At 45.3% G+C, this 66261-nt stretch overlaps 1 long non-coding RNA gene and 2 other non-coding genes across 3 annotated transcripts; all 3 read right to left on the bottom strand.

Annotated features, from left to right (window-relative positions):
• Positions 1–11230: 11230 nt before the first annotated feature.
• Positions 11231–23912, bottom strand: LOC146202992 (uncharacterized). Its single transcript, XR_014703808.1, has 4 exons — positions 23754–23912; positions 15813–15867; positions 12730–12860; positions 11231–11659 (listed from the first exon to the last, which is right to left on the bottom strand). It is a non-coding gene; the product is annotated as an uncharacterized LOC146202992 (long non-coding RNA).
• A 4994-nt stretch (positions 23913–28906) lies between these two features.
• TRNAQ-UUG (transfer RNA glutamine (anticodon UUG)) lies at positions 28907–28978 on the bottom strand. The gene has a single exon. It is a non-coding gene; the product is annotated as a tRNA-Gln (tRNA).
• An 8-nt stretch (positions 28979–28986) lies between these two features.
• TRNAE-UUC (transfer RNA glutamic acid (anticodon UUC)) lies at positions 28987–29058 on the bottom strand. Its single transcript has one exon. It is a non-coding gene; the product is annotated as a tRNA-Glu (tRNA).
• Positions 29059–66261: the final 37203 nt, after the last annotated feature.

Raw genomic sequence — 66261 nt, 5'->3', positions numbered from 1 at the left:
TGTTCAGCTTATAAGCCAGGACCGCCTTTTAGTTTACCTATAGTGTACTAGAATTCTGTACCTGCTTCTTTTTTTTGCGATGCCATTTCAGCAGCCACATTTCGTCAAATTTCCCTGTCCTTCCTCTTGTTCAGCTTATAAGCCAGGACCGCCTTTTAGTTTACCTATAGTGTACTAGAATACAATACCAGCTTCTTTTTTTTGCCATGCCATTTCAGCAGCCACATTTTGTCAAATTTCCCTGTCCGTCCTCTTGTTCAGCTTATAAGCCAGGACCGCCTTCTATTTTACCTATAGTGTACTAGAATACTGTACCTGCTTTTTTTTGCGATGCCATTTCAGCAGCCACATTTAGTCAAATTTCCCTGTCCTTCCTCTTGTTCAGCTTATAAGCCAGGACCGCCTTTTAGTTTACCTATAGTGTACTAGAATTCTGTACCTGCTTCTTTTTTTTGCGATGCCATTTCAGCAGCCACATTTCGTCAAATTTCCCTGTCCTTCCTCTTGTTCAGCTTATAAGCCAGGACCGCCTTCTAGTTTACCTATAGTGTACTAGAATACTGTGCCTGCTTTTTTTGCGATGCCATTTCAGCAGCCACATTTAGTCAAATTTCCCTGTCCTTCCTCTTGTTCAGCTTATAAGCCAGGACCGCATTTTAGTTTACCTATAGTGTACTAGAATACTGCAGCTGCTTCTTTTTTTTTGCGATGCCATTTCAGCAGCCACATTTCGTCAAATTTCCCTGTCCTTCCTCTTGTTCAGCTTATAAGCCAGGACCGCCTTTTAGTTTACCTATAGTGTACTAGAATACTGTACCTGCTTCTTTTTTTTGCGATGCCATTTCAGCAGCCACATTTCGTCAAATTTCCCTCTCCTTCCTCTTGTTCAGCTTATAAGCCAGGACCGCCTTTTAGTTTACCTATAGTGTACTAGAATACTGTACCTGCTTCTTTTTTATTTTTTTTGCGATGCCATTTCAGCAGCCACATTTAGTCAAATTTCCCTGTCCTTCCTCTTGTTCAGCTTATAAGCCAGGACCGCCTTTTAGTTTACCTATAGTGTACTAGAATACTGTACCTGCTTCTTTTTTTTTGCGATGCCATTTCAGCAGCCACATTTAGTCAAATTTCCCTGTCCTTCCTCTTGTTCAGCTTATAAGCCAGGACCGCCTTTTAGTTTACCTATAGTGTACTAGAATACTGTACCTGCATTTTTTTTTTTGGGATGCCATTTCAGCAGCCACATTTAGTCAAATTTCCCTGTCCTTCCTCTTGTTCAGCTTATAATCCAGGACCGCCTTTTAGTTTACCTATAGTGTACTAGAATACTGTACCTGCTTCTTTTTTTTTTGCGATGCCATTTCAGCAGCCACATTTCGTCAAATTTCCCTGTCCTTTCTCTTGTTCAGCTTATAAGCCAGGACCGCCTTTTAGTTTACCTATAGTGTACTAGAATACTGTACCAGCTTCTTTTTTTTTGCGATGCCATTTCAGCAGCCACATTTCGTCAAATTTCCCTGTCCTTCCTCTTGTTCAGCTTATAAGCCAGGACCGCCTTTCAGTTTACCTATAGTGTACTAGAATACTGTACCTGCTTCATTTTCTTTTTGCGATGCCATTTCAGCAGCCACATTTCGTCAAATTTCCCTGTCCTTCCTCTTGTTCAGCTTATAAGCCAGGACAGCCATTTAGTTTACCTATAGTGTACTAGAATACTGTACATGCTTCTTTTTTTTTTGCGATGAAATTTCAGCAGCCACATTTCGTCAAATTTCCCTGTCCTTCCTCTTGTTCAGCTTATAAGCCAGGACCGCCTTTTAGTTTACCTATAGTGTACTAGAATACTGTACCTGCTTCTTTTTTTGCGATGCCATTTCAGCAGCCACATTTAGTCAAATTTCCCTGTCCTTCCTCTTGTTCAGCTTATAAGCCAAGACCGCCTTTTAGTTTACCTATAGTGTACTAGAATACTGTACCTGCTTCTTTTTTTTGTGATGCCATTTCAGCAGCCACATTTCGTCAAATTTCCCTGTCCTTCCTCTTGTTCAGCTTATAAGCCAGGACCGCCTTTTAGTTCACCTATAGTGTACTAGAATACTGTACCTGCTTCTTTTTTTGCGATGTCATTTCAGCAGCCACACTTCGTCAAATTTCCCTGTCCTTCCTCTTGTTCAGCTTATAAGCCAGGACTGCCTTTTAGTTTACCTATAGTGTACTAGAATACTGTACCTGCTTCTTTTTTTTTTTGCAATGCCATTTCAGCAGCCACATTTAGTCAAATTTCCCTGTCCTTCCTCTTGTTCAGCTTATAAGCCAGGACCGCCTTTTAGTTTACCTATAGTGTACTAGAATACTGTACCTGCTTCTTTTTTTTTTGCGATGCCATTTCAGCAGCCACATTTAGTCAAATTTCCCTGTCCTTCCTCTTGTTCAGCTTATAAGCCAGGACCCCCTTTTAGTTTACCTATAGTGTACTAGAATACTGTACCTGCATCTTTTTTTTTGCGATGCTATTTCAGCAGCCACATTTAGTCAAATTTCCCTGTCCTTCCTCTTGTTCACCTTATAAGCCAGGACCGCCTTTTAGTTTACCTATAGTGTACTAGAACACTGTACCTGCTTCTTTTTTTTGCGATGCCATTTCAGCAGCCACATTTCGTCAAATTTCCCTGTCCTTCCTCTTGTTCAGCTTATAAGCCAGGACCGCCTTTTAGTTTACCTATAGTGTACTAGAATCCTGTACCTGCTTCTTTTTTTTTTGTGATGTCATTTCAGCAGCCACATTTAGTCAAATTTCCCTGTCCTTCCTCTTGTTCAGCTTATAAGCCAGGACCGCCTTTTAGTTTACCTATAGTGTACTAGAATACTGTACCTCTTTCTTTCTTTTTTTGCGATGCCATTTCAGCAGCCACATTTAGTCAAATTTCCCTGTCCTTCCTCTTGTTCAGCTTATAAGCCGGGACCGCCTTTTAGTTTACCTATAGTGTACTAGAATACTGCACCTGCTTCTTTTTTTTTTGCGATGCCATTTCAGCAGCCACATTAATTCAAATTTCCCTGTCCTTCCTCTTGTTCAGCTTATAAGCCAGGACCGCCTTTTAGTTTACCTATAGTGTACTAGAATACTGTACCTGCTTCTTTTTTTTTGCGATGCCATTTCAGCAACCACATTTAGTCAAATTTCCCTGTCCTTCCTCTTGTCCAGCTTATAAGCCAGGACCGCCTTTCAGTTTACCAATAGTGTACTAGAATACTGTACCTGCTTCTTTTTTTTTCTGCGATGCTATTTCAGCAGCCACATTTAGTCAAATTACCCTTTCCTTCCTCTTGTTCAGCTTATAAGCCAGGACCGCCTTTTAGTTTACCAATAGTGTACTAGAATACTGTACCTGCTTCTTTTTTTTTGCGATGCCATTTCAGCAGCCACATTTAGTCAAATTTCCCTGTCCTTCCTCTCGTTCAGCTTATAAACCAGGACCGCCTTTTAGTTTACCAATAGTGTACTAGAATACTGTACCTGCTTCTTTTTTTTTGCGATGCCATTTCAGCAGCCACATTTAGTCAAATTTCCCTGTCCTTCCTCCTGTTCAGCTTATAAGCCAGGACCGCCTTTTAGTTTACCTATAGTGTACTAGAATACTGTACCTGCTTCTTTTTTTTTGCGATGCCATTTCAGCAGCCACATTTAGTCAAATTTCCCTGTCCTTCCTCTTGTTCAGCTTATAAGCCAGGACCCCCTTTTAGTTTACCTATAGTGTACTAGAACACTGTACCTGCATCTTTTTTTTTGCGATGCTATTTCAGCAGCCACATTTAGTCAAATTTCCCTGTCCTTCCTCTTGTTCAGCTTATAAGCCAGGACCGCCTTTTAGTTTACCTATAGTGTACTAGAATACTGTACCTGCTTCTTTTTTTTGCGATGCCATTTCAGCAGCCACATTAAGTCAAATTTCCCTGTCCTTCCTCTTGTTCAGCTTATAAGCCAGGACCGCCTTTTAGTTTACCTATAGTGTACTAGAATACTGTACCTGCTTCTTTTTTTTGCGATGCCATTTCAGCAGCCACATTTAGTCAAATTTCCCTGTCCTTCCTCTTGTTCAGCTTATAAGCCAGGACCGCCTTTTAGTTTACCTATAGTGTACTAGAATACTGCACCTGCTTCTTTTTTCTTTTTTTTTGCGATGCCATTTCAGCAGCCACATTTAGTCAAATTTCCCTGTCCTTCCTCTTGTTCAGCTTATAAGCCAGGACCGCCTTTTAGTTTACCTATTGTGTACAAGAGTACTGTACCTGCTTCTTTTTTTTTGCGATGCCACTTCAGGAGGCACATTTAGTCAAATTTCCCTTTCCTTCCTCTTGTTCAGCTTATAAGCCAGGACTGCCTTTTAGTTTACCTATAGTGTACTAGAATGCTGTAGCTGCTTCTTTTTTTTTGCGATGCCATTTCAGCAGCCACATTTCGTCAAATTTCCCTGTCCTTTCTCTTGTTCAGCTTATAAGCCAGGACCGCCTTTTAGTTTACCTATAGTGTACTAGAATACTGTACCAGCTTCTTTTTTTTTGCGATGCCATTTCAGCAGCCACATTTCGTCAAATTTCCCTGTCCTTCCTCTTGTTCAGCTTATAAGCCAGGACCGCCTTTTAGTTTACCTATAGTGTACTAGAATACAATACCAGCTTCTTTTTTTTGCCATGCCATTTCAGCAGCCACATTTTGTCAAATTTCCCTGTCCTTCCTCTTGTTCAGCTTATAAGCCAGGACCGCCTTCTATTTTACCTATAGTGTACTAGAATACTGTACCTGCTTTTTTTTGCGATGCCATTTCAGCAGCCACATTTAGTCAAATTTCCCTGTCCTTCCTCTTGTTCAGCTTATAAGCCAGGACCGCCTTTTAGTTTACCTATAGTGTACTAGAATTCTGTACCTGCTTCTTTTTTTTGCGATGCCATTTAAGCAGCCACATTTAGTCAAATTTCCCTGTCCTTCCTCTTGTTCAGCTTATAAGCCAGGACCACCTTTTAGTTTACCTATAGTGTACTAGAATACTATACCAGCTTCTTTTTTTTTTGCCATGCCATTTCAGCAGCCACATTTCGTCAAATTTCCCTGTCCTTCCTCTTGTTCAGCTTATAAGCCAGGACCGCCTTCTAGTTTACCTATAGTGTACTAGAATACTGTACCTGCTTTTTTTGCGATGCCATTTCAGCAGCCACATTTAGTCAAATTTCCCTGTCCTTCCTCTTGTTCAGCTTATAAGCCAGGACCGCCTTTTAGTTTACCTATAGTGTACTAGAATACTGCAGCTGCTTCTTTTTTTTTGCGATGCCATTTCAGCAGCCACATTTCGTCAAATTTCCCTGTCCTTCCTCTTGTTCAGCTTATAAGCCAGGACCGCCTTTTAGTTTACCTATAGTGTACTAGAATACTGTACCTGCTTCTTTTTTTTGCGATGCCATTTCAGCAGCCACATTTCGTCAAATTTCCCTCTCCTTCCTCTTGTTCAGCTTATAAGCCAGGACCGCCTTTTAGTTTACCTATAGTGTACTAGAATACTGTACCTGCTTCTTTTTTATTTTTTTTTTGCGATGCCATTTCAGCAGCCACATTTAGTCAAATTTCCCTGTCCTTCCTCTTGTTCAGCTTATAAGCCAGGACCGCCTTTTAGTTTACCTATAGTGTACTAGAATACTGTACCTGCTTCTTCTTTTTTGCGATGCCATTTCAGCAGCCACATTTAGTCCAATTTCCCTGTCCTTCCTCTTGTTCAGCTTATAAGCCAGGACCGCCTTTTAGTTTACCTATAGTGTACTAGAATACTGTACCTGCATCTTTTTTTTTTGAGATGCCATTTCAGCAGCCACATTTAGTCAAATTTCCCTGTCCTTCCTCTTGTTCAGCTTATAATCCAGGACCGCCTTTTAGTTTACCTATAGTGTACTAGAATACTGTACCTGCTTCTTTTTTTTTTGCGATGCCATTTCAGCAGCCACATTTCGGCAAATTTCCCTGTCCTTTCTCTTGTTCAGCTTATAAGCCAGGACCGCCTTTTAGTATACCTATAGTGTACTAGAATACTGTACCAGCTTCTTTTTTTTGCGATGCCATTTCAGCAGCCACATTTCGTCAAATTTCCCTGTCCTTCCTCTTGTTCAGCTTATAAGCCAGGACCGCCTTTCAGTTTACCTATAGTGTACTAGAATACTGTACCTGCTTCATTTTCTTTTTGCGATGCCATTTCAGCAGCCACATTTCGTCAAATTTCCCTGTCCTTCCTCTTGTTCAGCTTATAAGCCAGGACCGCCATTTAGTTTACCTATAGTGTACTAGAATACTGTACATGCTTCTTTTTTTTTGCGATGAAATTTCAGCAGCCACATTTCGTCAAATTTCCCTGTCCTTCCTCTTGTTCAGATTATAAGCCAGGACCGCCTTTTAGTTTACCTATAGTGTACTAGAATACTGTACCTGCTTCTTTTTTTGCGATGCCATTTCAGCAGCCACATTTAGTCAAATTTCCCTGTCCTTCCTCTTGTTCAGCTTATAAGCCAGGACCGCCTTTTAGTTTACCTATAGTGTACTAGAATACTGTACCTGCTTCTTTTTTTTTGTGATGCCATTTCAGCAGCCACATTTCGTCAAATTTCCCTGTCCTTCCTCTTGTTCAGCTTATAAGCCAGGACCGCCTTTTAGTTTACCTATAGTGTACTAGAATACTGTACCTGCTTCTTTTTTCGCGATGTCATTTCAGCAGCCACACTTCGTCAAATTTCCCTGTCCTTCCTCTTGTTCAGCTTATAAGCCAGGACCGCCTTTTAGTTTACCTATAGTGTACTAGAATACTGTACCTGCTTCTTTGTTTTTGCAATGCCATTTCAGCAGCCACATTTAGTCAAATTTCCCTGTCCTTCCTCTTGTTCAGCTTATAAGCCAGGACCGCCTTTTAGTTTACCTATAGTGTACTAGAATACTGTACCTGCTTCTTTTTTTTTTGCGATGCCATTTCAGCAGCCACATTTAGTCAAATTTCCCAGTCCTTCCTCTTGTTCAGCTTATAAGCCAGGACCCCCTTTTAGTTTACCTATAGTGTACTAGAATACTGTACCTGCATCTTTTTTTTTGCGATGCTATTTCAGCAGCCACATTTAGTCAAATTTCCCTGTCCTTCCTCTTGTTCACCTTATAAGCCAGGACCGCCTTTTAGTTTACCTATAGTGTACTAGAACACTGTACCTGCTTCTTTTTTTTGCGATGCCATTTCAGCAGCCACATTTCGTCAAATTTCCCTGTCCTTCCTCTTGTTCAGCTTATAAGCCAGGACCGCCTTTTAGTTTACCTATAGTGTACTAGAATCCTGTACCTGCTTCTTTTTTTTTGTGATGTCATTTCAGCAGCCACATTTAGTCAAATTTCCTGTCCTTCCTCTTGTTCAGCTTATAAGCCAGGACCGCCTTTTAGTTTACCTATAGTGTACTAGAATACTGTACCTCTTTCTTTCTTTTTTTGCGATGCCATTTCAGCAGCCACATTTAGTCAAATTTCCCTGTCCTTCCTCTTGTTCAGCTTATAAGCCGGGACCGCCTTTTAGTTTACCTATAGTGTACTAGAATACTGCACCTGCTTCTTTTTTTTGCGATGCCATTTCAGTAGCCACATTTAGTCAAATTTCCCTGTCCTTCCTCTTGCTCAGCTTATAAGCCAGGACCCCCTTTTAGTTTACCTATAGTGTACTAGAATACTGTACCTGCATCTTTTTTTTTTGCGATGCTATTTCAGCAGCCACATTTAGTCAAATTTCCCTGTCCTTCCTCTTGTTCAGCTTATAAGCCAGGACCGCCTTTTAGTTTACCTATAGTGTACTAGAATACTGTACCTGCTTCTTTTTTTTGCGATGCCATTTCAGCAGCCACATTAAGTCAAATTTCCCTGTCCTTCCTCTTGTTCAGCTTATAAGCCAGGACCGCCTTTTAGTTTACCTATAGTGTACTAGACTACTGTACCTGCTTCTTTTTTTTTGCGATGCCATTTCAGCAGCCACATTTAGTCAAATTTCCCTGTCCTTCCTCTTGTTCAGCTTATAAGCCAGGACCCCCTTTTAGTTTACCTATAGTGTACTAGAATACTGTACCTGCATCTTTTTTTTTGCGATGCTATTTCAGCAGCCACATTTAGTCAAATTTCCCTGTCCTTCCTCTTGTTCAGCTTATAAGCCAGGACCGCCTTTTAGTTTACCTATAGTGTACTAGAATACTGTACCTGCTTCTTTTTTTTTTGCGATGCCATTTCAGCAGCCACATTTAGTCAAATTTCCCTGTCCTTCCTCTTGTTCAGCTTATAAGCCAGGACCGCCTTTTAGTTTACCTATAGTGTACTAGAATACTGCACCTGCTTCTTTTTTCTTTTTTTCGCGATGCCATTTCAGCAGCCATATTTAGTCAGATTTCCCTATCCTTCCTCTTGTTCAGCTTATAAGCCAGGACCGCCTTTTAGTTTACCTATTGTGTACAAGAGTACTGTACCTGCTTCTTTTTTTTTGCGATGCCACTTCAGGAGGCACATTTAGTCAAATTTCCCTTTCCTTCCTCTTGTTCAGCTTATAAGCCAGGACCGCCTTTTAGTTTACCTATAGTGTACTAGAATACTGTACCAGCTTCTTTTTTTTGCGATGCCATTTCAGCAGCCACATTTCGTCAAATTTCCCTGTCCTTCCTCTTGTTCAGCTTATAAGCCAGGACCGCCTTTTAGTTTACCTATAGTGTACTAGAATACAATACCAGCTTCTTTTTTTTGCCATGCCATTTCAGCAGCCACATTTCGTCAAATTTCCCTGTCCTTCCTCTTGTTCAGCTTATAAGCCAGGACCGCCTTCTAGTTTACCTATAGTGTACTAGAATACTGTATCTGCTTTTTTTTGCGATGCCATTTCAGCAGCCACATTTAGTCAAATTTCCCTGTCCTTCCTCTTGTTCAGCTTATAAGCCAGGACCGCCTTTTAGTTTACCTATAGTGTACTAGAATTCTGTACCTGCTTCTTTTTTTTGCGATGCCATTTAAGCAGCCACATTTAGTCAAATTTCCCTGTCCTTCCTCTTGTTCAGCTTATAAGCCAGGACCGCCTTTTAGTTTACCTATAGTGTACTAGAATACTGTACCTGCTTCTTTTTTTTTGCGATGCCATTTCAGCAACCACATTTAGTCAAATTTCCCTGTCCTTCCTCTTGCTCAGCTTATAAGCCAGGGCCGCCTTTCAGTTTACCTATAGTGTACTAGAATACTGTACCTGCTTCTTTTTTTGCGATGCCATTTCAGCAGCCACATTTAGTCAAATTTCCCTGTCCTTCCTCTTGTTCAGCTTATAAGCCAGGACCGCCTTTTAGTTTACCTATAGTGTACTAGAATACTGTAGCTGCTTCTTTTTTTTTGCGATGCCATTTCAGCAGCCACATTTCGTCAAATTTCCCTGTCCTTCCTCTTTTTCAGCTTATAAGCCAGGACCGCCTTTTAGTTTACCTATAGTGTACTAGAATACTGTACCTGCTTCTTTTTTTTGCGATGCCATTTCAGCAGCCACATTTCGTCAAATTTCCCTGTCCTTCCTCTTGTTCAGCTTATAAGCCAGGACCGCCTTTTAGTTTACCTATAGTGTACTAGAATACTGTACCTGCTTCTTTTTTATTTTTTTTGCGATGCCATTTCAGCAGCCACATTTAGTCAAATTTCCCTGTCCTTCCTCTTGCTCAGCTTATAAGCCAGGACCCCCTTTTAGTTTACCTATAGTGTACTAGAATACTGTACCTGCATCTTTTTTTTTGCGATGCTATTTCAGCAGCCACATTTAGTCAAATTTCCCTGTCCTTCCTCTTGTTCAGCTTATAAGCCAGGACCGCCTTTTAGTTTACCTATAGTGTACTAGAATACTGTACCTGCTTCTTTTTTTTGCGATGCCATTTCAGCAGCCACATTAAGTCAAATTTCCCTGTCCTTCCTCTTGTTCAGCTTATAAGCCAGGACCGCCTTTTAGTTTACCTATAGTGTACTAGACTACTGTACCTGCTTCTTTTTTTTTGCGATGCCATTTCAGCAGCCACATTTAGTCAAATTTCCCTGTCCTTCCTCTTGTTCAGCTTATAAGCCAGGACCCCCTTTTAGTTTACCTATAGTGTACTAGAATACTGTACCTGCTTCATTTTCTTTTTGCGATGCCATTTCAGCAGCCACATTTCGTCAAATTTCCCTGTCCTTCCTCTTGTTCAGCTTATAAGCCAGGACAGCCATTTAGTTTACCTATAGTGTACTAGAATACTGTACATGCTTCTTTTTTTTTTGCGATGAAATTTCAGCAGCCACATTTCGTCAAATTTCCCTGTCCTTCCTCTTGTTCAGCTTATAAGCCAGGACCGCCTTTTAGTTTACCTATAGTGTACTAGAATACTGCACCTGCTTCTTTTTTCTTTTTTTCGCGATGCCATTTCAGCATGCCATTTTTTGTTTGTTTCGCGGTTCCTGTGGGCTTTTGCTTACTTATCTGCCTCTTGAAAAATAAATATGAACAACATTACCCCACGCTCCATCAAACAAACAAAAAAAAAAGCCAAATGATATTATCAGTCGCGGTCTTCGGCGCTTGAGCTTCTTTGACAAGCAGCGTCTCATTAGGCGCCGTGTCTATGCAAAACAGGTTGCTGCCGTCAATAAAACTTAATGCAAACGCTCAAAAATCGTATATTCCCGTTTCTGTTTGGAATACCGCAACTACTGAAACATGCGGCTGCAGACTGCTGCATAGAAAAATCTAGTTTGAACAAGCCACTCTGTGCCTTCTGTATCCACGATATAGTTAGTCGTCTGAGTACTTTTTCTTTCTTTTTGCTGGTAAACCTCTTTCGCGGTGTCTTAGTGGTATGGCGCTCGACTGCTTATTTCGAGAACGGGGGGGTTCGATTCCGGCTGTTTGAAAGGCGCTCCTTGGCTGCGGAATTTGACTGCGTGTTAAACAATTCCACGTGGTCGACACCGAGGCCCGCCCTTACATCATCCGTAATATAGCTGATGTCGCACGTTAAACCCATATATGCATTTCATTTTTTTTTTTTTCTGTTGAAGGATTCTGCGCATTCGTAACAGTGGTAATGAGCACATTTCGCTTTATAGAAATGCTCGAACGTTTGAGAAACAAATCTTCGAAGCACCTGTTACACTAAACATTACATAATACACATAGATCAATGTACACTGGTAGCCCATTAGAATCATTAAAACCCCTTTTCGTTTGTGCTGTCTTTCGAGCAAACTGGTCGTTTCTGACAAGGGGAGTAAAAAGCTTCACACGGGCTTAACCATCGGTGATTGGTTAGGGAATAAATACATATTTATAGTCACATGATGAGATGAACGTTTCTTTCAGGATATAGCTTTATATCCGGCACCTGTTTTGGAAGTAAACGACAGAAAAGCCCCAAGTCACTGCTTAATTAATGACAAAGAAATCTTGAGCCTTCAAAATTCGTTGCCAGGACATGACGGCGACCAAGTGCAGTTTTTACGATGTTTTTGCACGTACTGATTTGTAGCTTGCAATTTAACGTTTCCGAAAGTGAATCGCTGATAGTCCTAAATTGTCAAGTGTGTATAAGTTCTGTCACATGGTGAAATTCATTGCCTCTGAAAAAAAAAAGATACTAATATTACCATTTATAAACATCACACACATCAGAAACTCCTTATACTTCCCTCTGACCAAACATAGCATGTTATATTTGCTGCTATGCACCCTCAGCAATGCTCGAGACATGGAGTGCACATGCAGAGAACTAAGTATGAAGAATGTTGTATATGAACATAAAGCACAGCCAGAGCATTGCAGTATTACACACGTATGTATTGGTGGCAGAAACCGGCATTTTGAGTGGCTTAATAGGCAAATTTCTAGTCATTGTTCCAGCTCTGAAAAGAAGTGATCAATAATAACATCATTTAAAACTGTTACCTTTTTATTCTGTAAACTGCACAATGTTTCGCTGGTTTCCATGCACCCTTCCCGAAGACACTCTCAGGCATGTCAGGGGTATATTGACATCAACATCTAGGCTAGCAAAAGCATCTAGAAAGCGTCTCCTTAGAGCAGCTGTGATGAAGTAACTTATGTTAGTGTAACTGATAACAGGCAAGCTGCAGCAGCAGAATAAAGATAGATATTTAACATGTGGCTAAAGCCCAATGTGGAAGCATAGCCCGCCACAATGATTGAGCAGTTTTCATGCTTCTACAAGAGTTAAAAGTTATTTGTTTATCCACAGTGCTATATGTGACATTATAAACTGATGTACTACCGACAGTACACAGCATGAATGTTAAAAAGTTACTGAAATATGGTTGCATAATTTTGGCAACCAGCTGTGCCTACATGCCATGGATTTCTCAACTAATCACTACAAATTACAAAAACAAGTTATGGTCTGTATAGATGCTGCCAGCTGTTCACAAGAAACAATGTACCTGATTTATTGGGGGGGGGGGGGGGGGGGGGGGCAAATAAACTGCCCCTGTTCAAGGACAGCCCATAATTTGCCCCTGTGTAATATCAGGGACAAAAGTGTGTGGACCACACAAACTGCAATCAAAGCGCATAACTTTCGCATCGACCAGGAGTCTCAGACCATATTTGTCAATTGTGAAAGTTGAACATTAGTTCTTTCATGTGTGCTAGAGAGAGAAGGTCACAATTCACTTACATTGCGATTCTAGTCCAAAAGCTCCATACGTACAGTCCAGAGACTTTTTCCCCCATAGTATAGGCCACCACTTGGCAAGAGATTAGTAATAGGAAGTGGATAAAGACATGAGTGTTCTGCAACAGCCATGGCTATAGAAATGGTATTGACATTAGAGTACTGCCTCAGGGCAGGGCATAGGGCATTATAAATGCGAGTTAGTGTTCGCTGTGCCTCATTTGAACAGAAAAAAAAAACAGAGGGGGGGGTGCAATAGAAAGCTACCTCAACAGATAGTACTACATTTTTTTGTGACATCAAGCCTCAGATAGCATTAAAGATATCATACAGTTTTGTGGAAGATTTGGGAGCCCTTTGCTGCTTTCTTGCAGGATTGAACAAAAGAGCTCACCATCTTCAGAAAGGCGTTATATAGAAATGAAAATCATTAAAGGAATGAAAACAACACACGAGACAATGCTATAATGTTTCGAAGTGCAATGTCTACCATTTAAAGTGAAATAAATATGTGTACATCTCTGCACATCAGCCTACGTATAGGCTAGAACACTTGCGGAAGCTGTTTTTTTCCGCTTTTTCTGTAAGGTACACCCGCTACAAAGGGGAAGCCAGAAATTCAAATCCGAATAAAGCTACGGTTATTAGTACCATTTTGCTTTTAAACTACAATACCATACTTGTAGCAAGCTTAAAATCTCAAGGTTCATGCCTGTCCCACCCACAGCAATGGAGCACACATCTGACTCAAGTCTGCAGAGAAAGAGCAAGCTAGATTATTACAGACGCACCCTTGGTTGTTTGTCTGGCATTTCTGAGGGTGAAGAATCTGACTTGTCAGTAGCATGCATGTGAATAAGGATCCTATGACATTGAAAGCATCTGATTTTCTGGAGTGGCTTTTCTTTGCTGGCCACATATGAGGTGCGCTATAATTTATCCAACTTTGCCTAGCTTCATTCTATGAATAATGATAATGACTTTATTTGTGTCTCATAATCAAAGGAATAGAAGACACTGGAGGCCTGCAGAAAAAGCTGTCATAAGAGACAGCTTGACGAGCCACAGGTCCCCATACACTGAAACAACGTTACAACGGCATTGTTGAAGGGAAAAAAAATAGCATACATATTTACAACCCGAAATGCATTCTGAAAGTAAAGACCCATTCTTTTCAGAAACAAAGCAATAACTATGTGGAGTAGCGTACAAGACACTTCATTCAATAAGGAAAAAATAGCTACTTAACAAATTGTGGCAAAAATAGCTACTCATGTAGGAAGAAATATCCAGCAATTCTCGGCAAAAAGAAATAATTAAAAATGCAGTTTCACTTATCCGGCAAAACCAATAAAAACACACGCAACAATGTTGAGGTAAAAAGAATGGAAATACTTTGATTTGAAGAAAGAAAAAAGGAAGAAAGTGGATACTATTCATTAACAAGGCACACTATTAGAAATAACAGGGCGGGTAAACTTGAAGGACAGGAAAGTAAAAAAAAAGAGAGAAAAAAGAGAGAAAAACTACCTAGCGCTTTTTAAAGTACTGTCGAAGTTCTTTGAAAGGGGTGTATTCAAGCTGTAAATGTTTTTGGCATAATCTGTTTAGCAACCTAGGCAAGTTGTTCTGAAGGGTCTGTAAGCCATACGTTGTTCTGAAAGCTCTCTCTTTCCAAGGATTAGTGTTACATGTTTGGTGGGTGGTAGTATTTTCCTGTGAATTGGCCAAATGTATAACAGGTAAATTGGCTAAACGTGTAACAGAGCTATAGCATGTACACAGTCGTTAACTCTTAGGCTGAACACGCGAGTGTGTGGCATGTGCTTTTCGAGATGCCACTGCTTCCATTGCAGCTGCACACCATAGCAAAGGGGCAGACAGCGTGGAGTAGCAGCCTCTAGTGCCTCTACCGCCACTGGGATCCCAAACTAGGGACCTTCACCTTGTGTTTGTGAGGGCAGGCCCCTTCAGGGTCAGCTCATGCGTAACCTCCTGTATTTGTACGTAATATGAACGTTTTCCACCACCACCCTCGATACCCGGCTGCGCACCCTAGCAGATGTGAAGCAGCAGCTCCTGGTCCCTCTATGCATAAGCCACTTTGTCTTGATGCGCGCTTGCGCGCCATAGCAAAGAGGCAGACGACATGAAGCAGCAGCTCCTGGTCCCTATACGCACAAGCCAATTTGCCTCGATGCATGTCTGCGCACCGTAGTATAGAGGCAGACGACATGAAGCAGCAGCTCATGGCACCTTTACACATGAGCCATTGTGCTTCGATATGTGGATGCGCACCATAACTAATATACAGACTACATCACACAACAGCTCCTGGTCCCACTTTGCATAAGCCACTTTGCCTTGATACACACTTGCGTACCAGAGTGAAGAGGCAGACAACGTGAAGCTGCAGCTCCTGGGCCCTCCATGCACAAGCCACTTAGCCTCAATGCATGGCTGTGCAGTGTAGTAAAGAGGCAAAGGACATTAAGCAGCAGCTCCTGGTCCCTATACACATAAGCCAATTTGCCTCGATGCACACCTGCACACCGTAACAGACAGACAGATGTGACACAGAAGCTCGTGGTTCCTTTACACATAAACCACTTTGCCTCAATGCGCGTCTGCACACCGGAGCAAAGAAGCAGATGACGTGACGCTGGAGCTGCTGGTCCCTCTATGCACAAGCCACTTAGCCTTAATGCACTGCTGTGACGGATGCAATGGCATTTCGCAAAGTCCATGCCACACATTCCCATATTCAAGCCAAGAGTGGACGACCATGCAAACTTAAAATACTAGCTATTTACTTCAAGGGACAATGCCAAAAAGTAATGTGGTGGACAATGTGAAAAGAATTTGCTTTATAAGGTTTGTTTAAACCAGTTCTGCATCCTACATGTAAACAGACTAGAAACATTACTGACCAAAGGAAGTCCTGTGTGTTTAAAATCTTATGATGCTCAAACAACTTCAACACTGACAAACATGATTCAATATAAATAATAACCACATTTAGCCATACCAAAGAAATGAGAATGCAAAGGGATGTTGACAGTTTAGCCAAAGAAAGTTTTGCTCACATGCTCAAAGCGCTACTTCGTGTTGGCCTACGAAATCGGCTACAGCAAATGGCATCTGAAACAATTTAATGAAGCCACATGCTAGTCTTCAACGAGAAAAGCATTGCCATACAGAAGCAGAACACAAACCCTTTCACAACACACTAAAGGCACCAACTGCACAGCTGTGTTTAGGATGAATAGGTACAGGTTTTTGCTGTAGCAAGCCAAATGTTAACCTTCAATAAGGAAGGCGTTGCCATACAGAAACAGAACACAAAAGCTTTTACAACACACTAAAAGTATCAATTGCAAAAATGCTTGTAAGATGACCAGGTACAGGTTTCTGCTGTAGCCCACATCATGTGTCCAGCAGCTATTAGAAGCCTTGCATGTGAGCATGATGCCAAAGATTCAATTTATGGCCATCACTGTATTAAAAAGCATGGGTTTAAAGCTACTTCAATATTATAATCTAAGTTCAGTATCATGTACTATAACATGCTGCATGGCTCTAGTGTAGCTTTGGCATTTTCTCACTGTCAATAATTCGGCGATATTCTGAGGAGCCTCTGAATATCTGTAAGGACATAACAATAATAATTTTGTTTTCATCTTACTTTTGCTTAGATCATTTTTTTTTTTTAAAGCCTGTGGCTTGCATGACCTGCCATGCCAATATACCGTTTTGAACAACAAAAGGTGCTGCAGCCACCAAAGTGTTGGATGTGTGTTGTGTACTCTTTGTTGTGTTGTGTTTTTTTTTTTTCTTTTCTTAAGGCTGGGGCACCAAAACGGTGCCCACCTGTTTCAAATGGAATAATCAATATATCACCCTCCCAGCCCAACTATTTCACGGCGGCGGTAGGTCAAATTCGTGCCAGAACAACGGGTCAGGAAAAAGACAAGCGAAGTTTTTTTCTTTTTTCTCTTATCTCCTTGTCCAGTTGTTCTGCGCTGTTCGGTCATATATATATATATAACCAGCATGTCCAATGTGCTGTCCTGGTTTGTCAAAGCTGAAGGAGAGCACTAAACCTTTAGTTATTTAGCAGCTACTGCACAGTGCATACAGCCATTCCTTCTATAAACTGAAGTTGACGTAAAGCTCAAGAGAGAAAGATCAGCGGCTGGCCATTAAAAAAACAACCCTTGCGACGTTTCCACAAGCTAGGTATGTCGCACGATATGCTCGAGTGAAAAAGTTTTGCCCTATAGTTTTTACAACTCAGCACGCTGCGCATGGTTTACAAATTAACTCCTGATTTAAGGCTCAGCCAGACACTCCTTTATCAGTGACAGAGATGTTGCGCGGCTTACTGGCGCGGCGTCCAACAATTCCGAGAAGGATGGCCCTCAGACATGAGGCTGCACTTTAGTTAGTCAGTGCGGAGCCATCCTGTCAGTCTCGCCTAAAACACTCGACCGTTCGGCTGCGATACAGAGCTGTTTCCTGACCCGAACGTGCACCAAGTTGCAGTACCACTTGTAATGTGTCAGTGCATCGAAAAGTTCCACTGAAGAAACAAAAGTTCGCTGAAATACATACTTTGGAATTGGCAGTGAACAAAGTGTGCCAGCCGCACCAACTTCAAGCCACAACAAAAACAATGCTAGCAGTACACAGCAGACGCGTTTAGAAACGTGAAGTCTTTGTATTAGTATAGTGCCTAGAATATACTCTAGGCAGTATAGTATTCGAAGTGTCTAAAGGTACGTCCGACGTATCCATTCGATTCTCGTAAAGATACGGCGGACGTCGATATACAGGCTCATGGCTGTATGCACGTCGAGCGCGGCCACATTCCGCTTGCTACGCGTGAATGGATATCAGCTATCCGCGACTCTCGATGAGGTGTTACGAAGAGTGCATCCGTTCTAACATAGATCACGGTCTTCACTCAGGATTGTGTACGGCAAGCATCGCTGTCACGCACATAGCTGCAGGCGATGCTACGTACTGCACCAGCTCCACCAGCTGGCATCGAGATACGCACATTCACGAGCAGCTTTCGCTTCGCACTAAACTATCACCTTGATCTGCCCGTAATGCGAGCGAACTATTCCTAGCATTTACGCTGTCTTAGGTCCTGCATCGACCTCCGAAGATCTAGCGCCGGCACAACACACACACACCTCGCCGTGCAGAACATTCGGCAGTCCAAAGTATGTATGTGAAATGGCATTATGCTCGTTCCTCTTAGCAGACCGAGGAAAAAGGATGTTTCTAGCTAAATTATTCGTTTAAATTCTACCTCAGAGCCGTGGCAGAAGACATGCCGAATCTACTAGAGGCCTGCGCTGCTACTGCGGCGAGCTGCACATCGACTCGTCGAGGCGAAGACTTACTGCACCGCACCGCAAGAGTGCACAACCGGAAAGCCGGAAGCGCGAATGATCCGAATTCCCTGTGAACGGCAATGTTCTTTGGTATTTATGGGAAGACTAGACTAAAGTGCTTAGCCTGCTTCTTTTTCTTGTTGTTGAATTTTGCGTACATGTAGTTTAAACCCCGCATGCTCGAGGTTAACATGACCTGACTGAACGGCCGCGCAGCTTTGAAACGATCGGGATCGATATGCATGCATCGCCGGACTTAGGTACGCGGTAGAAAATGTGCGCTGCACATTTCGTTGCAGAAGCTGACTCTTGGAATTTTTCAGAGTGTGCCATGCAAGTGATCGTTGCTACAACCACGCATCCATGTTCCAAAGGCTGGCCTACCCCGAGGCGCATAAATGTTCAACCGTGGACGTATCAATGATCGAAGAGAGGACAGATTTTCACAATATTGGGCGCGAAATCGATAGCTACCAGTGCTCAGTGTTAGAGAAATTCTGCCTTGAATGCGCAATTCAGTGTTTCAGGTGTGGTCAGTAGCTATAAGTTTGAACAGTTCGCCTGTCAAGTCAGCGGCGCCAGCGATGGACCGGCGGAGCGATTTTCCACGCTACACCGCTGTCTTGCTCGAAAGCCTACCTAGGCGGCGTTTGACATTCAGCTGCTTTTTGTGGGCCCCGTAATTGAAAGCAACGCCTTCAGAAATGCGTTAAATGCTCAAAAATGTATTCTCTTCAACAGTTTCACTCCAGGCTGTCAAAGCAGGCGGACGTTGATAAAACAGTTGAGCACTCCAGTCTTTAGAAATCTGTAGAATCGCCTTCAGTTTGTAAAATTATTGGAATAGGTCACTTTCCGATCGCTGGGACATAGACCCTCATGACAGCGCTTTCACGTGAATAAGGACCACACCAGACCGAAAGCTTGTCTCATATAACATAGCTAACTAAGGTATACCTTACAGCATTGTGTTGATTTTTATGGTGCATAAGCGACCTTGGTGCATGCTGCCATGCACCAAGAACAAGGTTTAATGTATTTATTTTGTATGTAATGACTAAACTGTTTTTTAGGATGTAGCTTGTTTAGGAACATTTTAGGAAACCAAAAATGCAGGAAATTTGCACGTCTCTCCTAGGATCATGCTGGGATGGAAAGGGATCTGTTGCAAAATTGTACAAAATGTTTCCTCTTTTCTCGACTCTGGCGCACGTGTAAGATATGGTTTATTGTTAGTTCATCTCCACACTCCTTGCATATTGGTTTGTCCTCTTTCATAAGTATGAAGCTGTGTGTGAGGTGTGGGTATGTGTTTTGTGAAGATGACCTAAAATGGCCTCCATGTTGTGTTTTTGATTACTGCATGATTTCCATTCCTTAATGACAGGTTTGACAAGTATAGTTTGTAGTTTATTTCAATGTTTCAAAAATCCTGCCATTTCACTTTCACTTTTCTTTGTACAAGCTTCTTGGTATCTTCATGCAGCATATTCACCCTCTGTAATTTAGCATTGTGTCAAGGTAACCTGGTTATTTCTTTTTATCACCTTTTAATCCTTGGAAGTCATAGAAATAAATGAGATCCACAATCATGAGCTATCTAGGGTATGCATATGTCTATCGCTCAGTGGAATGGTGTCAGTACACTGTTAGAACAGGTCTTGTGGTAACAACAACCATTGTCTGAGGTGGTCCTTTAATGGGCATTGAAATGCTATGTAACTACAGGTACTGATAAAACTCTTGATCATGTTATGAGATGATGCGATCCTTGCATGCATATGGGTATACATTTCAGAATCTGCAGTGCACCACTTGACCATTTGCCACCAGTTTGTGTGAAAATGTATTTTTCATGCATGTTAACCAGTATTTAACAGATGACCCCTGTGCACAAGCCAAAAGTGCCACGAGCCAAATCTCACGAGGCCACACGACATGGCAGGAACTGTTAAGTCAAGCTTACAAAGTTATATTTGAAATATGTTCTGGGATGTTTCAGCTCCAATTAAGAAAGGTTGAGGCTTACAGAGGTCTATGCCAGGTTGTCCATCACCTTACAAGGCAGCCTACGACCGTATGCTAATGAGTATATCTGAGATAACAGAGACATGAATTAAGGAATTAGTAATTATGTTTGTAGCAAAGGGCATGTAAATTAACGGGAATCCACAGTGGGATCTGCAGACAAAAACCATTAACGCTGGCACACCATACCCTTACAGGTGGAGATTAGGAGTCTCCCTAATTTTTTTTCTGCTCAAAGCTTGTCATTTCCTTCATTCTTCCAGATGAGGAAGATGTGAAAATGATAGCATCGAAAATTCCAGAGACCATCGTTAACAAGGATGCTGATCCCAACAGCGTAAAAAGGAATTTCAGAAAAGATGGGTGACTAGTAATGCTGGCAACAGTTGAAGCTAAGTGGAAAGGCATGAAATTGAAATGCAACATATGCAGACATATGCAGACATATGTTGCGAGACGACCAGTCTGTGGTGTTCGACATCTGTCTCCGTTAGTTTCATCAAGTGATTGGCCGAAGCAGATGGGGCTTGTGGTTTTGTGATAAGTGCAGTGTAGTAGCATAAATGCAACCTTGCCCATTAATAATTGGAGTGGAGTAAGTGCATTGCTTTGTTTTTGTAAGATGTTCATGGTTTCCATGCAAACATTATGAGAATTTTTTTCCTAGAGAATATTTGCTGAAATGTGAATATAATGTGCAATAAAACTAGTGTTTTCTTGCTATTTACTTTTCCTTGTATACATTAGTTCTGTGAAGAAAACCACAGGCTAGAAGGAAATGTAATGGCATGCATTTTGATACTTGGCCCCGTTGTGCTGGCTCAGTAGTTAGAGTGCTTGGCTGCTGAACCCAAAGATGCAGATTTGGTTCCAGCCAGAGCAGGAGCAGTTCAATAGAGGCGAAACAATAGGCCGTCATGCACCGTGCGGTGTCAGTGCATGTGAAAGAACCCCAGGTGGTCGAAATTATACCGGAGCCCTCAACTATCGTGTTCCTCACAGCCGTAGTTATTTTGGGATGCTAAACCAGATATATATCACATCATACTCTGAGTAAGATGCTATTCAAGGTCAGTTAATCATACACTAAATGATCAATTTTTTTCTGCATGGTACAACAGCTGTTGTACAATTTTACTTTAGCCTTCATGAAGAATATCACACTGGCTCCACATGGCCTTCTGTTGACCCTTGATATGCGTCACAATCACACACCCGAGTATGTATTTGTCTAAGGGCACCTATGCATGCAAGGGACCGTTACTTTCCATTTGTCAGAACTGAAATGCACGATCCACATCATTTCTGTAATTCAACTGCCTGCTATTTGAACTGTCCAGCATTGATGCAAGTTTCAAAGAACTGCAATTAGCAAATTAATCCAAGCAGGAAACCATGCCAAGAACTGCTTTGGTTTCATCTTTAACAACTGTTTGAGAACTAAAATTAGCCAAATGTTGCAAAACATAGATGAGAGGTAACAAAATCTAAAAAACAATGCAGCCTACCTGTGGCATGTAGAGTTTCACATCCTAAAGTGACATATGTAGCTATGAAAAATACCGTAGTGGAGAGCTCCAGACTAATTTGACTGCCCGGGCTTTGTACTTTGCGTTGACATCTTGCAGGAAACAGAAGCATTTGCATTTCACCTGCACCAAAGTACGACTGCCATCACTGGCATTAAACATCACGACCTTGGGGCAAGTAGCCGAACGTGCCACTAAGATGTCGCAGCGTCTACTTACATGCTATACACATCAACCTTTCTAGCATTAAAGCTGTCACATGCATGGCAGATATTCATGTTCAGCTTCGGACTGACAAGTTTAAAAGTGTACTATTTGTTTTTGTCTAGAATGAAAAACAAAGAAAACTAAAGAAAAACGAAAAAAAAAATGAACATATGTTGAAAAAGCACTAGTCATTAACACATAAAGCATATTCGTTCCTTTATTAATGATAAAGTGGCCTTCAACAATAGTACAAAGCCTGAACATTTAGGAAGGTGCTGTGCCAGGCAGCTATTTTACAGAAACCTGAACCATTTCACCTGTAGTAATGCGCATCCCGGCGGTGTGGGCTGGGCACTTATTTTTCGGTTCACTCCAACATGCGAAAACTGCGTCATGTGCATTCCCATTTTCCGAGTTTTGAGCTCTGTAGTGCAGGCTAACAAATTGCCGATGACTTATTTTCGTCTGATTCTTGCACAGCGCGTGTAAATAAATTACCACTGCACCTAATAAACACTGACATGCACGTGCAACATCGCCGATCATAAACGGACACACTGATGTCCGTCCGGACATCGGCGCACTCATCACAGCACTCTTCGTAGTCTCACACAGCCACTCTAGTAGGACGTAATCCGTACGTCACAGCATCTCACGGTAACCACAAACCACACCTCCAACAAACACGAATGACTCGATGCTTGGGCTAGAGACACGCCGGCGGCACCTAGCTTTTTCAGCGCCGCTTGTACAGGGTTTTGAATATTTGGGGGCTGGGATTTAAAACATTCCTTTGCAAAATCTACTACACCATTCGAGCTGAAATAACGTTCACAAAGTAGCAAAATATCGTCTACGTTATCTGATAAGTGATTCAACATCAGTACTTGCCTAGATTTCTCGAAATCGAGAAAAAACTGCTCTCGGTGGCGTGCACAATTTTCGCAGAAGAGAGTCGAAAAGCTATTTTGACATGGTGCGTCATCTGTCGGGTAGCGAGGCAAGCGCGCTAACGGCCGAGATGGAGCTTGCCTCACTGCTCGACAGATGGCGAACCATGTCAAAGCAGCGTTTCGACTCTCTTCTGCGAAAATTGTGCACGCCACCGAGAGCAGTTTTTTCTTGATTTCGAGAAATCTAGGCAAGTACCGATGTTTAATCACTTATCAGATAACGTAGACTATATTTTGCTACTTTGTGAACGTTATTTCAGCTCGAATGGGTTAGCAGATTTTGCACGGGAATTTTTTAAATCCCAGCCCTCAAATATTCAAAACCCTGTATATGTACTACGTGGAACTTGCAGCACCAAACTTCAATGCGAGCAGAAAGCGATGCGTTACGTGACGCATCTCATCACAGATGAAAGTGAGCAAACTTTGAAGAATCAAAACTACATAACTACATAACGACCGTCATAGACGTTAATCCACAAGATAACGAGGACCAAATGAGCGGGCCGCGGGCTGGCTGTCAACACTGCGATTACATGCGCTTGCGCTCTGGTCGTGCTTGCCACCCTGCCGCGGTCCAACTCACGTAAACCTATCATCATGCCATCACGTAGTATATCACCCATTCTAGGCACTATTCTTGCCACTGTACTACTCTTTGTAATTTCACATTTCACGCATGCAGTATGTATTACAGGAGGCTATGGTATTACATACTTCTTGCACCTCGCACGTACACCTCACACAAACTTCGATTTGGCTACCATGTTGTTGCTACAACGCTACAACCACATCTGGGGATCTCGGATCCGTCCGGCTTTCCCGACGGATCCCAAGGCCCATATCGGAGAAAAATGCGTTGGGTCCGTCGGAAGAACCCTACCGATCGGGTCCGTCCGCCGTACCTCTGAAAAATGTTTCCCGGATCCGTCCGTCGTATCCCGAAGAAAAACGCACCGGGTCCGTCGGACGTAGACGTACGACGTACCTTTAGCCACAGCCTATAGTATTAGCTCTATGGCATCCTCCATGACAAAACTTGTCTGGTGGATTGCATTGGCTAATTTCAAATTTTAAAAGAATGGTTTCGTTCTTTTTGAGCTTGCTGATTGCTGTGTCTACTCGGCCTACGATTAAAGTTTCACCAAAACGTCAGGATTAGAAAAATGTTTTATGGTCATTGCACTCCCCCTCCTCCCCTCAACCCTCTTCGGCTGACCGCGTCACCTCTAGGTCGATCTCGCGGCTACGGCAGCTACGGAGCTTGAAACGCCGAGCATTCAAGCTATAATTCGACTTTTTATTCGTGTTTTGAGCACTAATGAAGTCGTAAAAAAGGTCAGCATGATCTGTGTACATTGTTGTGTCCACGTTCAGCATTGTATACCTGAAAAAAAGAGCGAAAAGGCATTGTAAGTGCGACTGTTTCAGCTAGTGTCGTCTGTTCGCGCTGAAGTTTAGCATACACTCCAATCACTTGATTGCTAAAAGCTCGTTGGTTGCTATTTTTATCGTGCAGCCGCTACATATGTGGCTAGTATATATTAGAGTTAATATAATACCAAAAGAGCTGAATATTCTTGCTGCCATAGCAGCCGTAGCCTAGCATTACGTAGTGTACTACTTACGCGAGGACTGCCGCGCGATTTGCGGCTGCGACGGCGAAGAGCTGAACGCATACAAATCTTAAGAGGACTGTCTGTATTTTTTTTTTTTTACTGCATTTACAAAACTTTCATGAATTACGTGCGTTGCACTGAACAGGAGCAGCAAGGGTTTCTTGCCGTGCGATTAACAACCATAACAACTGTCTCAGCCTGCAAGGTACATATGTATACATGCTGCTTAAACTGGCACATGCCGTTCTTAGCAGTGCGTCGAGCTCGCGAAGGTCTACGTTTACTTATCAGAGCTTCACAGCCTTAGAAGGGAACACTTCATGCTCTACAGCTCTACTAGTTTATTGAATAGTTCATTGAATAAATACTGCAGAAGCTATAGCATGCTCCTATCAATTAACTGTATCATGGTTAACATATTATACTAGTATAATAACAATATACTAGTATAACAATCCTTTTATTTATTGATGGCTATCAATAAATAAAAAGATTGCGAGTGTCATAAAAGAAAAACAGTCTCACGCAATTTAATTTCAGCTGTATTGAAAACTGGAGCTGCATCACATGCTAGCTGAACATTCACAGCAAACGATGCAACCATCGTTTGCTGTGAATGTTCAGCTAGCATGTATGCATTATGCCCCAACATTCATGAAACCAATAGTAAATGGTTCAAAAGCTCTACTAATGTGTGGGGCCTGGAGGGACCATAGTTATTCCTGGCCCGGAAGGGCCTAGCTAATCCAGCAGTACTAGAGGCATTCACTTGCTCAGGCAAATTTGATACATGCAAGAGAATGCACCGTGCTTATGGACAAAATTAACCAAGCAGGTGGTGCCAGATATTTCGAACCATATGCATACAACGGCTGGAGCTATTCATTTTAGGAAATTCCTCTTAGTACTGATTGCTGTATTATGTGAATAAGAAAGTGATAAAGAAAATGCTTGATCTTTACGGCACCCTTTGAAACCTCCGGGAGCTTCACAATGTAAAACCCCTGCAATCGCTTCCCATCAATGTAGAGAAAAGCCTGTAGTCATTTCTCTGGTGTGAATAAGAAAGTGATAAAGAAAATGCTTTATCTTTACGGCACCCTTTGAAACCTCCGGGAGCTTCACAATGTAAAACCCCTGCAATCGCTTCCCATCAATGTAGAGAAAAGCCTGTAGCCATTTTTCTGGTGTGCATTTTGTACTCGGAGCCTGGTTAAACGAGAACCACCAGCCCGTGTACAAACAGATGCCTTGAATGGATGACACCTCGGCTGCTGATGGATACATACAGAAATGTGGAAAATATTTAGCTTATGCATTGTATGCAGTGTGTTCAAGGTGAAGCACTTATTACAAACAGCTAGGCAAAAGGTGAGCTTGCCTTGTGGTTCTTCGTAGTGAAAACCTGTATTAATTAAGGGAAGGTATGCTTTAAACTTGGTGCACAGCTTAGCTACAGACACCAAAAAAAAAAAAAAAGAAACTTGGGCACAAGGGTCTCCTAGTTAATTTAAGCATTTGCTACAACTTCCTTTGACAAAGTTTTGCATAATGTGGAACCAACTAGTCGGCCCATTTTAATTTTGACGTATCACTTTAGCACAGCTTGAGCGCCCTAATGATTTTTGGTTAGTCATTTCCAAGACAGTGGTGATTACAAAATGTCTGGGATAGCTTTGAACACAGTGTTTTCCTAGGCTTTTACAAGTAGCACTTTTAAAGCATTACCAACTACTCTCTGGCCTTCATGGACCCGACAGCTACCAGCTAGACCAACCTCTGCCAGCACCTCTGCCTATCTTGCGGTGTTTTGCATTTCTTGAAATAGCTAATCACAGTCTCAGTGATGATTTAATTAGATCACAACATGTTTTTGGACTTCGTTTTCTTTGTTTCTAAAGCTTGCTGCCTTGCTGTTGTGAAGATTGAGAGAAGTGATGTATCTCAAACCTAACACGTAGAGGCAGGCCGTGCCTCCCCGCAATCATGGTTTCCGGCCGTTCTGATGCCTCTGCAGAATAACTCTGAAATGAGAAGCAATGACACATAAACTTATTGTATGCATATCGTGAAAACAATGAGTGCAGTACTATGCAAATAATTATATGTAAGTTGTACCCAGATGTAGAAAATCACTTTTCATGTGCACATACCTTCGAGGCTACAGTCAGCAATCTGCCTTGCTACATAGCAAAAATTTGGTTTTATACAATTTATCTCAGCTTTTATAGTTCTCCTTTGTGTTGTACAATAATAGATGAAAAAGTGCTGGACAATGTTGGTACGTTTTTTTTTTTAATTTATGTTATCTGATATGAATTAGCTTTAAGGTCTGACTCTGAGCATTAAAAAAATGCTCGCAAATGATTCGTATCTCTTCCTAACGTGGTCATCTCATCTGGAACCCTGTCTCTTTGTACACAGAATATAAATAAACTTAACTGTGCCATATTCAGGTCTGCACGAACAGGAAACTTAACCATAACGCATCTTCCTTGTAATTTCTCCACACTTGCAGCGGGCTAAAGCTGATTGATCTGCTGGTGAAACATCTTTCATTATTGGACATTAAACTAGCAAAAAAGCTACCACATAACACTGTATAAATCTTGCCTTTATTTAAGCGAAAGCCTTTCTAGGCTCATGGAACGAAATCCCGGGATCTGTGCGTCGGATCTGTACATGGGATCTATGCATGGAATCTGTGCATCGGATCTGTGCATTGATGTGTCACTTGCTGATAATGGATGCATGAGGAGGAAAATTAGTAATGAGAACGACTGATGGTGATTAGTAATGAATAAAAGTTATACGATGGATACTGATAAAGTTAATGAATAATGATAATGGCTAATAAACTGATTATAAAATGACTCAGCATGGCTACGGAACGACCAATATGACAAACGTCGACTTGTAATGACTGGAAATGAGTAAACATGCTTAGCTATGAGTGGTAATAACTACAATGAATAGGCATGACTCAGCCTGACTAAGAAACGACCGCTATGTTTAGCCACAACTTGAATGATCGCAACTGACTGAAAACGAGGGGAAGAGACAAATGATAACAGGCAAACAATGATAGGAGAGGAAGGGTAGGCTTTCGCTGGTTCTCTTAAGAGACATCTAAGAGAGCCTCTGATTTTTTTTTCCTAATCTCAGAGGCCATGACTCTAGCTTCTGCTCCATATCGTCATCCATAGCAAGGTGTAATTGTGCTGTTCGTTTAATTTGGCGATCCTTGAGCTCATATATATTAACTTGATGTTGCGGCCAGATACTGATGCTGTGGCGCTTTAATAGTTATAGCTTCAACTATATGAATTATAGCACCACAACTGAAGCTCCACAGTTGGTGCTTCAAATGTTTCACATGACCACTCGTTTTGTATGAATATCATGCTCGCACAAGACCGAACATTAGTAAAAATATTCAATTCGTAATCGATTCGCTTCTGTCACTGCTTGATACGTATCCAACTCGGTTTTTAACTACACTATTCATATTAGATTCTGTAGAGAAGCTACTCTGTTATTATTCGATTCAGTTGCTATAGTTTCACCAGATTCTTGCACTCCGACCAGGTTTACTTAGTTCAAGGTTAAGCTTTACCCTGAAATGCAGCTTTGCAGAAAGTTTATTGGTTGGCATGAATTGGTTGAGGAAGGTGTTCGTCCTTCTTCTCTTCCTTCTTTTTTGTTTTGTTTGCATGCCATTGCACTGCAAACTATGAGCTTAAACCAGTAATGTTAAACTGCACGACCAATTGCCTTCGCACCCCTGAATTTTGAAAAAAAAGAAAAGAAAAGTACTCAAATGGAAAGAAACTGACACCAAAGGACCCTTGCAGGTATAACAAGGTTGTACGGGGTCACGTGCTCTCTACGTGGCGAATACAGGCTTGCGGCCGCACTAACTTGACTTCTTGCTGCTGTGTAGGAGTAGTCGCACCATGAGGAGACACGCAAGAAAAAAATAAATAAATGAACTCCGATATAGTTCTTGCAATGTGGGGATCAGCCCATGGATTTTAATAATCAAATTGAATCAAACGTTAGGTAGGTTAGAGTATTTTAGATCACAGTCAAGCAAGTAGCAAATAATTTTACTTTCCAGAAGAAGTAATAAAAAGAAGGAAATACTCCACTGATAACGTTGCACCTTTGGGAAAAGTTCATTGGTTTGTAAGCCAGTGTCGCTCAGATAAAGAATGTCATGCCCGGTGGGCTTAAATATGACATTTCTTTTTTCTTCTATGCTTTCCTATTATAAAATTTAATATCGTGCTTGCTTGGAAGCATGTGCTTATTGTTTATTTGATATTTTGTTGGGCATTCGAAAAAGTTTCGGAAAAACTGTCGTCAGGGCGAATGTACAGCGCTTGCACGCGGGGAGGATGGGAACAGTGCATAGGAGAAGCATGAAAAATAAAAAGAGGTCTCACCGAGATTTGAACTCGGATCGCTGGATTCAAAGTCCAGAGTGCTAACCATTACACCATGAGACCACATCAATTTCCGACGCCGGGAATTGAACCCGGGCCTTCTGGGTGAAAGCCAGATATCCTAGCCACTAGACCACGCCGGAACACGGCCGGTGTAGCCAGAAACTGTCACAGGACAAAGAAATGCTATCTATATTGCACTCTTATCTAATCTACTTTTTATCACTGTCCTACGCGGTGAATATTTTAACCACAGCCGTATCGCAGACGATATGAACGTGCGGCGGAAGCACATCCCCATACGGTGCATAGACGTCAAATATAAAGAACTAGAACTACCAAATACCCTTTATTCCGCACCGATTCGTAAAATACACGGAGGCCACCACTTGCTTCGCTATTGCCTACAACGTCATCTAGGAAAGTCGGTGATGCATAGATGAAATGTACCCAACTGAAGAACGGCGTGAAGTGATCCGCAAGGACAAAAACAGCGTCCTTTTCCTCTCTTGGATACTAGGTGGCAGTTTGGTTTAGTAAAACTTTATTTCCCACAGTAGGGGTCCTGGAGGACACTCGGCTAGGCGCCAGGTGTAGAGGGCAGCTCCCACGTCGGCACAGAGAGCCCGAAGCTCTCCGCCGACGCGCGGGCCTCCTGGACAGCCCGAAGCTGATCATGTAGGGAAGCACTTTTTAAAACTTTGTCCCAACGTTCCTTGTTCTTGGCGTAGGCGTCGCTCGATGCACAACCACACAGCATATGGTTTAAGTCTACACGGTCACTGCACCGTTCACACACATGTTGTGCATTGCTGTCAGCTATTAGTCAGCTAGGCAGCAGAAGTAGTCGATCAGCTGGAACTGGAACGACGCCCGCGTACTTACACAATAAAACACAGGTTCGCCCAGACGTGCACCAACAGAGCTCAAGGCAAGTATTTTCTTTGTTGTTTTTGCAATTTCTACTGGCCAGAGCCATATACAAGTACTTAGGTTGGAGCGGAAAATTTGTTCTTTGTCTTACGAAGCCGGCATGTGCACGGACATGATGCACGTATGTACGTGTCGACGCACCGCAAATAAAACCCGTTTGCTCTCTTCCAATAAAATCGGCGAAAATGGTAGCTTTTTTTTTTTTATATATGAACGACATTTATTGCTTGCACAAGCGTGTTTGCTTATTGGAAGAGTGATTTCAGTCATGCTAAACAGTCGAAAAAAAAAAAAGCATAAGTTTGTTGACAAGACTTCGCATTACATTTATGCCATCGGCTAACGAGCCATTAAAGGGTCCCAGAAGGGTCAGAGGTTGGTTAGATCATCATTTATGGATTTATAAACGTTGGGTTAGATAATGCTTGCGCTATGTAGAGTACAGGCCACTGGGCATTCATGCCGCGTACAAAACCTCAAAAACGAGGCGATAATTTACAATACATTTTTAAAAATTGCCACTTCCGCGCTTCGTGGCGACCAGCAGCGCCGGTCTTTCGTGCGAATTCTGGCTTATTGCGTCACCAGCTCGAGGGCTATCATTGTTCGCCATGCCAACGTCACACCCTGCATTTACAAAAATAAAAGCGCTTGATACTAGATACTATAAATTTTTACTTTTTCGAAATAATTTATCATATTTCAAAAAGAAATTAAGTCATTTGTTTGTAGGTTTGCTGTGCGTAGGGCATGCGGTCGTGTGGTATCAAAAATGAGTGCCGTACTTCCGGTTTTTTGTCCTGTTGTCTGCATGTACCATGGAGGATGGAAAGAATTTAGGAGAGGCCATGACGACATATTTTTGAAGCCGGCGCAGCCGCGCCGCGACCGGACGCTGCAACGTCTCTCTTTCTCCGCGACGCTCACGTACATAGTGCCCTTAGCAACGCTGTTGCCAGTGTCCCGAGTTTTCATAGCAACAACGTCGCCGTTGCTAATGGCCTGACTTGGCTAACCCTAAATTTTGACGTCACTTCCGCCACACTTTCTCAAATGCATTAGGAATGGCAAGACAAGCGTTTAGGGGTAGCTCGGCTGGAAACGCTGATTAACCCAAAATTTGTGACGTCATATGACGTCACAAGCAACGTCATGGGTCACGTGATATTTTATGATGTCATGTCCGGATGTAGGGCGCACGTGTTTTCCCTAGACTGTCCCTGGATTCCCCATGCTTTTCAGAGGCGCGAACCGGCGGCATGGCCGGCGGTGTCGGCGGCGCGCCGCAAGTACGGTGGCTCCGCAAGCAAACGGCAGCTGCCCAGCCGATGGCCGTCGGCGGAGAGGCACGAGGCCTAGCTTGCATGCAGTGCGGACACCGTGGAAACGGCAGCGACGTCAAATAACATATGCACGCTTCGAGCCACGAAGAGGTTTCCGAACCAGCTTGTCACACCACACGAATTGCCGGGGGAAATCACAGTTTAATTGCTTTTCCTTTATCTAGATCTGTGTGAGACCTTTCGGCGACAAAAAACAATCGAGGTTCGCCAACGCAGTGTGACCTGTTCGTAGGCCGGCCGGGCGAATTTTCCAGTTACAACTGCACACCATGTTTGCGGTGATTCCGCTCTTCTGCCCATTTCGTATATTTGCAAAACGTTTCCTTGCAAAATAGCTTTCTAGGTGCGACGTCTTTCAGGCGCGCAGGCTGTCGGCAATGGTCGTCCGTCCCGTTGCCACGCGTCCCGATATAATTCGGTCTTTTTCTAAGCGAAATAGTTCATTATGAATTGTTTTAACCAGAAATGCGCTCGGTGACCGCTCTTATTGGCTAAAAAGGGCCTAATTTCCTCACTCCAAACTAATGCGCCGGCGAATGCATATGATGCCGGCCGGCAACACTGCGGCGCCGGCGCTATTATAAGCACATCCTAGCTGCAATAGCTAGCTAGTCCATGACTGTAGGGGGCAAAAAAAAAAAAGCTTTGAGGTCAAAGGGAATAGAGGTCATTCGACTCTACAATTTTTTTAGGTCAGAATTGTGATGCTGGGAGTGATATGTTGATTAGGAAAAAAACAAAAACTAAATAAGCTGTAGCATTAAAGGATGACCTCTCACTGTTTTGGTTACCCTGTTGCCAAAAACAATTAGGTGCCTAATGAATATCCTATTCTCATTTGGGCTATGATTATTATAAAACTATGTAAGTCATTTCACATTGATCAGGGCTTGTTTTAGATTAAGTTTAATAAAGCAAATCCCCATCTTGCACTTGGAGCATAATGCCTTCATACCTCAAATAAAGTTGATGGAGCATATCATAAAGTCGCAATACAACCGGATTTCAGAACATTCAGCCTCAGGATTTCAGGCTAACAAAAAGAAATGTTGTACATTGTTACTAAGGAGGTCATGTTATATATGGGTAACTATAGGAGCATTATAAGATGTGTACTTTTTAAGTAGTACAGAACTGTGCGCAGCCTTTAGAAAACATGAAAATATTGCAGCGTAGTAATGGCATCGTATGTTTTGTAAGTGTCAGCATATGTTTGCTGTCAAATTGAGATCCATGTGATGCATGCATCTTTTAATGACTTAGTGCTTGTTCTAATGCAACGCATGGACCATTTCAGCTTGTCATGCCTTCGCATGTCTAATATGTAATAAACAGCGTCTTACGTCTTCTGCATTTCTTTCACAGCAACAAGTTCTGCATCCGTCATATGTGTCAATTGTGATTTTTAACTGGACCTGTAGCCTGAAACAGACTGCTGACTGCCATCACAAATTTGTTTGTTATATATTCAAACACTGCATTTATTTTTGTTCATAAAAACATTGAAATGCTCTAATAACTTTCATTGCCTTGAGTAAATGTTTGTCATTCGTTACATTGATTGCTTGCAGTCCAGAAATTCTTTACATTCTTATTTGGCTATACCTTACACTTACAAACACATATAAAGTCATATGTGTGCTACACTATTTTTCCTTCCATTTAGTATCTCTTTCACACAACCTCAGAGTTTAAAGACAATTATTTATCAAACAGCACTTGTGAATATATCTAAGTGGACACTTTTTTAATTGCGCAATGATGGCATAATGCAATGAAGAATAAGTTAATGTGGTCCACCACTTCAGTTTGCAAAAGACTTATGAAAGAGAAAGGTAGCATGCACTATAGCCAATTTTTAGCAAAATTTTCTGGGCATATGCCACCTTTTATGCAACTAATATGTCAACAGCAAAAAAAAAAAAAAGAAAAAAAAAGCTTTCTTATACATTACTAAGGTGCAGAGATGAGTAAAACGAGTATTTGCTGAATTTCGGGCTGTCCAGACATTGTGGGATTGCTTTTCAGGATATAAAAAGGCATTTTCTTAGCATAAAGGAGGGGTTAGAAACCTTGCTGACCCTAGAGGGGTGTGAGGACTGCACTGGGTGCAGTGCTCAGGAAAGTGTGGCTGGCAATGGGGGGGGGGGGGGGGTGAGAGGGTGGTAATGCAAAGAGAAATGAGTAGGCACGGATGCTTTTTTAGGAAGTGCAGTTAGAGAAATATATGCAAGGCAATTCACATGCTGCAACACTGTGGGCCTTAAGTTCTTTTCCTCAAGAGAATGCTTTCTCTCTTTTGTTGCTGTAAGAGAAGGTTATTGTTAAAATGAGAGATACAAGTCAGTCCGTCATGAAATCAAACCTGACGACCCCCACTATCACTCCGCTGCTGAAGACCACTTTGAGAGTAAATGTATTCTGTTAGCAAGGCATCACTGCTCATTGGTACCTTTTTTATTTACATGGAGGCTACAGTAGTCTGTGCCATTGCTTTTCTATGTTGCTTGCACCTATAGCATGCAGTACCTGAAGTAGTAAATGCTGCACAATTTCATTTGCAGACAAAGCACATATACCTTGACAAAGTGGTGGCAAAGATGGATGATTTAAAGCTCTTTCTCAAAGATGATGTGTGGCCACAGTGTGCAAGGCTATTGAGCAGAAATTCATAAAATCAAATGAGCTCAGAATATCAGTAGACAGGCCCCAGAAGTTCAAAAAGAGTATGCTAGGGGAATGTGTCTGAGGTTCAGGGTTTTCATTGCAGGAAGAAAATAAAAGGGGTGATGCTTGACTGCACTGGTAGATTTTATGCCGAGCTCTGCATTAAATCAAAAGCGATTTTAGAAGCCTGGTCCTCTTGCAGTGAAGAGATTTCTTTATTCTACTGAGGGACCTCTCAAGCCTTCTACGACAAGCTGTCTGATAAACACATTTCATCGAAATGCCTTGGCTGAGGAGACACCTCAAATTAAAGTGGCAAGCATTGGACTCGAAGAGGCCAACAGTTGGGCAGCATTGGAGTTCCCCAGATTGAGATTTTCTAGAGCCTCTCCCCAGCCTGCAACTATTCCTAATATATGAGTGTCTGTTGTATCCTGTGAGAGGAGGAGGTTGTTTCCTGTGAGGAAGAGGACCTATGATGGGTCAGTGCACGCTTTCAGATCTTGCATTATCATCTCTCGTAGGTGAGCTGGCAAAAAACATTGATTTTGACAAACCGAGTAGCAGCTTTGAAGCCTTAAGGTGGCGGTCCCACTCCAGCGGGGAAGAGACGGCATTTTTGGTGATATTCATACGCCCACTGCGCCTCACTCGTTTAGTTTATAAATGTGACTTTAATATGTTTGCAAAGTTTATTTCCTCTCCTTTCTAATGATGCATTTGGTTTATAAATAGCTGCAACGATGTTTAAGCCGTAAAGGAAAACACAAAGGTAAGAAACGGCTTTTCAGCTCTACTTGTCTCGGGAAAAGCAAAATTGTGCAAAATCTTTTGCACCTAGAAAAAAACCGTTCGAGATGTTTTGAGATTAGATGTTAATGAACAAAGTTAAGCATTTTTATTACTGTGTATCGCATAGTTTATTAGCCACGCGCCTGTGAAAAGTGTATAAAACAGGTAATTATACATACAATAACTTTCAAGATATGCATTCTGCTGCCGAGATTTTTTTAGAATTTGGAGTTCGTACATAGTTCGCTTTTTCCTGAAAATATAATCTGTCTGCTTCAATTAGCGTAAAAGTTATTTGTGATCAAACTTAGCGTTTTTTGTGAAATGGCTAAAAGTAAATGCTAAACTGTTCAAGTAATAAGCTTTTATCTGTGCTGAAATTTCGCGTGGAAAAACTTTACACCTCGCTGTCAGAGGATAAGCATCGGTTTTGTTCTACGACTCTCGAGGAATGTGCACTGTCAGGGTGATTTCAGCTAATTTTTTCGTTGTTCACTTGAAGCGAGCGAGCTCTTCATGAAGTATTTTAAGCATGATTGAAATGCTCCATGGCTTGTTTGTTTCTGGCGAATATAACTTAAAGGTTCGGGCTTTCGTTCCTTTATTCAACCGCTAACAATTATCAACTACAAAGTGTACAAAGAGCAAATAATTGTGAAATAACAGAGCCACGTATAATAAATGTAGTAGGTAGCGCCATCTATGAAATTTTATGTGCACTAAAATGTCGCAGTTCAGAAAAATTACGAGGATGGCGCCACAAACACCCTGAATCTAGGGGTATTTACGAGAGGGTATTGTGCTTCTACAACGTTTTCCCTCTGCCCTTTCCTTTCCATAGGGCGAGAGAGGTAAACACTGGCGAGTCGGGTCAGTCGGGTCGAGTGGTCGGGTCGAACTGAGGTGCAGGTGCTTCGCGCATGCTTAGTAGCGCTATTTGAAAATGGTCCCTTGACAAATGTACACTTGCTTGCTTTGAGATTTATTTATCGCCTCGAATTAAGTGTGTCATACTGTTTGTGTGCCGAAATGTTGCCAGCTAAGGCTCTCGCGCGTGCAGCTGAGGTGAGCCCCGGCTACAATGAGCACTGTACCCTGGCGTACAAAACGTGCTTCTTGTCCAGTACAAGTAGTGGCTTTCGTTACTCGTTTCTAGCTTTTTTAGTAACACACATGATATATGCTTGTGTTTGGCAAAAGCAGGCATCTTTCTGCTCATGGGGCTGCCTCGCACGAGAAGCGAATAGCCGCTAACATGGTGAAACCGACGAACAAAGGAGGCCTCATTCCTTCCTCAGAAACGACTAAGCGAAATGAGCAATTCAAACAACAGTGCTGTCATAATTTCAACCTAGTAGCTAGAGATGCATCCAGACAACGCGAAATCTCTGCATTCTTATTATCGAGTCAGTCTTACACTCGTTAGAGGGTCGGTATCATGCAAACCCTCAAAGGAAAAATAAAACTTGATGCTATGGAAATTATCAAATGAGGATAAGAGGTTACGTGCCGCACAAATTTATTGCATGATATGAAGATTTTACGAGTTCAGAACAAAGATAGAAACGGTAAAAGAAATACTAAAATTCTGCTTCGCTCTGCACACATGATAAAGAATGCATCGGCTGCTAAAGTGTAGTTTATTTATTGGCATCAGTCCAACTGCACTGCTGTTTGTTTATTTTCCATATCTTAGGCCGGACAGGAAAAACAAATGTTACAAAAGTGTGAATAAATTTGACTTTGCCGCCGCAGCCGAGGGAGGAAAAAAAAATGGTTGGCAGGGTCGTAGTTGCTTGTAGTCTTGGATAAAGCCCCTCTTGGAGCGCCCCTCGCGCCGCGCTTTTATCACAAACAACGGCACGGCGCTGGACAAAGAAGAATTTGGCACTAAGCGTCTCAGTGCAAGCAGCGAAAAAAAAAAAAAAAACACAGTTCGAACACTAACGCTGTCGGAGCTGGTTATTCCTCGTCTTAGCTCCGCCACAAAGCTATCTTCAGATATTCGCGGTGTTAGCATATATTGTGTGGGTGTGGAATTTAGACTTTTTTGTTTTTTCAGTGGCAAGAAGAAAAAATATCTTCCCCTTTCTACGATAAAATGAATAGTAGGGCACGGAACTATAACACTGCAGAAATTAATATAATATAATTTCAAAGAGCGTCTCCCTAGGAGAAATTGCACGAATACTTGTACTCTCTGCCACTTTACTGGTACAGATAAAATGTTTCGACAGTCTGCCAAGTACAACTTGAAAACCTGAACATGCACAAGCATGCCTCTTCAATCTTCCTACTGAAGTTCCTATATAGCGCAAGCAGTGCAGGCTCCGAAGAGAAGGAGAAAAAATGATGTAGTGGGCAGCCGAAGATAATCACCAGCGTTTAGGTCATGTTTCTTTCTTTTTTTTTTTTTTCGAATGTTGTGTTCCGGTGATGATAGTAAAGGTAACGTGCCGCAGTAGCTGCCGGGGACTTTTTCGGTGAATGGGCAAGTAGGAAACAGCCATGTGAAGCTTCTTCAATACAAAAATGTAATGTTGAATCTGGTTTTGCCACTGCATTTCAGTCATTCTCCTCACTAAAAATTAAAAAAAAAAAACGATCAGGCTCAACGCTGCTGAACCGAATGTCGAGGTTTAGCTCAAATGAGAGAAACCTCTGTAATCAAGAGTTTGACGAAATGTAGTCTGATCAGGTGGTGGCATAAAAAAATATACAGGGTCACTGACCCAGTCAAAGTTTCATGAAAACGTACTAACGTTTCGGAAGCCCTACAGCTTCGTTGTTCACAATGGATAAACCAGACAAAAAGCATTCGTTTATATCTTCTTCAAATACTTTGACTTGATCAGTGCCCCTATATATATATATATATTTTTTTTTATGAGAGAAAACACTGAATTGGTTTCCCGTTTGATGCCTTTATTTGCGCTTATTTTATTTATTTTATACGTGCATGATGTCCCGTCCTCTTCCTAGCTAATTCCGCTTCGTGAAGGGAGATGTACCGCGGATTGTCCGAAGCATTACGGCGTCTACGGTAAACCGTTGATGCATTCGGCAGGGAAGCTGGTTCGACGTTCATTTTTGCTCTAATGCTATACCTGCCTAGCATCGCCCGCTACTGCGCTTTGCCGCTGTGGCCGGGGGCGTGGAGCGTTCGGTCTAGTTTGCCCGGGCATAGCAAGACGGCGATGTTGCTATGGTGATGGCACTGTTTACGATTCTTAGAAAAACGCGCCACTGGCGCAAATGAGCAACAGAGCTAACGCTCTAAAAGCCCGTCAGCCGTTTCCGTTTCCAAAAGAATGGGGCCCTTATCTCGAGTAAGGTAGATACCGTGTCACCCAGGCGTCCACTCACCCGCCGTCTCAACGCCCAATTTGTTGACTTTATATTTGAACCTTGTTTTGAAGCAACTCGACTTCCTGTGCGCTGAAAGGTGTCCGATCATGTTAGCAAAAGTAACATAGAAGCATGTGAGAATTTCGAAGCATACAAAGAACGTGCTTCCGTTTGACCACATGAAGCAAAACCACTGTACTGCATTGGTATGGAAAAATTCACAAATTGTAGCACATGCCAAATCTGACAGAACGCGATCGGATCGATGCGTCTAATCGCTTGGCATTTGCAGGAAAACATCTGGTAAGCATGGGCGCTCTTGCATGGAGTAAAAATTGGGTTCTGATTATTATGTTGCAAATATGTGAATGTACAAGTAAGTGCCACATCACGAAATTATTTACTACCAACACATGAAGCCGAAAGGCGGGCTCAACACTAAAGTATACTTGTTGCATACGTGTGTGTGCCCTGTGAAATGAGTACAATAAAGTCAGGCTTCAAGCTAATAATGAACAGTAATTCACCCAATATATTGGTTCAGAAAGCGCGTGCATCATCACGGGAAGCTGCAGCAGGACAGGTCAGCGTCTTCCATAGCATGCTACTTTTCACATCAGATTTCAGTGTCGAGTGAAATTCTGCAGGAGAAAAATGTTTCTAGGAGATTGATTGTTAAAATTTTATTCCAATTACCTGAAAATACTGTGTTCCTTTAATTGCGCGCACGCACACACACACACACACACACACACACACACACACACACACACACACACACACACACACACACACACACACACACACACACACACACACACACACACACACACACACACACACACACACACACACACACACACACACACACACACACACACACACACACACACACGCACGCACACACACACGCACACACACACGCGCGCGCGTACGTACGCGCGAGCGAATAAATAAAATGAGGACTCTGTGGAGCATCCAATTGGGAGTGGGGAAGTGGCCGCCATAAGCGCCTACAAAACTGTCCCCGTTAGGTCCTTTCTTCTGGCAACATTCTTTTACAACCCCCTCTCCCCTTCCCCCATTTCCCACATAGTTTAGTGTGAATGCGCCTCCTCAGTGCCGAAGAGAACATGAATACATGCCGGCCACCTGCGCGATACATAGCCTCTGGGTGGATTTCACATCTATTTCGAAATATCGATTCATCTCAAAAGGGAAAAATGGGAAATCATTCACTTATTTGCACATTGTAACTTACCAACTCTAGTTTCCAAGATTGGACAATCACGAACACAAAATAAACAAGGGCGACTGTTGAGTGAAGTTCAGCTAATTTTAGCTACATTATCATATTTGTAATCACATTTGATGAAACAAATTTCTGTTGACCGCAAGAGCTGGCAGCTTCCACTCCAGTCAAGGAGTGTTCCGATCACTACTATATCTATGGCATCAACAATAGGGAGGTTTAGAATATGGTACCCCTACCGCTGGTAATAGCGCGGGTGACAGTAGGAGCACAATTCTCTATTATAGTGCGCACGCTCCGCTATTACTCTATCCCACTTACGGAATGGGTCGCCGTATTCTAAAGCTCGCTAATGATCACTCGATTGCACAGCCCTAAAACGAGGATCAAAAGAACGCAAGACAGGCGCCGACTTAAACTAAGGTTCATTGACGAAGTCTGCAGAAATAATGCCAATCGCTTTTCCTTTTCAGTCGTACTAAGAATGCACTGTGCAATCATGTTGACACCCTGTATTATCTGTGTTCAGTCAAGCTAGCCTACTGCAGTCCAGTCCAACCCCCTCACGCTCGGCGGGTAGGAGCAATCGGGTTCGTGGCTCTACCGCGGAAACTATACTTCGTCTCACAAGATATCTTCAGCACTGCGAAAGGCAGAGGAGCCCTTTCAATTGTGCTACTAAGTGCCTCTCGCCTGTGCCCACTATAATAGAGAATTGTGCTCGTACTGTCACCCCCGCCAACTTGAAGGGGGGGGGGGGGAGAGGCGCTTAGGAGCACAATTGTCTATTATACATGTGATCCTGGTTGGACCAGCTGAGGTGCCTCTGCCTTTCGCTGTGCTGCAAAAATCTTGTGAGACGAAGTATAGGCAAGAGAGGGAAGGCTCTTGTCCCATTTTCGGGGCGCGTATTGTTCGTTGTGTTGCGGTGGGGTGAAGAGGGGAGTTCAACGGGGCAGCCCATGCTGCGCAGGATGGGGACAAAAGTCCTCCCCTTCTCTGCCTGGACACTGATGTTAAGCCGCAAAAACTTTTCGAAGTCCGCGCAGCAACACAAGAAAAGCTTTCAGGCAGCGCAAGTCGAGAGGGCTGGGTGGCTCGGTACTCAATTCCTCAGTCATGGATTAGTGGCGTAGCCTGGTGGCAGAATCTGAACTACTTCCAAGATGGCGACCGTGGAACCGCCACCTTAAGCATCGAGCCGACGCAAAAAACGTCACGCCAGGCCGCGACGTGTCCATCTATCGGCGTTTCCAGCCGAGCTACCCCTAAACGCTGCTATGGCAAGGGCCTCTCCTAAGTTGTTTCCTTCCTCCATGGCATGTACCAATGTTAGCTTAGTTTTGAGTAGGGTGGCGCCGCCTCGTGGCGGCCAAGAAAAGCCTGACTGTGTAGTACAACGGCGGCTCTGCCTATGCTGCAGCACATATCTCGCAGGCTTTCTAGGTCGATTCGTTCTTTTTTCTGCCCGTTCGTGAGCGTGAAAAGAGTCTTCATATATCGTGGACATCATTGTGAACCAGCAGCAGTATATTACTAAAAAAAATAAATAAAGCGCTGCGGCTGCCTTCCGGCGAAATGTTTAAAGCATGCGGCATTGATCTTACCGTGTACCATCCGTCTCGAAACATCGTCATTGCCGCTGTTTCCGCTTGCGTCGTAGGGTGCCACGTATACACAAGTTAACAATTTCATTGTTCAATTCTACTGCTTTCTTTCAAGCCGCACAAAACTGGGCTACAGTGCGATGGGTACGGGGGGTCAGGTGCATGCATGGTTCAAGAGAAACGCCGTTCGCTATTAGCTGGCCGCTCCGCCGACTCAGAGCTGGAATATGTAAAGTACAACCATGCTATGTACACGCGTTTATTTGTGATCGCGAGAGAAACCGCCCGCTATGGCACTGTTTTCGGCAACTGCGTAAGTAAGAACTGCGCACGTCAAGCAGTGAAAGGTGAGGACGATGACAAACTAGTGTTTAATTAAAACGTCTGCAATGAAAACAGCCTTTCACTTTCAAGAGAAAACACCAACAGACGTAATTTGACGCATATTTATAATTACTAAGCAGCTAGCCGACAATAGCATTTCGGTCATACAACGCGCGTTCTTGATCTGACAGTGCGCTTCTAATATGCAAAGTCCCCACTGAGCCAACAGGCAAACGCTTTGGATCGAGAGCTGTATAAGCATATAAGTTAAAGGCAACTGACAGTTGAGCAAGGGTGGAACGAAGTCAGCGTGCCTTCACTGATATCTGCACCTATAACGACGAACACCTAATCGCCTGCCGTGGTGTAATTCGAACGTTTCTGCAGTCCCACCTTCAGCTTTTTGTGTGACTTTACAGTACGTGGACTTTGTATTTCCAAACATTACGAGCGTGACTTTCCAGTTAAACAGTGGGTAAAAAGCAAAAACCAGCTTAGGATCAACTTAGCTCACATGCATGCATTTAAATGCAAACCCCAGCGGCCCATGCACGGCCGGCTCACGGTGCCCATTGGAAGGGCTGTTTGTGCCTAAGAGGGGTTGTTTACGCTGCCTATCTGCGCTGCGGTTTCGTGTATTCACTTGCTTCAGCTCAGTTGAGTGTAAAACTTTCGTAGAGCTCCACGAATTCGCACGACACTCGCCGGGCAATTTCGGCTGGCAGCGCGCCGATACTTCGCCTCCGATTGCTGCATGTCGTATAACGGCTGAAGTTGGGTTATTTATTGCCTTTTTACGTCGTGATAGCCCTAAAAGAATTTTAAGCGCCTTAATTTCGTTGTAATTCATACATAATAAAAATGAAAGCGGTGGATCCATACTGACTCCATGCATTCCGGTGCAGACGCCGGGGACTTGCACCAACGTTAATTTTTACTACCCAGCAGACGCTTAGGGGATGCTTTTTAGCACCGTTTTCGTGGCGCCCCCTGGGCAGCGCAAGGCTCCTATACTGACCTCACTCCGGTCGTGCGCTGCTCCCTGGTCGTCCTAGGCCTTGTTTGTTTTGCATCGAAGCCACGGCGGACGGTGTTTTGTAATCGCCCGCTTCGCTGCGTCTCTAGCGTAGCCGCTTGCGTGCTCCTGTGCGCGATTCTTGTGTGTAGCTGCGGTAATCGGTGACAACCTACGCTGCCGAACTGCATGTGCCGCGCTGCTTTGCTGATGTTTTACGCCGTCGATTCTGGATCAGACAGTGCGTACACATGAGATAAAACACGCGTGCACGTTACGCATTGGCAATTCCTAAACGATGTGCGAAAGGAATTAAAAAAAACACCATCCTTTTTTTTTAATGGGACAGAACACTGGAATTTAAATCTCAAATTTTTTTTCGCCGCAATGGGAAGTTTGATGTCTAAAATGTCCGATTGAATAACGGTTTTGGTAGATACGCTGTAGAAAAGTTTTACGAGAATTTTTCGATCAGAACTTGCGCCCGTTTTTATGTAGTCCGATGCTGGAAACCATGAGCAGCGACCGCGATGACATCTGGTGGTCGACAAAAAAAGGCGTACCGAAAACAAATATAAATTTCACTTGCCAGGCAGTAATTCGACATTTTGTTTTGCTTAGAGTAATGCCCTTTTCAGTTTCACACTCAAGGCTGTTACGGCACAGTAACGTACATCTCGTCGACGAAAGTTTTCCTGGGTACTATCAGGGGTATGAAACTTCCTATACCTCCCAGCGGCCACGAATTACAGACGCCAGCGCCAACTCCCCATTATAGCGCGAGGGTGCGCGTAAAAAATGGACTTGACAGGGGAGGCCGTATAGCGGACCGGCCCAAAAAAAAACGGTGCGCTGAAGGGGGTGTCGGTAGGTTGCTTCAAGCAGCGCGGATCGCGCAGGTCGCGCGCTCGCGTGCGTCAGTGCCCGGGAGAACTCTCTGCCCGTGGATTTTCTACCGCATCATCGTTCTGCCGCGGGGCGACCGGCTCGAGGCAAGAACAGTGTGATGGAAAGAAAAACCACAAGCATAGCGCTCTCGAGGGCGCAGGCGCTCGCGAGCAAGCGTACCCGACCACACTATAGAAATATCACAGAGAACAGCAGATATCATTTCCCTTTTTTATTAACTGCACGTGAAACAGAAAATAAAAAGATGCGACGAGGTATCCCCCCACACACACACGCACGCACGCACGCACGCACGCACGCACGCACGCACGCACGCACACACACACACACACACACACACACACACACACACACACACACACACACACACACACACACACACACACACACACACACTTTACACAGCCAACAGTTTACAGTAGTCTTCTGTGTTCTGCGCTAACATTGTAATCTTGCATGCTTGCTTTATCAATACAAAAGAACCCAGTTTGCCGGCACTGCTTCTGTCAGCATGTGTACAGTTGATATGAAATTAAATAAATGATGCACCATATTCACTCTACGCATTCCATACCATCAAAGCAATGTAGAATCATGGAGCAAATACCTCAGTTCTAGTTACCTAGTGGTTGGTATATGATGCAAGTAATCAAATGTCACTGTGCTATACATAACTAAAATGCATGAATAAACATTTACACTACTCTTCTTGGAAGAACCGTCTTCTTCGAAACGCACTTACGTCTCTCCACAGCGTATGAAGGTAGCAAGTTCAACAACACGAACCACAGCGGATATCGCCGACTGTAATGGCCAGCACAATCAGCAGACGAGATGGGTCCATGGAACTGGAGCTGCACGCAGACAAGTCTCGTCTCACGAAGGGGCGAAGAGCCAGCAGGAATGAGATGCACAGAGTATAAGAACCTCGACGAAAAATCGCGACTTTGGCCGATAAGCCAACACGCAGAGAATTCACAGCTCTAGGCTGCGCAGACGACCGGCGCAGACGACGGTTCTAATTCAAAACGAGCGGAGTCGTAAAGGTTGCAGTGGTTGCAGCGGTTCACGCGAGGACGAAGCAAGCCACGCAGCGGAGTCGGCGGCGCCGTCAGTGCGAGGGGGAAATTTAGGCGCGAGGGAGAAGTCCTCCCAGCTTTTTCTTTCCTCTTTTCGCTCCCGCTTGGGAGAATTAGACGGGACGGAAGTGCCCCTGACTTTCCGCGGCCTGGTATTATCATTAGAGCCCTGTCGCGACGCTGGGGCTACGTCGACCCGGCCTTCACTTGGTAGCGTGCAGAGACTCGGGGTTGAAGAAGGACTGAATCTTCGAAGTTGGTAAAATATGTACAAGCAGGTTTACTGGCACTTTGAGAAAACGTATTTACAAGAATATTTACATGAAAAAGAAGGGTACATCTGCAAAATGACAAGCGTTAAGAGTTCATAGCGAGAAGCGACTGGATGAGCCGTTTACCCAGGGCCCAGAGCGACATTTCGTGCTCTGCAGCGTCCTTAAAACCCCCTATGTCCAGCCCCTCTCTGAAGATGCTGACCAACCAAATCCAGGGCACGCCCCTCAGGTATCGGCATCCAATCGAACACATCACTGCACTGATGGTCTGAAGCACTGACTGGTCGGGTATTCATTCGTTGGGCGTGATCACTTGCTGGCGGGAAAAGCTTGGGAACGGCGAGGAGAGGAGGTACATTTCTATTCTTCAGCAAAGAAACCACAGGCTGGTTCTGACAAGTGGTTTTACTTCTCAGAAACCCGAGTGCACGTGGCGCCGCATCCGCTCCCAGCATTGTCCGTTTTCGACAATTGCAAATCTTTCCTGCATTCCTGGGAAATCACTTAATGGCTGTATGCGTCATGCTCCTTTCTTGTCCTGCACGTCAGCGGACATGTCACTCTGTCGACTCCTTTGGAAAGTAGGCATTCCTCACTGGACGATAGGGCTTCTCGACTGGAAGGGTGAACAAAAGAAAGAAAGCACTTCCTGCATTTTCCCGCAGGGGGACGTTTCTTTGTGTTTTTCCAGACGTTCTCTTGACAGGGTCAATTTGGCATTTGCAGGTTGTCCACAAAGCAAAACAGGCTTACAAAACAGGATTCCTGGAAACAGGCTCACTTAGAGCCATTGGACCATCACCACATATTCACAGCACTTATCCATGCCCACAGGCGAACAATAGAGCGCGCAAATGCGGATGCTTGGTCGTAACAGCCTCCTCCCCCGCCAGAAGAGTCACGGAGGGCAGCAGTCGCCGCTGCTGCATGAAGAGACGACTTAATGGCCTGCACGTGAATGCTTGAAGCTCGCTGTTGCTTGTCGCGTTGTCTTGATTGTTGTAGGCCAATTTGCTCGAGCTGTCTGAAACTCAACCACATGTCTAAACAAGCACTCGGCTCCCGTCTGAAGAGACCAGGTCAAAAGAAAACTGCCATTGTTGTTCGAGAAAAGCCCACTCTCAAGACGTTCAGGACCCACGTATGCCTAGAAAACCAAACGTGCTGCTTTACATAGTCACACATATACAAGCGCACGGAAAAAAAAAAAAACCTGATTATCAATTTCGATACATGGTGAGGAACATCTCGGACCGCTTAGAAAGAGCGGCTAAGCGCGTCCGCATTCCCATTTAATTTCCCCTTTTTGTATCTTATTTCAAAATTGTACTGCTGTAAAATCAAGCTCCACCTAAGAAGGCGACTGTTCTTCGATGTCGCAGTTTGCAGCCAAGCCAGGGGACAATGGTCCGTCTCTACGGTGAATTTGGCCCCTCCAAGATAGCACTTCAATTTTTGAATGGCCCATACAATGCAAGCGCACTCTTTCTCTGACGCGCAATAAGCCCTCTCTCTAGAACTCAGTTTTCTGCTCAGGTAGAGCACAGGGTGCTCATTAACGTCGTCATCTCTCTGGCAGAGAACAGCACCTAACCCTCGATCACTGGCATCACACTGGACCGTGAATTCTCGGCCATAGTCTGGAGCTCGCAATACCGGACGGCTAATCAGCACAGCCTTCAGGTTTACGAAGGAGGCTTCCTTTTGTTCGTCCCAGACTACATTTGTCGGTTCTGTCTTGCGGAGAGCGTCGGTCAGAGGGCTGGCCAAAGCTGAATAGTTAGGGATGTAGTGATTGTAGTATCCAGTCAGACCCAGGAATGCTCGAATTTCCGTCTTCGTGCTCGGCCGCGGGTAGTCTGCTACCGCAGAAATCTTAATCTCGCTGGGTTTCCTGAAACCCTGACCTACATTGTGACCCAAGTAGTCCACGGTCGCCCTTGCCAGGCAACATTTCTCGGCCTTTACGGTTAGTCCAGCTTGACGCAAAAGGCTCAGTACAGCTCTTAGATGTACCATATGGTCCGCCCATGAGTCGGAAAAAACCGCAATGTCGTCCAAATAAGGCACCGCGAATGTTTCACACCCCTTTAATACCCTATCCATGAGTCGGGAAAAACAAAATGGAGCATTTTTGAGCCCGAAACTCATCATTGTTGGCTGGTAGCTGCCCGTCGGAGTGACGAAAGCCGCGTATCTGCTGGCGCGTTCAGTGAGCGGTACTTGCCAGTATCCTCGAGTAAGGTCCAGCGTAGTCACATATGCCGCTCTACTGACCTGTTCTACTCTCTCCTCAATATTCGGAATAGGATACACTTGATCCCTGGTGAGAGAATTTAGCTTTCGGTAGTCTACCACAGGCCTAGGGTCTTTACCTGGAGCTTCTACTAAGATCATAGGCGAAGCATAATCGCTTTCCGAGGGTTTTATTACTCCCAATTCCAGCATGCGAGTTACTTCCCTATCCAGAATTTCTCTTTGCCTTGGAGAAAATCGGTAGCACCTTGATCGCACTGGCACGTCTGAAGTCAGCTCAATATCGTGCTCAGTCATATCAGTCCTGCCTGGCCTGTCCACGAAACAGGCCTCAAACTCTGTTATTATTTCGCCCAGATCGGACAGCTGGGATTTCTTTAGTTCTCCTCTCTGCTCCGTCTTTCTGAGAAGCTCCTGAGCGTTGCTTCCTTTTCCGCTGAGGCAAATCAAGTTGTCCCCCATCTCCTCGGGGTTTAACGTTAGATTTACCACGGCTTGCTCCATAGCTAAGTCCTCTCGGGTTCCACTTAAAAGTCTTGTGAGATTACTAGACACTGGCGGCAAGATGTTACTCTCAAGAACGTCCTCATTCCGCGTCTCATCAAGCTCACTTTCAAGTTGACTTATCTGAGATGCCTCGCTCTCAAACTTTTCTGACCCGCTGTTTTCCGCATTTACCACTGTTTTAACTGCCGTTTCCTCCGCTGTTGATTTTTCTGAAATGAGCAGTGTAGCTAGTTCTCGCGCCTTTGAACGTGTTAAGGCCTGCACATCTCTGTCTCCGAAAATCAGAAGGCAAGCTTTGACCTTCTCGTAGTTGTCCGCGTCCTCCTTGTTTAGCCGCGCGACAACCTCCGCTGCCTCGCAGGGCAGAACCGTCAATAATCTCTGAGACCACGTGTCTCGCTGGAAGGACAGTTCTTCGCAAGTTCGCTCAAAGTTACCCAGATACAGACCGATATCCCCTGATATCACATATGGCTGCATGTACTTTGACATCTTGAAATCTGCCTCCTTGTTGAGAAGAGGTACCGCTAGCTGGGGACAATTGCCCGACCTCTTGCTCAACTCTACTTCTAATTTCCGGAGCTCAATTTCTAGCTCCCGCTTTTTTGCTTCTCTCTCAATTTCACGCTCCCGCCTCTTTTCCTCTTTTTCTCGCTCTTTCTGCTGTAAGAGCTGCTCCTCCTTTTTTTGTTCGATGAGGTTCCATGCTTCACTGAGCTCCTCATCATCGGCTCCCAAATCTGTGATTGCCTTTATAATCAAAGGTTTTCGTGCCAAACCACTTGTATCAATTCCCAATTCCTCACACAATTGCAACAGTTCCGGTTTCTGCAGCTTTTGTAGGTCCATGATCGCTCCGAGTGTCGGCTACTTCCAAAACAACAGTGCAAACTACCAAACCTAAAGGCGTTTCAACACTTTTTACCAGTTCTAAAATCTAACCCTGTTCTAGAACCTGGTCCACATCAGAAGAAAAGCCAAGCACTCACCCACACATGCGATCGATGTTCCGAGCTGCTTTCTTGTTGGCCGATTGTTGCGCCTGCTTGTTACTTGAGATGCCACCTCCGATCACCAGATGTTGTGGCTTGTAGATTCTGATCCACCTCGAATCACCAGATGTTGTAGCTTGTAGATCCAGATCCCACCTCCAGTCATCAGATGTTGTGGCTTGTAGATTCAGATCCCACCGCTGCCACCAGTTGTCGCGACGCTGGGGCTACGTCGACCCGGCCTTCACTTGGTAGCGTGCAGAGACTCGGGGTTGAAGAAGGACTGAATCTTCGAAGTTGGTAAAATATGTACAAGCAGGTTTACTGGCACTTTGAGAAAACGTATTTACAAGAATATTTACATGAAAAAGAAGGGTACATCTGCAAAATGACAAGCGTTAAGAGTTCATAGCGAGAAGCGACTGGATGAGCCGTTTACCCAGGGCCCAGAGCGACATTTCGTGCTCTGCAGCGTCCTTAAAACCCCCTATGTCCAGCCCCTCTCTGAAGATGCTGACCAACCAAATCCAGGGCACGCCCCTCAGGTATCGGCATCCAATCGAACACATCACTGCACTGATGGTCTGAAGCACTGACTGGTCGGGTATTCATTCGTTGGGCGTGATCACTTGTTGGCGGGAAAAGCTTGGGAACGGCGAGGAGAGGAGGTACATTTCTATTCTTCAGCAAAGAAACCACAGGCTGGTTCTGACAAGTGGTTTTACTTCTCAGAAACCCGAGTGCACGTGGCGCCGCATCCGCTCCCAGCATTGTCCGTTTTCGACAATTGCAAATCTTTCCTGCATTCCTGGGAAATCACTTAATGGCTGTATGCGTCATGCTCCTTTCTTGTCCTGCACGTCAGCGGACATGTCACTCTGTCGACTCCTTTGGAAAGTAGGCATTCCTCACTGGACGATAGGGCTTCTCGACTGGAAGGGTGAACAAAAGAAAGAAAGCACTTCCTGCATTTTCCCGCAGGGGGACGTTTCTTTGTGTTTTTCCAGACGTTCTCTTGACAGGGTCAATTTGGCATTTGCAGGTTGTCCACAAAGCAAAACAGGCTTACAAAACAGGATTCCTGGAAACAGGCTCACTTAGAGCCATTGGACCATCACCACATATTCACAGCACTCATCCATGCCCACAGGCGAACAATAGAGCGCGCAAATGCGGATGCTTGGTCGTAACAGCCCCTAGAAGTATTACTATACCTATAATAAACACTATCTATCTATCTATCTATCTATCTATCTATCTATCTATCTATCTATCTATCTATCTATCTATCTATCTATCTATCTATCTATCTATCTATCTATCTATCTATCTATCTATCTATCTATCTATCTATCTATCTATCTATCTATCTATCTATCTATCTATCTATCTATCTATCTATCTGTCTATCTGTCTATCTATCTGTCTATCTATCTATCTATCTATCTATCTATCTATCTATCTATCTATCTATCTATCTATCTATCTATCTATCTATCTATCTATCTATCTATCTATCTATCTATCTATCTATCTATCTATCTATCTATCTATCTATCTATCTATCTATCTATCTATCTATCTATCTATCTATCTATCTATCTATCTATCTATCTATCTATCTATCTATCTATCTATCTATCTATCTATCTATCTATCTATCTATCTATCTATCTATCTATCTATCTATCTATCTATCTATCTATCTATCTATCTATCTATCTATCTATCTATCTATCTATCTATCTATCTATCTATCTATCTATCTATCTGCCTGCCTGCCTGCCTGCCTGCCTGCCTGCCTGCCTGTCTGTCTGTCTGTCTGTCTGTCTGTCTGTCTGTCTGTCTGTCTGTCTGTCTTCATTCACGAAATTCCAAACACTGTGGCGCCATCTAGTGGCAAAACCTGAAAGCATGCCTTTCGCGGTGCGAATGGAGGGGTGGTTTTTTTAAGAGCGCAGTGGAGAGCGCGCAAAATATAATGAATTATGACAAGAAGAAAAAAGAAGTGTGCACTTGCGATAATCGACAATATTTTGCTGACATGTAGTCACGTGGGGGACTACACCGAAAGTTATAGGGTTTCTCCGCCAGACAGCGCCTCGGTTGTTTTTATGTACTTTTCAATGGCAAATTAAAATTATGAAGCCTCTTCTTCGATATTATAGTGCTCGATGTGTACTATATGAGGAAAGGTCTTTTCACCTCCACCATAATCTCATGGCATATTTTGGATATAATCTCATGACATATATCTCAATTCTTAAGATTCGCGGGCGAATAATTCGTACTCACCTTAATCCGATATCCAAACTTTGTAGCGACCATGAGTCCGTGCTCTCGCCGGTGATAAGTGTATAAAGCTTATTCACGTGACGTCATTGCAACTTTACTGCAACCACATATGGCACGCACAACGCAACATCAGAGAGAGGGAAAGAAAGAGAGAGAGAGAGCCTACTGCGAATCATGACATGGTGTCGGTGAAATCCGAGCTCTGGTTGGACGGCGTTCCAAACGGCGTCTCAAGTGTCCGACAAATGAGCGTCGCGCAGCAGGGAGAACGATAGACCGGCGTCGATGCGTCGGAAATATACTTTTGTGTGCTTTTAGTTTCGAACCGCCCAACGTTATGGCGGCTACGCAATACAGGGTTGCCGCAACTGCCGCCTGCTAAACTTGATAGTGAATAGAATCTATACATTCCATTCGTTATGCACCACAAAAGATAGCTCTCGCTGACCATCATGAAAGTGCTCCTGGCTAAAAACGAAAGCGACATGTTTGCACGCGTCCAACTCGCACGCTCGTCTGCCAGCATCCATGCAGAGTTGATGCTATAGGGGGTATTCACTGACGCGTTGTGCGCAGTGCATTGTGGGTAATTGAGGCGCAGTCGGCCATTTTTGTGTCCACGGAACGAACAGGGCGAACGTACAGGTGCGACATAAGTTAACAGAGCACGCTTTTCCGTTCAAATTAAAATCACGATTTCTGCACTGGAGATAAGAAAACAATGCTTGTACAGCTAAAAGGGCCCTGGCGTCTACAACCGGTTCGCAGATAACATTGCTGCCAATTTCAATTATGCAACGCGTAAAAAATTTTAGAAGTAAATCGTGTGCTCCGTTTACTTTTCCGCAGGGGTACGTATCAGGTGCTGTCGTGCGGTTCTACAAGCAGTGGCATCCACAGATATATGTTGTTTATTGAGCTATCGTAGACTGTAATAGACGCGTGCACAGTGTAAACAACGGAAGCTGAAGAGCTGCGCGAACGAACTCGGCATTTTAAGGTTCCGGAAATACACACGAACGACTCCACTCGAACGAGACACCTCACCGAGATGCGACGTCACGTATGGCTGGCACGGCTCAACCGCACAAGTATCATGGAATATGAGAAATGTATGTCAAAATGGGCTAGACTGGAATCTTCCGGATGTGCCCTAGCAGCCAGCTCTTGTCACTATCCGTGCACGACTGTTCTTCACGCACTCGGAAGACACATTTCCGGTAAAAGAGCAGCGCGGCAATGTATCGCTTCCAGTCATGCGCATGCATGCAGCGCGCCGCCAACACATCCTCGTCGTGTTTTGCTGCAATAAAATTGCCTCATTCGATCATAAGAAGTCGGATGTTCGTATCGTCTGTGTCGGCTGCTAATCAAAGCAGACCGCATGCAGATTCGGCGAAGGAACGTAGGCGGGCAGAGCTGTTTTGCAGAAGGTTTGAATAACTTTATAAACTTATTTATCTCTAATAACAAATCAAGTTAAGCTTGGCCAAAAACTGCGCTGTATTTCAAGAGTTTTGTTGCAAAAAGTTATTTTGAGCCCGCAAGGCAACGAGGAGGCGCCACTGGTGTCATCGCTGTGGACTGTGGCAGTGGTTTCTTTTGCTTCCTTACCGCCACAGACGATGCAAACATCGGACGTTTTCTGATCGATTGAGGCAAGTACACCAAACAAGTTTTGTATAAAAGATACTGACTACCAAACGCCATTTCTATGCAGGATATCAGCTACAAAAACTCAGCGGTTTAGTTGGTATAAACGTTGGACGGCACGCGCGTAATTGCACAAAGAGCGAGTTCGTCTGCTTCAACCGCGGCTCTTAACCCAGCCGCTTGTAACGTAGTTGCGTTCTTCGAGCGGTCAGTAGGCTTGCGATAGGTTTCTTGTGACAAAACTCGTTCGTAGGACAAGGAATTCATGAATGTCGCACATATTTATGCGTGGGCACAGGCCGACGCTTACCGTGCGGTTGCGCATATATCAACTGCACACGGGTCGGTACCAAAGTTTTGTTTCGTACAGGTCTCTGTCCGCATCGCGCACACTTTGCCGATAAATCGAACTGTCACTCATGATACCAGTTGAGTTTTCATATCTACGGCGCTGGCATGAGGCACAGTGACAGAGCAAACGGACGCGCACGAACAGCCGCCCGTACAAGCGTACAAGCAGTACAAGTACTAGTCAGAACAGGACGCAATGATGGCGTCGGCTGCATACTGACGTCGTTGTGACGTCACGTCCGCGAGGAGACCCGCCGCCGTTGGTCAAAACGCAGAAGATGGTACCAAAGCTATTGACACCGGAAACTGACCCCGATATGCGAGAGAAGAAAGGGATCTTGTAGAAAGCCGTGCTCGGCAGGAGTGCACGCTAATTTGTGCTGAATGGCGCAGGGACATGAAGAAGTGCTTCTCCGCGGCGGCCGCCGGTGTGCGTGGACAGCAGCCTGCCCACCTACAGGCATGCGCTCGCGAACGACCGGAGTCGTTCGGGCTGCTGTCTCACACAATTCCGAGAGGTAAAAAAAAAAACTGAATAAATCGGCGGCCGAGGAAGACACGAGACAAAGTTGAAAGCTATGCAAATGCAGACGCGACGGGAAAGGTAGAGACCGATGAATGCGTGGGCGCTGAGAACCAAGCGTTCCCGGTGACGCTTCATGGGTGGGGCGGAGTTCCCGAGCTGTTTTCTTCGTTTTTTTCTGGTGTCACGGAGTGTTGAGTTGAAGGGAGAGAGGAGGAATGCCATTTTTATTCACAGATATCTCCGGTGTTAATGAAGCTAGCTGAAAAATTCTTGCGATGAACTCACTTGTGAGGGAGTACCTATCTCTCAACCGATTTGTTTTAGCTCATTTTAGATATTTCATGGTCCTTTTAAATATGCACACCCGAAGGGCATATACCTTCTACAAGGTAAGGAAATCATGCTAGTTCTTTATTCTTTATTAATGGGCTAGGCCGAGAGCTACGTTTCTCTCATAAACACAGAATAAAGGCGATTTGATAAACATGGTATCAGAGAAGGATAGCGCAGTCGTCTCATCTTCTGGGGAGTCGGGCGAGAAATATTGCTGTTTCTGGCCGATGTAGCACTTGCCGCATGAAATTCGCAGAGAGTAAATTACTCCTTCTGGGCAGGGCACAAATTGTTTCGCGTGCCTCGTCGAAGTCGTCTTTTCGGCGCCCAAGCGACTGTCTGGCCTGGTGAAAAAAGTTAATTCAGTGGAAAAAGATTCACGCAGGTGCTCGATAAGCCACGCGAAACAATTTGTGCCCTGCCAAGAAGGAGTAATTTACTCTCTGCCAATGTCATGCGGTAAGAGCTACATCGGCAAAACTGGCCGATGTGTTAACGAAAGGTTAAAGGAGCACGAGTACAATGTTTCTCGTGCAGCTATCACAGGCCATGTAGCCAAACACTACAGACACTGCAAAGATCACGATGAAGAAGACGATGGCACTAATGTCTATTTTCCCCTGTATAAAGAATGCTCCGTGATAGAAAAGAACCGCGACACGCTAACGAGGGAAATAATAGAAGCCCACTTGATAGCTAAGACATCGGAACAATGTATCAGTGCTCCCTCTGTAGCGCTGTCAGATAAAGAAAATCGCTATTAGACTGTGAATATTAACGTGTGCCTGCTGTTATGCTGACAGTTTTTTTCCCAGGTATGACAATTGGCTGCAATTGACACGTGCCTAATGTACTGGCGTTTATAATCTCACGCAAGTCAAGCGTGCCTGTTTCCTTTCTGGCACCAGGGCAGTATTTATACTGGCTGGTGGCTAATAAGCGTTTCAGTTGTGAGTCAGTGCTCTGTGTTGTCGTCCTTTCTTCCACGTCCCGTCTGTCGCGCTGTTGTTATGGATCACCCCACTTCTAACACGCCGCAACTGATGTTGTAACACTGTTGCAGTTATTATTTAGATATAGACTGGGTGGGGGGCTAACGTTGCTAACATTTTCCCCCTCGGCCCCTGGCAGAGACGAACACAAGAGTGAAGCATGCCGTCTCCGTCCCTCTGAGAAAGAAAAAAAAATGAAATCAGAGCAGGCAGACGTTCAGATTGCCAAGCTGTCACAAAACAATAGTACAAACTATCATACATGGAGCAATTAAAGAACGATCATATTTTAAACATTTTTAGCCTCCCCTACACATAAGGCACAGCGGTGCTTAATTCTCCAGGTAAACCTTGTTTAGATTGAGATTCTGTAAGCAGCTCTCAAATTGCGGTCACCTGTGGGAACACTTGACGTCACTCGGCGCCCGTTACGATTCGATCCAAACAAGGAATTTTTTGTTGCAGTTTTTGGCTGCGAGGCCGCCTGAATCGCAGTGCTGCCAAAACTCCGCAAGCTAACGAAGAGGAGGACGACCTCCGCTCGCAGCGCATGGCGGATACGTGCCAATACTGCGAGCACGCGCGGCTTGATTTGCTTCCGGTAGATGCAGGAAGAACGGGTGACGTGGAAGCCATTCATGGAACCCAGCAAACCACGCCCGAGTACCGCAACGATTACCATGGAGAGTGAGGTCGCTCGTACTACGTATCCAGAGCTTCACAACACCGAGCGTGGACAGCAAAGTCGCTTCTGCTGTAGTGCAGCGCTACCTCAGCTATGCTGCCGATTTCTTCGAAGTTGGTCGTAGTGTCAGCGCCTCTGAAGACCCCGGCCCCTCATCGACGCCCTTTCGAGGTACCACGCGGCCACTACGTGGTAGCGGCTGACCATGGTTTCGTCCTGCCTGGCGGCCACACAGTCGAGTGCTATTGGTGGTCCCCCACCGTGGAGACCTTTCTTCATGGGTGGGCCCACACCAACTATGTCGCCGCCGTACAGGTTCCAGCGAGGACAGGGCTGCAGAATGCCCTTCACTGGTCAGTATTATCGCGGCCGAGGTGGCTGGCAAGAGCACACGATCCACGCTCCACAAGCCCAACTGCCGCTTGACGGCCCACGCAGCTCATCAGCCACTCGTGGCGTTCAAAATCTTCGATTTCACAGACGCCAAGAAAACATCGTGACGTCGCCGCACACGTCATCGCAGAATTCACAGTACCGTCGTCCAGAAAACTCCCCACCGCGGCCCCAGGAGCGGCGACGTCACCTGCTATACCAGTCACAAGTGCAGAGCGGCCCGGGCAGTACCCCAGGGAGTTCTCAAGAGCAGCAGCGTAGTCTTCTGAACAGGGCACTCCAACCACGCAAGACAGCGTCATCGGCAAATGAAAGGATTAGCGGCGGCGTACGCAAAGAGCAACAGCATCGCCTGCTGCACAGAACTCACAAGTTACGCAAGCCAATGTCATCGGCAAATGAAAGGACTATCAGCGGCGCAAACGAGGAGCACCAGCGTCACCTGCTGCAAAGGACTCTCCAACTAAGCAAGTCAGTGTCATCGGCAAATGAACGGATTAGCGGCGGCGCAAGCAAGGACAAGTGGACGCACAACTTGCGGCGCAGTGTCCTTAGTAAGGCTTGCAACACGCGACAGAGTACGCACCGAAGAGGAGGCGACGAAAGGCGTCGAAGGCGCAGTGAATCTCAAACGAGACGTCGTAGTAAATCGAGAAGGAGACGTCGCAGTACATCGAGGACGAGACGTCGCAGTGAATCTCGGACCAGAAGGCGCCGTGTATCGGAAACTAGGCTGCACAATTCCGCGACTGCTGCGATGCATACTAGTGGAGCCACGGATGCACCATTCGTTTCTGGCGCCATGATGAAGCACAACAAAGGTTGCACTAAATCGCATGACAAGTCGAAACGTTGCGCCCACAAGCGTAAGAGGAAGCGCAGTAATTCAGAAGCTGCCAAGGCTCATGCATCTGCTCGCTTAAAAACCGACAAGCATCTCAACAGTGGGCATCAGGGCAAATCAAGGCGCACAGGCAGAATGGAGAAGGGGATCGACTCACACTCTGACGCTGCTTCAAAGCAGGTGGTAGTAAAGAAAGAACCGAAAGATGACTTGTCCCTTACGAAGGTAACAGTGGAAGCCAGCCTAACTCCTGATTATCCGCTGCCTTCACCTATGGCTGATATTAGCACGGGTATAACGGAAGAGTGTCCTCCTGATATTTCTGATGATACAGCACAAGTTCAAGAAGCCGACGCACCTAACCGGCCCTGTGGTCGACAAGGTCCAACTGTTCCGCTCCCCACTGCGGACGAAGAGAAGACTGAAATGAATGTAATCGAACTTGGCTCACACTATCATGAAGCAGATGAGCGCCCAGAATGCAAGACACCTCTTGGTCAACCAATGGTACCATTTGTACGAGAGGAAGTTAATAACATGGTCATTCAGTGGTTAATGAGGCATTCTGGCGGAAATAGTGCAAGTCCAAGCAGCATGCATGAAGTTCAAGGAGAGAACGTTGTGCAAGCTTTCGATCTTAACACAGGGACCAGCGGTGCGGTAGAGCCGGCGCCTGCTGCTCAGAGCGCAGAATTAAATTTCTGGGAGAAAGAGACTGTGTCAATGCCACCGACACCGTATGGCTATGACGATGGCAGTGTACTCGGTGAAAGCAGGTCTGCGCATGCTGATCAGTGTGCAGAATTGAATTCCTGGGAGCGAGAGACTGTATCCATGCCATCGACACCATCTGACGATGACGACGTAATTGGCGTATATGAGTTCTTTTCTGCTCGACAAAACGTGCCCCTCCAAGCCAGTGCGGGATTTGTGCCAGATTTACCTCCGGTACAGGTACGAACGGAATATGAGGCACAGAACATGCAGCAGTCGCCTGTAGCTAGCTTTCCCGTGCCCGCCATGAACAGCGCTGATGGTACGCCACTGGACTGCTTGACACTAGCCACTTATACAGCGCTGTATATAATAAGTTTTTGCAGAGACGAGGAAGCGGAGAGGCGAGTCCGTGATATTTACAGAGTGGGACAACTAAACAGTCACCTTGGGCTGGCATGCGGGGTGCAGACGCTCAGAGAAGCCCTTGGCGCTGTTAGCCGAAACCGCACCGAACTAAAGGGTTCGGTCCGCTTCCTTCGAAAGTTAGCGAAGCTTTCTTGGGTGACTCCGGAGGTGGTGTCTGCCACAGGTCCAGAGATTGAGAAGTTACGGAAGCTTGTGAGGGAGCAATTGTGTTAATGCATACTCCGCTTTTAACGCATTTTGCATATTAAAAGCAACGAATCCCCCCCCCCCCCCCCCCTTCCTCTTTTTCTATTTTACGTGCACTCTTTTCTGCGTATGCTTCAGTTTACTGTATTTTCTTATTGGCCGCGAATATTTAGGGAAACTATAGTGTATGCTATATCCAGTGCTATTTTCTCAATTTGCTTTTAGTTATACCTATTGGTGTCAGCAAACACATTAAATGTTCACGCTGTGACTGGCAACGGAAGTAAATCTGAAATCAATATACGTTGCAATTGCGTTTTAGTTATCCAGGCTATATTGGCATGACACGTTGGGTGCCACCTTTTTAAAGGGACACTGCAGCACTTCTTGCAAAAGTTGGGCTTTCAGCAGAAAGCCATAGTTTTGCATGCTGCGAACTCGAATATCAGATGAACATTAGGCAGAAGAAAGCCGAAATAGCCTTTTTTCGGCAGAAATACGCAGCCCGCGCGACGGGGCTCACCGCGGGTCGCGCCGTCGCCTGTGATTGGCCATGACATCGCGTGACGACATTCTGAGGACCGGGGAAGCTGCCGATGCGGCTCCTTCGCTGCGCTGGGTTGATCGCAGCTCTCTGCGGCTTTGTGAATGTCATTTTGGCGTGCCATTTCCACACGAATGACCATCGGGATTTTTACCGCATGTATCCGTACCAGATACGCCCACAAACGATGCAGCACTTCCGTTGTGGGGAGCTTAGATTTAGCATGAAAACTTGCTTTGGTTACAATGAGGCATTTTAAAAAGTAGTGTGCGTCATTATTAGCAGAAACTACATGGCCCTCAGTGAAGCCTCGGCCCGCATATTCCTGAGAAGGAAGGGCAACTAACAATGCCCTAGCCGACTACCTCCGTCTCAGGCCTCTCGCCCCGCCCGAAAGGTCATTGTTTTGAAAAATGAACCCAAAGCTTGGTGTACCAAATCCTGCTTTGAGTGCCAGTCGTGGTACCTTGGGGAAGAGAAAAATTTTTATAGAAAGGGTGAAGCAGTACACAGCTGCCACCAGACAAATGAACAATAAGCGAAGCGCGGTTGCCGAGCTCTACAATGCATGCGAGGCATTGAAGGGGCAATTGTAGACAAAGTCAAATGCGCGCAGAATTCTGCTTGAGTCATACGACATTTAGCAGACGTTGAAAGCCTTTCCTTTTTATCGTACTGTCAGAATACACGTTTAGTGAATTGACGGCTGACGTATGTTGAAAGCCAAGCTGCAGCTCCTCCGCACCCATACCTTCATAAGAAAACCTTGTTCCGAAATGTGTTTTCTTACAAGAGCTTCGTCGTTTTCATTTCCAATTGAATGTGCATCCCCAAACATGACCGGACTATGTAAAATCACGAGGCAGCAACGGGTGCAAAATCGCAAGGCCATGTATGAACTACTTCGATGATTGATTGCTTGGACGCACCGAAGGAAACCTCGGTCTTTGCGCTCCTTACCTGAATGCGCCTATACCCAGCTGAGCGGTACACTCCTTATCTTCTAATAATGCTCCCATAAGGGTTACACGCGCATATCAGGCACGTGCCGTGCTGAAAAAGGTCTTGAAGTCTTCACAGCCTAGCTTCGACACAGCAGTGAACTCTTAATCATCTGCTAGCTCGTAAAAATCATCAGCGCGTGCTACTGATAAGTTGTTCATGTTTAGCACAGAAGCCGTTGCGCGAAGCTTTTGCGCAAAAAAAAAAAAAAAAAAAAAAGAATGAGACACGCGAATACAACCATGCGCTGATGCTGTCTGACCGTCTCATCATGAGATTGCAGTCCATGAACGGATCGCAGATGACTGTCCTGACTGTTTTGTACAAGGAAACAGGAGGAACCGCGTAATGGTTCAGCCATGCCTTTTTGCCAAAGCCCAATAGAAATCGCATCAGGAAGAAACTGCATGTATTCACAGTTACGAAAATGCTTCGAGTAGAATGTTTCCTTCGGTCGGCTTGAATTTATCTCTCTTCTCAGCAACGCCGCATTGCGCCGCGAGCTTTTAAAACAAAGGAAGATTACATTGTCGCGTCCACAGCTGTTTGTGCATCCGAAGACATGCAGAGCTGTGTTGTATCAGCTGCACTACACTTAGTTGATGTGTTTTGTACGTCCGCAACGCACGCAAAACGAGGAACAGTGCACGCCGAAAACCCCCTCCGTTGGCTCTGAATTCCTCCGGCTCCTCACGGTGAGGTCACGATGGATGGAGAAGCGAGGTTGCTTCCTTACCTTTCCTCCTCTGTAGCAGACACGCGGGGCGCAGAAAATTTCAATTCCGCGCTTTCAGTCGATGATTGCGCAGGTGTTTTATGCATAATCGAAAAAATAACTTCGCAAGCATGATCAACAAATAATCTACTTCAAAAGCCTATAGTATTGGTACATTTGAAAACCGCTGCAGTGTCCCTTTAAACCTCCCCAAAATGTAGCGCCAACATGTGAAGAATGCGCCCGCCCTCTCTCTGGTATTCTCCTTCGGCGTTCCACCCTCTCATTGGCCGAACGCCGTCACGTGCTTTCGCGCGCTTTTTTTCTTGCTTGTTGTGTTGGCTGCCTCCTTTCCACCGGTGCAAAACGACGCGCGCGCGGCATTCGTGCTGGTTTTTCCTTTTTTTTTTAAGTTGCTTAGCTCGAAATGCTGTGTTGCTGCGCTGTCTGGTGCAGGACACGTGGGCATGACGAGAAACGGTTGTTTATAATGCCGTCCGCGAATCGAGATGCGTCGCGGAGGAAGGTTTCGTGACACCCAAGAGGCCGCGGCGGACTCTACCTCAACGGGTCGCATAAGTGAGCAATTGCTCATCTCTTAACAAATATGCCGCCACACACTATGCACAGAATCGTTCAGTTTTTCGCCTTGCCAAGTGCCACATGCCCGCTCGTCATAATTTTTTTTTTTACACTTTTCGAAATACAGTCCTTAGTTTTTAGCTACTCAGCCATGCTTTCTGAGGCGTTGTCTTCGTCGTGAATGTAAGCTAACTGCATGTTTTGAGTGTGTCGCCGCATTTAACGAAACAGTGACGGTTCTTAGGCGACCGGATAAAGCCACGTATTTCGTGCTGTACTTTCGTTTGGTGTGCTAGTTCTCGATTTCGCACACCACGCATGCAAGCGCTGATAGATCTGCAGCTCAAGTTAAATACACATGGAAGGCAACTGTTGCCACGCTTCTCAAGTTTACCGGCAGCTCGCAAGCGAGTCAAAGCCGCAAAGAAATCATACGCAGACTGTTGTTAAATTGTTCCCGTCTGCCGCCTAGCTACATTTTTTTTTTTTTTTTTAAGGATGCCGCTCAGTTTGGCCAGCGGGTGACGAACGACGGACGCACGGAGGTGAAGGCGAGTTGAACCGATGCCGAAATCGCGTACGTGTGGTAGCTGAAACTATTTTGGTGGAAAATTTGTCAACATTCTGTATTGATGATGGAAAATAGCGCGAAAGTACACGAAGGACGGAAGGAAGAAAGACACGGACAAGCGCTAACTCGCAACTGCAGGGTTTATTGCTGAAGCACGCAATAAATACAGGTCACATGAAAAAAAATAACAGAAAAAACAAACGGCAAGAGAAGAGAGAGAGAAGCAGCCTCCTAAATGGGAAGCTAGGTCATAACATAGACAGTGATACACAGTAACACGTGCCACTCATTGCTGGGGGGGGGGGGGGGGGGAAGATACAGCTAAGTATAGATAAGTAAAGTTAATGTAAAGTAGAGTCTAAGAAATCAAATTCGCAATCTACCAAGTTAACCGACGGTTCGCTGACACACAAATTTTGACATTTTTTATTATAGTAAGCCTCCATAATTTCACGAACCAGCTTGTCACGATGTCTAAAAAGAACGGTGGCCATAGAAAAAAGCGGTGTGCACTTTTGATTCCCCTTATGGTTCTCTTTAATGCTACAAGCGTGGCAATGCTCCGGAAGATTACCAGACTGTTCTTTTAAGGAGTTGTGGTGTTCCCCAAGCCTAACGTTGAGACACCGCCCCGTTTGTCCTATGTAAACGCCTCCGCATGACAAAGGCAGCTTATACACCACGCCGATCCCACAGGGTACAAACGGCGAGCGGTGTTTAACGGAGCACCCACGCCTCTTTTTCTTGTCGCCGCCAGTTTCCTGCCGATTTCGAATATGAGAGCACAAACTGTTCAATTTTGTCGGTCCAGAAAAAACCACGGAAACACCATAGCGGCTTCCCACCTTCTTAAGTCCGATTTCCTTCTTAAGTCCTTCTTAAGTTTCCTGCCGATTTCTTAAGTAAGAAATCGGCAGGAAACTGGCGGCGACAAGAAAAAGAGGCGTGGGTGCTCCGTTAAACACCGCTCGCCGTTTGTACCCTGTGGGATCGGCGTGGTGTATAAGCTGCCTTTGTCATGCGGAGGCGTTTACATAGGACAAACGGGGCGGTGTCTCAACGTTAGGCTTGGGGAACACCACAACTCCTTAAAAGAACAGTCTGGTAATCTTCCGGAGCATTGCCGCGCTTGTAGCATTAAAGAGAACCATAAGGGGAATCAAAAGTGCCCACCGCTTTTTTCTATGGCCACCGTTCTTTTTAGACATCGTGACAAGCTGGTTCGTGAAATTATGGAGGCTTACTATATTAAAAAATGTCAAAATTTGTGTGTCAGCGAACCGTCGGTTAACTTGGTAGATTGCGAATTTGATTTCTTAGACTCTACTTTACATTAACTTTACTTATCTATACTTAGCTGTATCTCCCCCCCCCCCCCCCCCCCAGCAATGAGTGGCAAGTGTTACTGTGTATCACTGTCTATGTTATGACCTAGCTTCCCATTTAGGAGGCTGCTTCTCTCTCTCTTCTCTTGCCGTTTGTTTTTTCTGTTATTTTTTTCATGTGACCTGTATTTATTGCGTGCTTCAGCAATAAACCCTGCAGTTGCGAGTTAGCGCTTGTCCGTGTCTTTCTTCCTTCCGTCCTTCGTGTACTTTCGCGCTATTTTCCATCATGAATGTTAACCAACTCGCCCAACTTTCGGCATTACTTATTCTGTATTGATGTTTCAGCAGTGAGTAATATTTTAACATGAACACATTGCGACAAAATGCAAGCTGAAATGCTCTGGCGAAACTACAGTGACTTTAGATAAAATGCGGTGCCAGCGCCTTTACCGGCGATAGAGCGAGGACATATCGTTGCGCCACTTCTCGGAAGCGCCCGCATGACGAACTAAAGGCTCCCGTACGGTCGTTTTTAGTGGCGCTGCGCTCGTCCGCCCTCCGCCAGCTGGCGGACGCGCTCGGCACGGGAGGCTTGTTGTTGCTATTGTAGTGATTATTTATTGTATGTACAAAAGGAAAGAAAAGATGTTTGCCAGCCCCGGTATCTGCTATCTTATATCTGAAGCACCTGAACTGGGGCGGCGGAAATAAAGGGATAGCGAGGAGAAGGTATAGGAAATCAAAGAGGTGAGTGATAGGGAGAAAGAAAAGGGTAGGTAAAAATAAAAGAAATATATACACTATGGTACAGTATACAGTAGTTTGCTTGAGGCCCACCCGCAAATGTCTTAAATCACTGAGCACTCGGCCCATCGGGCGGGCCTCCGCAATAGCTCTGCGCCCAGGCAACTGTTCACAACGCACGCACTGGCCAACTGTACAAAACACTGACGGCTGTCGTGGGCGATTGGCCGTTATTGTGGGAAATAGCACACGTGGAGCGTTCAGTCCCAGCGCGCACTATCTGGCGAGGTGAAATAGGCGGGTCATCAAGCCCGCCTGTTCGATGTACTCACACAAGCTCACGTGAGCTCGCTCGCGGGCGCGCGCACAGCCCGGCGGCCACAGGAGCACAGCTACGCTGTCCGGGATTACCCCCTGCGCTCTGTAAGCCGCCAGCAACTCACGTCGTGGTTCGGCTAGCGCGGTGCAGCGCAGTAGATGTTCGAGAGTTTCTACCTCGCCACAGCCGTCACACACGTCACTATTGGCAAGTCCGTGGCGCATCCGTCGTTCCCCAGGCCACACACATCCAATGCGTGCACGGAGGATCATTGCGCGTTGCAGCCGAGTCAGCGAGCGGCCGCTGACACTGTGAATGCGCTCACCTCTTGCGATGCGTGGGTCGGGGTGCTGCGTCCGGAGGTGATCGTCGATTACCGCACGCACATCCTCCAAAGCGAGTTGCTCGTCGCTAGGAGGGAGTTCATGTGCTGCGGTCGCGAGCTCGTCGGCACGTTCGTTGCCCTCTATGCCGCAGTGCCCCGGGATCCACTGTGTCCGTATAACGCAGCCACGCTCCGCCAAGTGCTTGAGACGTGCGCGAATCTGACACAGCAGCGGAGTTCCCCGGCCGGTGGTTCGAAGGCGGCTGAGGGCAGCGCGGGAGTCACATAGCACGGCACACCTGGGTGGCGGCGGAGTCAGTTCAAGCAGTAGATCCAGGCCTAGGCGTAGGCCCAGCAGCTCCGCCGTGGTGGAAGAACCCAGGTATGACAGGTGCAGCTGTCTGTGCAGTTGCAGGGCGGGGATGGTAGCCGCCGCTGCTAGCGAGCAACTGTCTCTGGCCACGGAGCCGTCGGTGTAAACGAGGAGGTGGTGTTGGAGTTCCTCGTAGATGACGGCTCTGGTCAGCTGCTACACTGCACAGGGCGGTGTGGTGCGTTTCACCGCGATTCCGACAATCTCTCGCTGAACCTCCGTAGCAGCGGGCCAGGGCGAGAAGAGGTCGTAGGGGGGCGTTGCATTGGTGAGCTGCTCGTACTCGAGCAGCGCCGCTCCCATGCGCGAGTGGCGATGATGTCGCAACCGATGTAATAGCGGGCCGCCGTCCTTTGCGCGCTGTAGGCGATCGATGTGTCGGAGCGCCCGCCGCGTGGCCTGGAGTTGTAAAGGCCACGCACCTGCCTCGGCCAAAGTAGCTGCGCATTGAGAGTTCTGAGGAAGGCCGAGGCAAATGCGGAGCGCCTTGCGATGCTCGACCTCTAGCTTCTTCCAGCATGGTTTGCGCAGTGTGACGAGCGGTAGCGCGTAGAGTATTTCCCCCAGAGCCGCGGAGTTGTACAGCCGTAACGCTGCTTGCTGGGAGAAGCCCTGGCCTCGAGCAGTGAGCCTGTGTACGGCGGCGGTGGTTCTCTTCATCTGCAGGCAGGCCTTGATCGCCGCGGGTCGGAAGGAAAGGCGCTGGTCTATGTCCAACCCCAGGTACCGCACCGAACGTCGCCACGGCAAGAGGGTCCCGTCCAGTGTGAGCGGCGGTGGTCGTTTGCGCGAGCTTGGAACACAGGCCATTGCGACGGACTTGTCCGCGCTGAGCGAGAGACCTAGGCCGCGCAAACAGTCGCTCACCGCCGTCAGAGCTGCCTGCAGGCACGCGCGCACCCGTGCTGTCTCGCCCGGCGGTCCCAGGCCCCACAGAGCACTGTCATCTGCGTATATGGAGATGTACACATGATGCCGGCAGCCTGCAGGCAGGCAGCCCGGCACCACCGACATCGCCACATTGAACAGAAAAGGTGACAGGACAGAGCCCTGCGGCACGCCTAGCCCGACCGGGCGAGGCGCCGAGAGAGCACCCCCCACGCGAACGCGCATCGAGCGCGCCTGGAAAAAGCTCCGAACGTATTGTAGCAAGCGTCCGCCTACGCCAGCCCTCTCAAGCGTCGCGAGAATGGGAGCGCGGCAGACGTTATCAAACGCGCCCGACACGTCCAGCAATAGAAGCAACGCAACCTGCCTCACTGCCTTCGCGTGCTCGAGCGCGCTGACAACATCGGAGATGGAATCCGCAGTGCATCGCATTCCGCGAAAGCCCCTTACAGGATGTCCAACATCATGGCTAGTCGCCGGACACCTCCCCGAATTCCTTCCATCCTGCAGTGGAACGTACGTTCTCTTGCCGCGCGCTATTCAGAGCTGCGCTTACGAGTGTCTAACGAGTCTCCTGAGGTTGTAGCGCTGCAGGAGACGTACGTTCGGCACAAGAGGGGGACCTTCAAATGCGGCTGCCCGGCTACGTCGGATACCACTCCCCGACAACATGTGAGGAGGTTACATGTGCTGCAGTGCCGTGCAGTGATCCCCAGCACAAACCAGGGAAATCTCGGTGCGCGGTTTATGTGCGGCGCGATGTCCAACATGTCCTCGTTGACTCGGCGGCGGCGACGAGTGATGTGCAGGAGTGTGTTGTTGTTACAGTCCGCATACGTGGTGTGGACACGTCTGTGGCTAGTGTTTACGTGCGCCCAGCTGTGCAGTGGAATGCCCAGTGGTTCAGTGCAGTCTCTTCGTGTTGTGCCACCCGACAAATCATCCTCGGAGATTTCAATGCCCATCATTGTGCGTGGGGAAGTGCCCGAAACACCGCGCGAGGAGACGACCTACACGCCATGGTAACACAGCTGGGACTCACACCGCTGAACACCGGCGAGCCCACCTTCCGGCGACGCGGCACACCCGGCTCCTGCATAGACGTTGCGTTCGCGTCCAGCGGCATCGAGGCGACCTGGAATCGCGCACCATCACTTTGGGGCTCTGATCACTTCTCTATCCTCATTGAGCCCACTGCCAAGGAAGCTCGATCGCGCCACGCGCACTTACTCTATTGTCAACTGGAACCGCTTCC

Source organism: Amblyomma maculatum, chromosome 1 (genome assembly GCF_055883805.1).
Source record: "Amblyomma maculatum isolate TAMU_Amacu chromosome 1, ASM5588380v1, whole genome shotgun sequence".
Lineage (NCBI taxonomy): Eukaryota > Metazoa > Arthropoda > Arachnida > Ixodida > Ixodidae > Amblyomma > Amblyomma maculatum.
This window is presented reverse-complemented; position numbering and strand designations above follow the sequence as displayed.